Genomic DNA, 72,089 nt, shown 5'->3' with positions numbered 1-72,089 from the left:
GTTACAGGGAAACCCAGCCATTATCTATGACATCCTGCGCATGTTTGTCAGAAATTCGGAGATATGTATACATTTTTGATTTCCTTTGTTCACCAGTTGTATTTCAAAGGAATTGGAACATAAATCTCAGGACAACTTGTCTGAGTTCACCAGTCCTTCGGAAGCCAGTAGAGCAAGAGAGAGATTGACAAGCAGGAAGCTCTGTGAAGGGTTGACTGCAGTGGAGCTGAATATCAGGCACTGGATATAACGGGAGGCCGATCCGATAATGCCTGTGTTGCACCACTGCCCGAGACGAATTTCTAGCCCACGAGTTTTAACATGGGAGACATGACTGTTTATTATTTCTTATCTTCTCAGGAGGGATGGTTAAGTTCTGTATATCTGATGTTTATGTGTGCCTATCCATTAATTGTAAATAAATCTCTTTGGTAGTTTTAGCCTAAGCCATGATATGATAGAGTGTTTAGCCAACTGCTTTCCAAAGTCAGTGTGATTGCATGACGCCATGGGTTTTATCCAGCAAGCCAAATTTAGTGACATGGGTTTCTGTTTGACCCCTGGGCTCATTGCAATTACTTAGACATTGAACACTCTAGTTTGTTGGGAAGTGGGGATTCCCTTATCAGTCTTTGGCACTGATCAGTAGGAATGTGTAACTGTGATAAGGTACAAAAGTGTTCACAAGTAAATTTATAAAAGCAACCTAACATCATGAAGTGCATGGTAAGCACTCTATATGGGCCAACTAAAGAGAATCCAACTCCTTAGGCAGCGGGCATTCATTGATAGGTAGACACCGGTGGTATGAGCCTCCTCTGAAATTTGGAATACTATCATGCAAAGCTATGTACACAATACATGGGCCAATTCCTTAATCAGGTTAAAATACAGCCTGAGCTCCTGACACTTGTGGTTCACTCCTGTAGGTTGTTTGGTCAATTGACCACACCGGATTCAGTAGAGTCAGCTAATTTAAATAATTTGCTTCAGTTTTCTGTGCAGTTTTTACATTTAAGGGAAGTATTGAGTCACCTGGGGAGGGGAGGAAGGCATCTGAAGTGCAGCAACTCTTAAAGGGCTGCTACACTCAAAGGACTGCAACACTGCTTTGTAAAATGACAACTGTGGGAGCTCTAATAAGCGCTCCCTTCACTGAGGTGAGCCTGGAGGTCTGGCTAGATGAGATGAAGCTCAGGTATAGCAGGAGATGGTGAACAGAGTGAATGCAGCCTCGCCCATCCATAGGTTGTAGGAGGAGTGAACATTCAATCAAGGTCTCAGGACTGAGGAAGAGTACAACAGTAAACTTCATAAATGTCATTCACTTAAAGGAAAGGAAATCCTCTAATAGGCTTGTACCTAGCACTCAGTCTACAGAGTGCTGCAAAATCAACTATGCAAAGCACTGGCCTAAGACAGTCACATCGAACACCCTCTCACTACCATCTCATTGAAGCCGCAACTCCAATTTAGCAAAAGAGGAAAGCCAAGGCTTTCTTTCAGTCACAGAAATGTGCATGTTTCTGGGAGCAGCCGGAACTACAAAAACAGCGCTCGAGACCAGGGGCTGAGACCGGGGCGAGACCGGGCCGAGAGTGGGAACAGCCAGGACAATATAAACAGCGCCCGAGACCAGGGGCCGAGACCAGGGCCGAGAGCGGGAACAGCCGGGACAATATAAACAGCGCCCGAGACCAGGGGCCGAGACCAGGGGCTGAGACCAGGGGCCGAGAGCGGGAACAGCCGGGACAATATAAACAGCGCCCGAGACCAGGGGCCGAGACCAGGGGCCGAGATGAGGGCCCGAGAGCGGGAACAGCCGGGACAATATAAACAGCGCCAGAGACCAGGGGCCGAGACCAGGGGCCGAGACTAGGGCCCGAGAGCGGGAACAGCCGGGACAATATAAACAGCGCCCGAGACCAGGGGCCGAGACCAGGGGCCGAGAGCGGGAACAGCCGGGACAATATAAACAGCGCCCGAGACCAGGGGCCGAGACCAGAGGCCGAGACCAGGGGCCGAGACCAGGGGCCGAGACTAGGGGCCGAGAGCGAGAACAGCCGGGACAATATAAACAGCGCCCGAGACCAGGGGCCGAGACCAGGGGCCGAGAGTGGGAACAGCCAGGACAACATAAACAGCGCCCAAGACCAGGGGCCGAGACCGGGGCCGAGACCAGGGGCCGAGACTAGGGGCCGAGAGCGAGAACAGCCGGGACAATATAAACAGCTCCCGAGACCAGGGGCCGAGACCATGGACTGAAAGCGGGAACAGCTGGGACAATATAAACAGCGCCCGAGACCAGGGGCTGAGACCGGGGCCGAGACCAGGCCGAGACCAGGGGCCGAGACTAGGGGCCGAGAGCGAGAACAGCCGGAACAATATAAACAGCGCCCGAGACCAGGGGCCGAAACCATGGACTGAAAGCGGGAACAGCCGGGACAATATAAACAGTGCCCGAGACTAGGGGCCGAGACCGGGAACACCTGGGACAATATAAACAACGCCCGACACCAGGGGCCAAGACCAGGGGCCGAGAGCTGGAACATCCGGGACAATATAAACAGTGCCTGACACCAGGGTCCGAGACCAGGGGCCGAGAGCGGGAACAGCCGGGACAATATAAATAGTGCCTGACACCAGGGGCTGAGACCAGGGGCCGAGAGCGGGAACAGCCGGGACAATATAAACAGCACCCGAGACCAGGGGCCGAGAGCGGGAACAGCCGGGACAATATAAACAGCGCCCGAGACCAGGGGCCGAGACCAGAGGCCGAGGCCAGAGGCCGAGACTAGGGGCCGAGAGCGGGAACAGCCGGGACAATATAAACAGTGCCCGAGACCAGGGGCCGAGACCAGGGGCCGAGAGCGGGAACAGCCGGGACAATATAAACAGCGCCCGAGACCAGGGGCCGAGACCAGGGGCCGAGAGTGGGAACAGCCGGGACAACATAAACAGCGCCCGAGACCAGGGGCCGAGACCGGGGCCGAGACTAGGGGCCGAGACTAGGGGCCGAGAGCGAGAACAGCCGGGACAATATAAACAGCTCCCGAGACCAGGGGCCGAGACCATGGACTGAAAGCGGGAACAGCCGGGACAATATAAACAGCGCCCGAGACCAGGGGCTGAGACCGGGGCCGAGACCGGGCCGAGACCAGGGGCCGAGACTAGGGGCCGAGAGCGAGAACAGCCGGAACAATATAAACAGCGCCCGAGACCAGGGGCCGAGACCATGGATTGAAAGCGGGAACAGCCGGGACAATATAAACAGCGCCCGAGACCAGGGGCCGAGAGCGGGAACAGCCGGGACAATATAAACAGCGCCCGAGACCAGGGGCTGAGACCGAGCCGAGACCAGGGGCCGAGACCAGGGGCCGAGACTCGGGGCGGAGAGCGGGAACAGCCGGGACAATATAAACAGCGCACGAGACCAGGGGCCAAGACCAGGGGCCGAGAGCGGGAACACCTGGGACAATATAAACAGCGCCCGACACCAGGGGCCGAGAGCGGGAACATCCGGGACAATATAAGCAGTGCCTGACACCAGGGGCCAAGACCAGGGGCCGAGAGCGGGAACAGCCGGGACAATATAAACAGTGCCTGACACCAGGGGCCAAGACCAGGGGCTGAGAGCGGAAACATCTGGGACAATATAAACAGCGCCCGAGACCAGGGCCCGAGACTGTGAGCCACCGAGACAATATAAACAGCGCCCGAGATCAGGGCCCGAGACTGTGAGCCACCGAGACAATATAAACAGCGCCCGAGACCAGGGCCCGAGACTAGGGGCCGAGAGCGGGAACAGCCAGGACAATATAAACAGCGCCCGAGACCAGGGCCCGAGACCAGGGGCTGAGATCTGGGCCGAGACCATGGGCCGAAAGTGGGAGTAGCCAGGACTACAAAAACAACTAACTGAGAGCAGGGCGAACGGAATTGTGAGGGGGGGGGAAAAATCAAAGTGTGATGTCACAGGAAAGCAGGTAAGTGATTGGTTGGTGAGTATTACTCTCTTTTTTCTAAACTTGAGCATTGGTTTAAATTAAGAGCTGTGATTACAGATTAAAAACCATACGTAGATAATTGAAATTTCAAAACTTGAAAACCTAATTAGTTAAATAAAATACAATATAGATGGCAGGGGAGGCAATGTGTTACAGCTGCAATATGTGGGAGCTGGTGGACATCAGCATGATCCATGGTGACCACATCTGCAGTAAGTGTCAGCTGCTCGAGGAATTTGGCTCACAGTTGATGAGCTGGAGTCCGAGCTTCAGACACTGTGATACATCAGGGAGGGGGAGAGTTATCTGGACGCTGTGTTCCAGGAGGCAGTCACACCCCTTAGGTTAAATACTTCAAATTTGGTCTGTGGCCAGGGACAGGAGGGTATGACTATGAGCGAGGCAGGTATGGGGACCCAGGATGTAGTGATGGAGGAGCCTCAGCCCTTGCTCTTGTCCAAAGGTACGAGACTCTTACTCCCTGTGTGGATGAGAGTAGCGACTGCAGGGAGGATGAGCAAACTGACCACATCACCGTGGTACAGGGGGCCATTCAAGTTAGGGGAGTAAAAAGAAATGTAGTAGTGGTAGGGACAAGTATAGTTAGGATGATAGATACTGTTCTCTGCAGCCAAGAAAGTGAGTCCCGAAGGCTGTGTTGTCGCTCTCCAGTCCAGTGACCAGAGTTAAGGACATCTCCGCTGGACTGGAGAGGAACATGGAGTGAGCAGGGAAATATCCAATTGTCGTGGTCCACGTAGGTACCAACGACATAGCTGGGCCAAAAAAAGAGATTCTGTTGAGGGAGTATGAGCAGCTAGGGACTAAATTAAAAGGCAGAACTACAAAGGTAATAATCTCTGGATTATGACCTGAGCCACCTGGCATAGGGTGAATAGGATCAGAGAGATGAATGCGTGGCTCAAAGATTGATGTGGGAGAAATGGGTTTTGATTCATGGGGCACTGGCACCAATAGTCATAAAGATAAACTAATACATACATGCAGGAATTAAATACATCACACTGCTACCGACTGTTTTTGATTTGTGGAATTGTCTTTTTAAACAGTAAATGTGAGGTTGCACCGAGTTTAACATGTTTTTAACATTGTGAAGGTGTGTGCTTTACAGCAGTGGGAGAGCGGCAGGAGAGTGGCGGGAGAAGGCGGGAGGAAACTATTCCATTGGGACGGGCTTCACTTGAACCATGCTGGGACCAGTGTCCTGGCGAATCGAATAACTAGATCTGTAGATAGGGCTTTAAACTAAATAGTGGGCAGGAGGGTTCAGATGAGGGGAAATTTAAAAAGTCAAAGAGAAAGAAGAAGGCAATAGTGTGGGGTTAGCGATAGGGGTAATGATAACCAGAGAGTGACAGGAAGGGGCAGAGCGTATAAATATAAGAGTGCATCAGAAAGTAGAGTCAGAGTAGAGAAAAATGGTAAAATTACAAAATTAAAAGCTATTTATCTGAATGCATGCAGCAGTTGTAACAAAATAGATGAGTTGATGGCACAAATAGAAATAAATGGGTATGACAGAGATGTGGGTGTAAGGTGACCAAGGCTGGGAACTGAATATTCAGAGGTATTTGACATTTCGGAAGGACAGGCAAAAAGGAAAAAGAGGTGGGGTAGCTCTGTTAATAAAGTGTAGTAATGAGAAATTATATTGGCTCAAAAGATTAAGATGTAGAATCAGTTTGGGTGGAGATAAGAAATAATAAGGGAAAGATGTCACTGGTGGGAGTAGTCTATAGGCCCCCTAACAGAAGCTGTATTGCAGCTAAGAGTATAAATCAAGAAATAATAGAGGCTTGTAAGAAAGATACTGCAATAATCATGGCCGATTTTAATCTTCATATAGATTGGACAAAACAAATTGGTACCTTTGAGGACGTTCATAAAGTGTATTCGGGATGGTTTCTTAGAACAATACATTGTGGAACCAGCCAGGGAATAGGCTATTTTAGATCTGGTAATGTGTAATGAGATAGGATTAATTAATGATTTCATCGTAAAAGATCCTCTAGGGATCATAGATAGCATGGTAGAATTTCAAATTCAGTTTGTGGGTGAGAAAGTTGGGTCTCAAACTAGGGTCCTGAACTTAAATAAAGGTGATTGCAAAGGCATGAATGCAGAGTTGGCTAAAGTGGACTAGGAAAATAGATTAAAGGGTTAGATGGTAGGTAAACAATGGCATACATTTAAGGAGATAGTTCATAACTATCAGCAAAGATATATTCCAGTGAGAAAGAAAGACTCTTACAGAAGGATGAACCATCCGTGGCTAACTAAAGAAGTTAAGGATAGTATCAAATTGAAAACAAAGGCATACAATGTTGCAAAGATTAGTGGTAGGCCAGAGGATTGGGAAATTTGTAGAAACCAGCAAAGGACAACTAAAAAAATAATAAAGAGAGAGAAGATAGATATGAGAGTAAACTAGCAAGAAATGTAAAAACAGTCAGAGCTTCTACAGACGTATAAAAAGGTAGCTAAAGTAAATGTTGGTCCCTTAGATGATGAGACTGGGGAATTAATAATGGGAAACAAGGAAATGGCAGAGATTTGAACAAATATTTTGTATCGATCTTCACAGTAGAAGACACTAAAAGCATCCCAATAATAATAGATAATCAAGCGGCTATTGGGAGGGGGAACATAAAACAATCACTATCACCAGAGAAAAAATACTAGGCAAACTAATGGGACTAAAGGTGGACAAGTCCCCTGGACCTGATGGCCTGCATCCTAGGATCTTCAAAGAAGTGGTTGCAGAGATAGCGAATGCATTGGTTGTAATTTACCAAAAGTTCCTGGATTCTGGAGAACTCCCAGCAGATTGGAAAACTGAAAATGTAACGCCCCTATTCAAGAAAGCAAGGAGACAGAAAATAGGAAACTTTAGACAAGTTAGCATAATATCTGTTATTGGGAAAATGTTGGAGTCCATTATTAAGGAAGTAGTAGCAGAACATTTAGAAAATCATAATACAGTCAAGCTGAGTCAGTATGGTTTTATGAAATGGAAATCATGTTTGTCAAATTTGCTGGAGTTCTTTGAGGATGTAACAAGCAGGGTGGATGAAGGGAACCAGTAGATGCCGTGTATTTGGATTTCCAGAAGGTATTGGATAAGGTGCCACATAAAAGATTACTGCACAAGATAAGAGCTCAGAGTTGGAGGTAATGTATAAGCGTGGCTAGAGGATTGGCTAACTCACAGAAAACAGAGACTCGGGATAAATGGGTCATTTTCAGGTTGACAAACTGTAACTAGTGGTGTGCCACAGGGATCAGTGCTGGGCCTCAACTATTTACAATTTATATTAATGACTTGGATGAAGGGACCAAATGTAATGTAGCCAAATTTGCTGATGATACAAAGGCAGGTGGGAAAGAAGTTGTGAAGAGGATGAAAAGAATCTGCAAAGGGATATAGACAGGCTAAGTGAGTGGACAAAAATTTAGCAGATGGAGTATAATGTGGGAAAATGTGAGGTTATCCACTTTGGTAGGAAAAATAAAATAGCAAATTGTTATTTAAATGTGGAGAGATTACAAAATGCTGAGGTATAGAGGGATCTGGGGGGTCCTTGTACATGAAACACAAAAAGTTAGTATGCAGGTACAGCAAGTAATTAGGAAGACAAATGGAATGTTGGCCTTTATTGCAAGGGGTTGGAGTGTAAAGTAGGGAAGTCTTGCTACAACTGTACAGGGCATTGGTGAGACCACACCTGGAGTACTGTGTACAGTTTTGGTCTCTTTATATAGGAAGGGATATACTTGCATTGGAGGCAGTTCAGAGAAGGTTCACGAGGTTAATTCCTGAGATGATGAGGTTGTCTTATGAAGAAAGTTTTAGCAGGTTGGGCCTATACTCACTGGAGTTCAGAAAAATGAGAGGTGATCTTATTGAAATGTAGAAGATTCTGAGGGGGCTTGACAGGGTAGATGCAGAGAGAATGTTTCCCCTCGTGGGGGAATCTAGAACTAGGGGGCACCGTTTCAGAATAAGGGGTTGTTCATTTAAAACGGAGATGAGGAGGAATATCTTCTCTCAGAGGGTCGTGAATATTTGGAATTCTCTACCCCAGTGAGCTGTGGAGGCTGGGTCATTGAATATATTTAAGGTGAAGATAGACAGACATTTGAACGATAATGAAGTCAAGGGTTATGGGGAGCGGGCAGGGATGTGGAGTTGAGACCAAGATCAGATCAGCCATGATCTTATTGAATGGTGGAGCAGGCTTGAGGGGCCAAATGGCCTACTCCTGCTCCTTTTCATATCTTTGTTCACCCACTCACTATGGCTCCTAAACCTATGTGCATGGTCACCATTCCTTTCACAGCAGGAGGGATGAGGATAGGGCAATAGGTCTGCAACTAGTCTTCATTGCTAATGAAAAATCTCCTGTCCTGTTTTGAAGGTCACACACAATCTTCGGCAGAGGACATCTACTGAAGGCGGACCACTTAACTTGAGTCACCGCAAGGGACTTTGAGGAGCGGGCCTTCCAAGTAATTTGCACAGTAAGTGCAGGAGAGCTTAGTGGCTGCATGCCAGCCAACCAAAGTTCAACTTCCTCTGTGCCAACGTGTTCCCTTTTTTTTGTGCAGGGCTCTCCCAAGATAAGGCCACTGTGCTGTCATTGGGGAGGAGCAGGAAGCAGTCCCATCACATAAGCACCCATCAAGCACTCCAGAGTCTGCAAGTGCAGAAACATGCACCTTGGGCGAATCAGATAGAAGAGAATCAGCAGGAAGCATCTGGTGAGGATTCAAGCAACAACGGGGCGGAACTAGTGGAGTTGGCAGCATAACAGCAGCAACAGGATGAAGCGAGGGGTAGGGCCAGATGGGCTACATCCTGAGCTACATCATGAATCGGGGAATCTCGTTGTACAGATCTTTGAGAATCTTCAGAGCTCCCTGTACAGAATGGCCCAGAACATGCAACATGCTCAGTCATCTGTGTAGGCTTACCCGAGGGTTTGTGAAGCTGCATTATACCCTAGAGCGAGTAGTAACTCCAGGGCAGAAGGCCCAAGCACCGATGTAGTTTGCTTCTCAGCACTGTCTCTGCCACGATTGCTAACTTAGGGTCCAATGTACAGGAGGTTTTTACTAGTGGTCTATGAAGTCTGGACGATTTGCAAGAGAGATCCTTGTTAGCAGGCTTCGCACTTTTTAGTAATGGCCAAAGCACCCTGATCATTTGTATCCAGCAGCTGTGGTATGGCAAGCGAAGAGACAGATGAGTACTTGACCTTTCAGATGGTCCCTCAGAGGGCTGAAAGAAGGTGGAGGATAGCACCTGTCATCCAAAGGAGGCAGGTGGAGAACAGCGGCCAGAATGGCACTGAGGTGCTGGCAGTAGTGACAGGACCATCTCAATACCCGTCTGAAACCCAGCATTTGTCACAGGATCCCACTGAGGAGCTGCATCGTGTCACCACACTTGTTCCACCCACTGAGGTGACACTGAGAGGGAACAGGAGATTAGATCCCCTGTGAAGATTGACACACTCCTGTGTATCACTTGTCTTAGCTTCTGAAAGATAATGTCGATGACACAAAGTAAAACAGTAATATCATTGCAGGGATTGGTTTTAGTGTACAGCAGTGGAAATAATGTGCTGGTAAGTCAACAATACAGAAATCTAATAACGGACAGACCAGACTTTGTTGGCCGACTAAAACTTTACCTGATGTTGGAGCCTTTAAATAGCGCTCCTCCAGCTGAAATCCGACTGAAACCCAACAGTTATAGGTGTCGCTGTCAGCGCCAGGCAATAAACCAAGGGGCGAGGGCTAATTTTTGTTCTGGGGCAGTAATGTGGCACTGCGCACGGTGATGATGTCAGCATCACCGGGCTCAGCCGAGCGGGGCTCTACGTGTTACCGCCGCCGCAAAACCCCCGGCAAGTTTAGCAGGAGGCGCTGTTCTCACCACGCCTGGGCGAAAACATATTTGCGTTACCCGGGGTCGCTAACGGGAGGCACAAAGTAACCCAATTTCTCCCCCTTGGATTTTCAAAAGGTCTTTGATAAGTTATTGCATAGCAGACTCATGACGAAGGTCAGAGCACGTGGAGTCAGGGGGCAAGTAGCAGAATGGATAGCAAGCTGGCTATAAAACAGAAAACAGAGAGCAGGAGTTAAAGATATGGCAAGTGGTGTTCCATAGGGATTGGAGCTGGAACCACTGTAGTTCACCTTTTGCAGTAACAATTTGGACTCTGGAATTGGAGGTATAATTTCAAATTTTGCAGATGACACCAAATTGGGGGATGTATTTAATACTGAGCAAGACTGTGACAAAATATAAAAATAAATGTTTTAATAACCTTGCAGAGTAGGTGTGTAAATGACAAATTAATTTTAATGTAGATAAGTATGAGGTGGTGCATTTTGGTAAGAAAAATGAAGAGGCCACATACTGCTTGGATAATAATGGAGCAAAATTGGATTATGCCCCATTTTGGGGTGGTAACCGAGGGGAGGCGGGATCTCCTGCACCCGACACAGAAGACCTGCCCCGGCCGCGAAATTGCGGTTACCGCCCCTCACAAGAAGTGGAGCGCAATGTCACATGCTCCAATTCCGTCGGGGGCGGGTTCGGGGGCACTACACAACTTCTCTGCGTAGCACTGACACTTCCCTTCTGTTAAATGCGGGGACACTGCGAACTCTGCATGGCCATCTCAAGGCCTCCACTGGGTCACCAGGGCTGCTGTGGCCACAGCCTGATACCGAGACGGAGCGATGAGCTGCACGATGATGGCCTGGACCGTGCGACAGCAAAGCACAATCGCCCGACCGGTGAGTCAGCTGAAGGAAAAAAAGGCGGTGTGCGGTGCAGTGCACCTCCCCTTTAACTTCCGCCCACCGAGTGGAGGTCGGCCCGGTGAGCGACTCGTGAAGCTGGCGCTGACATCGCCCACGACAGCCTCGCGAGGCGCTGGTCAATTTCTGCCGCGGGGTGGAAAGAGATTGGCACGAGCCAAAAAAGGGTCGTGGTGCTACCGTGTTCACGCCTCTGCTAACTCCCGTGCAATTTTGTGGAAACCTGTCGTGCCCAACTCCTCCCAGGCGAAAACAGTTTTGCGCCCCGTTAGCGCCCCCCAGAGTCTAAATGACGTACAGGAGCAGAAGGATCGAGAGGTACAGCAGCAGCGCAAGTTAATAAGGCCATAAAAATAGCAAACCAAGCACTGGGGTTCATTTTTAGGGGGATAGAATTGGAAAGCAGCGATCTTATGTTAAACTTGTATAGAACTTTGGTTAGACCACATCTCCATATTACAAAAAGGATATAGAGGCACTGAAGGAGATCTAAAAAAGATGTACAGGATGATACAGAACTGAAAAGTTATATCAGGAAAGGCTGAACAGGCTGGGAGCCATGCTCTTATTGAACGGCTCGATGGGCCGTATAGCCTACTCCTGCCCTTATTTCTTATGTTCTTATTTTCTTTACTCTTGAAAAGAGAAGACTGAGGGCTGACCTAATGGAGATATTTAAGATTATGAAAGGGTTTGATTGGGTAAATGTTGAGAGGTTATTTCCACTAGTGGGGAAGTGTAAAAACTAGGGGACATAAATATGATAGTCACGAATAAATCCAAGAAGGGATTCAGGAGAAACCTCTATACCCAGAGAGTGGTTAGAGTATAAGGGCTAAAAATTTGGGTGTGAGACTTTTCACCAGGCACAGAAGTCTGACCTTCATGAGAAATTGGAGTTACCGGCCCAGAAAGTGCTAAAACAAGTGCTCCACTTCCTTTCTGGGGCAGTAGCGGCGTGGATGCCTCGGGAGCGGGGCGCACATCTCAGCTGAGCTACGCACTGGGTCGCATACCTCTGCCACGTAGGAGGGTCTCTTCCCTGAATTAAAGGGAAGGGCCCGAGCTGCACACTCTGCATTAACGAAAGTGTCCTACCTGGATCACCAGGTAGCTGCACAATCAACCTGGTACTCAAGCAGAGTGCCGGGCTGACCGACCCATCGCGGCATGGACCCCGCGGCAAAGGCGCGCACAAGAAAAGCGGACATTTTTTTCACGATCAGCCGACCACCTCCCCTTTAACTTTCTTCCCGCTAGCGGCCAGCCGGCCATTACACGTCCCTTCAAGCTGTCGCTGTCATCGCCCGGTGCAGCTTCAGGGAACGATACCCAATTTAGAGTCCGGGGCACTAACAGGGCGCTGTGCACGGTGATGACATCAGCATCGGCAGGCATGGCAGAGCAGAGCACTATGTGTTACTGCTGCCGCCAAATTTAACGGGAGTTGTTAACTGTGCCATGCCCAGTCCCAAAGTCGTTCACGCTCCATTACAAATGATCCAAATTTCTCCCCCATAGAATCATAGAATGGTTACAGAAGGCAGTCATTCAGCCCATCGATCCGTGCCGGCTCTGTGCAAGAGCACTGCACCTAATCCCACTTCCCCACCCTTTTCCTTAGCCCTGCAATTTTTTTTCCTTCAGGTACTTATCCAATTCCCTTTTGAAAGCCACAATTGATCTTGCCTCCACCACCCTTTCAGACAGTGCATTCCAGATCATAACCACTCATTGCGCAAAATGATTTTTCCTCATGACACCTTTGGTTCTTCTGCCAATCACCTTAAATCTGTGTCCTCTGGTTCTCGACCCTTCCGCCAATGGGAACAGTTTCTCACTATCAACTCTGTGTTGACCTCTCATGATTTTGAACATCTCTATCAAACCTCCCCTCAGCCTTCTCTGCTCTAAGGAGAACAATCCCAGCTTTTCCAGTCTATCCATGTAACTGAAGTCCCTCATCCCTGGAACCATTCTTGAAAATCTTTTCTACACCTTCTCTAAAGCCTTCACATCCTTCCTAAAGTGCGGTGCCCAGAAATGGACATAATAATCCAGTTAAGGATGAACCAGTGTTTTGTACAGGTTCATCATAGAATGTGGAACTTGCTACCACATGGTGTAATTGAGGCAAATGGCATTTAAGACAAAGCTAGATAAGTACATGAGGGAGAAAAAATTAGAAGTATATGGTGATAAGATGAGATGAAGTAGGGTGGAAGGAGGCTAGTTTGAAGCATAAACTTGAAGAATGGTTGTGTAAATGTTGAAGTATAGATCAGTTAGACCGAATGGCCTGTTTTTGCATTGTAATTTCTATGTAATTCTATGTAAATATTAATCAAGTATTTATTAAATTAGTTCATCTGTTGTTTGACAGAACTGCTATGCATCTTTCTGTATGACCCTCGATGACATTGAAAATGAATTTTGCACTTTTTTATTTCGAAGTAAATGTTTTCATAGTTGTGGAGCTTCTGATATGTATGGTTTTTTTGGAAAAATATCCTCTGAATTACAGGAATCATACTTCCCCTGGCTTTCTAAGGTTTCTGCATCAGAGTTTCCATTTTCCTGTTGCCAACTCCCAAAGCTCCTGATCATTGTTTTCATTGTTCATCTGCTGCTCAGAGGCTTGGTGGGAGGGGTCACCATTTCATTTGTTTGACCTGGCTCCCCTGACTATGATATATTATAGTTGGCTCCTTAGGTCTGTTAAAATGCCTTTAAGACTCATAAAACTAGAAATTACTTTCAGCATTTTTTTAAAAATCAGAATGTGGGCATCACTGGCAAGGCCATCTCTAGTTGCCCTTGAGAAGGTGGGAGTGAGTTGTTTTTTTGAACTGATGTAGCTCGTTTGGTGAAAGTGCTCCCACAATAATTTTCCAGGCGTTCCATGATTTTGACCCTGCAACAATGAAGGAATGTTGATATTTACGCAAGTCAGGATAGTGTGTGACTTGGAGAGGAACTTGAAGGTGATGGTGTTCCCATGCATCTGCTGCCCTTGTCCTTCTAGATGGTGGAGGTCGCAGGTTTAAGAGATGCTACCGAAGAAGCCTTTACGAGTTGCTGCAAGTCTGGACGCCCGGATAATTACATAGGATATACGGCACAGAAACAGGCCATTCAGGCACAACCAGTCCGGCATGTAGTAAGACCTGGACAACATTGAAGCTTGGGCTGATAAATGGCAAGTAACATTCAGGCCACAGAGATTCCAAGCAATGACCATTCCAGCAACCATCTACCCTTGACATTCAACGGCATTGCACTCATGTGCTGGGCTCCACTATCATTAAGGATGGGGATTTTCATGGAGCCTTCTCTTCTTGTTTATTGATTAATTGTCCACCACCATTAATGACTGCAGAACTTTGATCTGATCCATTGGTTGTGGGATCGCTTGGCTCTGTCTCTAGCATGCTGCTTCCTCTGTTTAGCATACATGTAGTCCTGTGTTGTAGTTTCACCAGGTTGGCACTTCATTTTCAGGATCATCTGGTGCTGCTCCTGGCAAGCTCTTCTACACTCCTCATTGAACCAAGGTTGGTCCTTTGGCTTGATGGTAATGGCAGAGTAAGGGATATACTGAGCCATTAGGTTACATATTGTGGTGGAGTACAATTCTGCAGCTGATGATGGCCCACAGCGCCTCATGTATGCCCAGTTTTAAGCTGCTAGATCTGTTCTAAGTCTATCCCATTTAGCACATTGATAGTGCCACACAACACAATAGTGGGTGTTCTCAGTGCGAAAATGAGACTTCATCTCCATAAGGACCCTAACCCTAACCCTACCAATACTGTCATTGCCAGATGCATCTGCGACAGGTAGATTGGTGAGGACGATGTCAAGTAGATTTTTCCCTCGTGTTGGTTCTCTCAACACCTGCTGCAGGCCCAGTCTGGCAGATATGTTCTTCAGGACTCAGCCAGCTCTGTCAGTAGTGGTGCTACCGAGCCACTCTTGGTGAAGGACATTGAAGTCCCCACCCAGAGTACCTTCTGTGCCCTTGCTACTCTCAGTGCTTCTTCCAAGTGGTGTTCAACATGGAGGAGTACTGATTCATCAGCTGAGGGAGGGTGGTAGTTGGTAATCAGCAGGAGGTTTCCTTGGCCATGCTTGATTTGAAGCCATGTGACTTCATGGGGTCCGGAGTCAATGTTGAGGACTCCCAGGGTCACTCCCTCCCGACTGTATACCATTGTGCCGTCACCCCTGGTCGGTCTGTCCTGCCGGTGGCACAGGAGATACCCAGGGATGGTGATGGAGTTCTTTCTTTCAATTCTGGTGCCAATGTCTGCTGACAGGAATTTATAGGGTATTTATAGAAATTAATATAATCAGCATTAAAGATTCAGGAATTTATATGAATGCTTCTATTCTAAATATCTGTGTGATTATAAAGACTAGTCATCTAGCAATTTTACATGATATTATTAAAAAATGTTTTTATTCAAATTGTTTGGCTTTTTGCATGTTTCTGCACTTTCTTTATACTGTTCGAATTTGTTCCTGTATTTTACTGTAAATAATATTGGGATAGTGCTGAGTCATAGTTGTTGCTTTCTGGCTTATAAAGTTAGAGCCACCCTCCAATTACAACTGAGGGAAGCATAGTGTTAAGACAGGCAGGACGTTACACCCTAACTGAAAGAAAGCAACACTCTTGTGTGCCTTGTGGAGACTTATTGTCGCTGAGTACACTTCGACAGTACCCTGTGCCTTAAGTTGACTCGACAGTACCCTGTGCCTTAAGAAAAGCTCAGAGGAGAGCGGGATAATCAAAGAGGCTGCCATACTTGTTTGGTGCTTCTTGATTCTTTTGAGACTCTTTATGAAGACTTTGCTTACACTTGGACTGCTTGGTTGATTGTTTCTCTGATCCAGCAATGGCCAAACAAGGATCTGGCAGCAGAACCCTAGAAATTGAACTTTACATTAAGGTAAAAAGCGAATGGATTTTTTGATAGAGAATTACACAAAACCCTTCTCTGCGGTTTGAATGTAGAGTGGCTGTTAGTTTTACTTCATCCACCTAGATTATCTTTTAAATGTCGACAGTTTCATTATCCAAATAAGGAAACATTTAACATATCGTTTTCTTAAATTATTTTGAATTGTGGTTCAATTTAGAATGACACTATACTGTATATCAATGAATATTAAAATTAATTATAAAGTATTGCACTAATAATAGATAATAAATGATAATATATTCAATATTTTTATTTTCGGTGTGTTTAGTACCAAGCTTGAGATGTACTTCACATTCTGTAGGGATAAGGAAGCTAACAACAGCAAGTGGAGAGTAAAATTGCTGGCGGTAAAATGAAAGACTTGACAGGATGAAGTGGATTGCAATCTGTTTGCCTATCCCCAGTGTTTCTTGTTAACGCACCAGTGTTAAAGGAAGCACAGGAACAGACACTGTTAAACCTGAAACTGATCTTGGGCCAGAGCAGGGGGTTGGACTGACCCCTTGAACCCAAACATGAGCCAAACCAATAATGAAAGAGCTAAAAATCTCACTGTGCCTCATTACCTCTACTGTGTATAAATTATCTGAGGTAATACTTCCCACAGAATAATAACCCTTTCCTTTCTTTATTTAGCCTCAATGGCCATTGGCTGTGTCCTGTCCTTTTCGAACTTAACATTCCTTGTCAGCTTCCTGAATAAATCTTTTTGTCCGAGAAGCAACTTGAATTGATCAGATTTTTGAGACAAGTATTGATCTTCTCCGCCTGGAAATAACAGACTTTAAAAAAACATCACAGCTAAGGCTGTGGCTTCAAATTAAATATATAACGTATGCGATTGCATGGTGTTCAACAAAGCCTGGAAGTGGCCTCTCTCGCATACTGCGTACAAAATAATATGTAGCAAAGAATATACAAATCATTCTGTAGAGGGTTTCATAGGATGGTCTTACTGTGGGAACACTATCGAATCTGAGCCCTGAGACAGAATTATTGCCTCATTATTCTGGTATTATGGGCAAAATTCCTCTGTACTAGTGCATGTGCTAAGCAATAATAGTGATAACTACTCAATTGTTCATTTTTATCCCTTCTCTTGAAATTATTCTTGCGTTGTTCCCTAACTTGGAGCATTTAAACTACAAGTTTAGAGCGAAGTGACTCTTATATGTTTGTCTAACCTGATTGAATTTTTTGAGGAGGTAACCAAGAGGGTCTTGAGGGTAGTGCATACGATGTAGTATATATGGACTTTAGCAAGGCTTTTGATAAGGTCTCGCATGGTAGACTGGTCATGAAGGTTAAAGCCCATGGGATCCAGGGCAAAGTGGCAAGTTGGCTTCAAAATTGGCTTGGAGGTGGGAAGCAAAGGGTAATGATTGATGGATGTTTTTGTGACTGGAAGGAAGTTTCCAGTGGGGTTCTGCAGGGCTCAGTATTGGGTCCCTTGCTTTTTGTGGTATATATCAACGATTTAGATTTGAATATAGGAAGTATAATTAAGAAGTTTGCAGACAACACTAAAATTGGCTGTGTGGTTGATAATGAAGAGGAAAGTCATGGGCTGCAGGAGGATATCAATCTACTGGTCAGGTGGGCAGAGCAGTGGCAAATGGAATTTAATTCAGAGAAGTGTGAGGTGATGCACTTTGGGAGGGCTAATAAGGAAAGGCTATACACATTAAGTAGTAGGCCATTTAATAGTGTAAATGAACAAAGGGACCTTGAAGTACTTGTCCACAGATCCCTGAAAGTAGCACGTCAGGTAGATAAGGTGGTTAAGAAGGCATATGGAATACTTGCCTTTATTGGCCAAGGCATAGAATATAAGAACAGGGAGGTTTTGCTTAAATTATATAATACTTTGGTTAGACAACATCTGGAGTACTGCGTGCAGTTCTGGTCACTATTATAGAAAGGACGTGATTGCACTAGAGAGGGTGCAGAGGAGATTTACTAGGATGCTGCCAGGAATGGACAATCTTAGTTATGAGGACAGATTGGATAGGCTGGGTTTGTTCTCATTGGAACAGAGAAGGTTGAGAGGAGACCTCATTGAGGTGTACAAGATATTGAGGGGCCTGGACATAGTGGACAGTAAGGATCTATTTCCATTGGTGGAGGGGGCTATTACGAGGGGCCGTAGTTTTAAGGTGGTTGGTGGAAGGGGATTTGAGGGGGGGCTTCTTTACACAGAGGGATGTGGGGATCTGGAACTCGCTGCCTAGAAGAGTGGTGAATGCAGAAACCCTCATCACTTTTAAGAGATGTTTGGATGGGCACTTAAAGTGCCGTAACCTGCAGGGTTACGGACCTAGAGCTGGTAATTGGGATTAGACTAGATGATGTTTTGTTGGTCGGCGTATATATAATAGTAAGTACTGCAAGGAATAGAATACGGCCAGGGTGATCTCCTGGACTAGTTTTGATTGCCTGGATGAGTCGGAGAGGAATTTTCCCAGATTTTTTCTCCCTAAATTGGCCTGGGTTTTTATCTGATTTTTGCCTTTCCCAGGAGACCACATGACTCCAATTTGGGTGGAGTGTAGATGTTTTTAGTATAAGGGGTGTTGCAGTGGTGTGGGGCGGACTGGTTGGGCTCTGTGCTCTTTGCCTTTCTGTTATTGTTCATGGGTTTGTATGTAACCTTTAGGGCTGTTGACGAAGGGCCGTGCGGCTCTTTGCCGGCCAGCGCAGACACGATGGGCCGAAATGGCCTCCTTCTGCGCTGTAAATTTCTATGTTTCTATATTTCTACTATGCCTTGATGCTAACTTGGCAGCGTAAATCAGGAGTCAGGGCCTGAGCTGACTCCCAAGTGACTCATGGGGAGAGAAATTGGGATCGTTTACGCCTCTCGTTCGCGGCCCCTGCGGTGCTAACGGGGTGCAAATGACTTTTTGCCTGAGCGCGCACAGCTAACAGCTCCCGCTAAATTCAGCACAATTGTCATCACCTTGTGCAACGACCCATTTTTGCCCCAGAACAAAAGTTCAGTATCGCCCCTTGAAGCTGCTCCAGGCGATGCCAGCGACAGCTTCAGGGAGCACGTGCATGGCGGCTGGCCGCTCGCGGGGCGTTAGTTAAAGGGGAGGTGGTGTACGTGTGAAAAAAAATCGTCTGACTTAACTCTCACGGCCCGTTGCCTCCTTGAATGCGGGGTCTGTGCAGCGATCTGGCAGCCCCGCAATCCGCCTTAGTCTGCAGCTTGGCCCTCCCCTTTGGTGAAGGAGAGGGCCGCTCCTAAGCGGCAGCATTACGTGGCCCACTGCGTTGCACTGTGTCCCGCTCCCTCTGCTTCCGCCCCCCCTTTGCGCTCCAGAGAGGAAGTGGAGCGCATTATTTTCCGATTCACTTCCTCTCGGAGACGGTAACACCAATTTCACGAGTGGGGAAAACTTCCGTGCCTGGCGCAAGAAATCCCTCCTTGTGGATGTCACCTCCCGCAAACGGGCGCTACTCAATTTCCCGACCAAGGAGTGTAAATCCAGTTAAACTTGGTTTGCAAAACGCTCAGAGGGTCTCCTGGACACTTTGTAGCCTGCCCAACCTTAACTTAAATGGTGAGAGTGCTGGGATTCTCTCCTCCTCACTCTCCAAGTATTTACATTTCACATTTTTGAGAGGCAACTATTTGTGTGCATCTAGGCATGTGCAGCACTCTCTCCTGAACAGGAGCCAAGCAATAGAAATGCTCTATTAGAATCTAACCAACAGCTGCAATATAAATACACCCTCAGAGTGCTGACAGGGTAAGAAGCTTATTCCTGAACCCTGCTGGGTGCGTGACCTTCTCACACTTTGTAGATTTGAGAAGTCATCAGTGAACTTTATCAGTTGTTCCCTGATGGTGAAGTTTGGCAGCTAACCCTATGATGGATGTCTTATCTAAAAAAAACAGGGTTTCAGAAAATGACGTTCCAAGCACTTTGGAAATTAAATGCAATTTTAGATATATATTAACGCAAGTTAACACAAAAAAAAAATTAGAAACCCGTACTGGTGTGTTCAAATTCAATTATATAGAAAATGATTTTCATCATATGTAAAAAAGCTATTAACCCATTTAAAATAAATGGTTAGTGCCTCTGTTAAAGTAATAAAGAGAGGGATTTGAGAGAACACATTTGTGCAATAACATCACCATCAATAATTTCTGCTCTTCTGTGACTGAGATGATCAGTAAATTATTTTTATTTTAGCAATTTAGAAATTCACGTTAGATACTGTTGAATTTCTCAAACAGTATTAACATTCCAAAGTGCTAAACATTACATTTTTTATGAGTTTTGCACATTGCTGAGTTTCAAACACTGTTACAGTACTAGTTACTGGCATTGTACAGTGAACTGAGACATTTCTTAACCATTTTTACATCTCATATTCCGAGCAATTTCACCTTTAAAAGAATTTATGGTCGTATCTAAGAAGCAGAGGGGGTGAAATTGCTCCTTTTTATACCTCTGTTAGCACCTCCGGGGAGGGGGCATTAATGGGCGGAGCAGACTTTTCACCCAGGGGAGAGGGGCGTAACCGCCTCCTTTGAAATTGCCCCGGAGTTTACGGAGGCACTGCTATAGCAGCGCCTCGCCCTACAGTGAACGCCCCTGGCCGCCGCACAACTGGCGATGACATCATCCCCGTACGCGACGACCCCTCAACGCCCCGTGATGACCCCCGAACACCCCATGGGGGAAATTGCCCCATGGGCCATGAGGCTGGCGCGAGTGGATGTCAACGCCAGCTTTGTGGGTCGCAAAGCTGTCCGACATCCGCTCTTGGGGTGCTCCTTAAAGAGGAGGGCACCAATACCCCTGGCCGCAACCTTTTTTTGCCTGACAACTCTCAGGTCGGCTCTACAATGGCGGTCTTAGCATGGTCCGGGATGGCACTGTGCAGCCCAGCACTCCGTCTTGGGTGTCAGTCTGCTGGCTCAGTCGTACGCTGCCCTGGTAGTCCAATGGAGGCCATCAGCCGCCTTGCAGAGTGCGCAGTGGCCCTCCCCTTTAATCGAAGGGGAGGAGCATTGAAGTGGGTCAGTGCTACGTGGAGCATCCATGTAGCACTTCCCTCAGCACCCCAGTAGCGGCCTGGTAATCGCCCCCAAAGGAAGTGGAGTGTGGGAGATTGCGCTCCGCTTTCTTTGAAGGGCGGTAAGGGCAATTCCGCGCCAGGGCGGAACGTCTGCACCGGGCACAGAAAGTCCCGGCCCCAGATGATTATCGCCCCTAATTGGGCCGCAGGGCAATTTTGCCCCGAGAATGTCAGAAAATGACGTTCTAAACATTTGCAAATTTAATGTTATTTAAGGTATATTATACCAATCCCAGTCACTAAGGTCCAATTTGTAATTCATTGGCTGTGAAGCACTTTGGGACATCCTGCGGTCATGAAAAGCATTATATAAATGCAAGTTCTTTCTTTCTTTATTGGACTGTGGGTAGCTACAAAGGAAGCTTCTAACTGGGCTCTTCCAGTGATCCCTTACAGCTGGTGTTATAAAATCATCATCCGTTTTCATTCAGTGTATGGAATAATAACCATAATATTCAGCCCCTTACATTAGTTCTATTAAAGCAGAATACTGTGGACTACTTTAATAAGAACCTAAGCTTCCTGTTCTTTTTTTCCTTTTCTCTAGGCTGGTTTTGATGGAGAGAACATTGGGAACTGCCCATTTTGCCAACGTCTCTTCATGGTTCTGTGGCTGAAAGGCGTTGTCTTTAATGTAACAACAGTGGACATGAAAAAGTAAGATCATCAGAGCTGGCGGGTTGGTTTAATACTTGGTATATTTTCAATGACTGTTAGAGCCTGAGCTATCACATTTTAAGTCAATCTATCATGTAAGTTTATCTAGAAACTATGGGCCCAACTTTGGTCATGACTTGCATCAATATTTTTGGAGTAAGTTGTTTTTTCTGGCGTAAGTTTAAAAAATGCCATTTTCCCCCAAAAATTTGCTCCAGAGTAGGTCAGTTAGGTACGTTTTCTTTTTAGGTCAGTTTTTTTTTTCAAAAGGGGGCGTTTCCAGACAATTACGCCAGTTTTGGCCATTAATACCACTTTGGCCAGCAAAAACTTACTCCAAATCCACTTAGGTCAGCATATGTGGCCAGCTTGGAAAACCTTGCCGGCAGTGAAGAAAAAGCAGTGCACATTCGGCAGACATTAGGGGAGGGAAGGGAACTGGAGAGGACCTCAACAACCAAGCACCAAACATTGCAAGGCAAAGCTCAAACAATTAAAATATGAATAAAAATGAAGTAAATCCTATCACGATGTCACCGGGGGGGTGGGGCCACTACATAAAGCGACGGGAGAAATGCGAGTTGCTGGCCGCAATGTCAGTGGGGGGGAGGGGGGGCGGTGCGGTGGTAGCCAGAGAGAGAGAGAGAGAGAGAAATGCTGGTATACAAAACACTCTTTCTCCTCCCCCCCAAAAAAACTCTCCTCCTCTCCCCTCCAATACACTCTTTCTCTACCCCCCCACCCCAAAACTCTCCTCCTTCCCCCCCAATCAAAACTCTCAAGCACAACCAATGAATAAAAAAATAAAACCAAAGTCCTACCTCGCCTGGGAAGTTAGCGGGCCGGCCGGCCGGTGCGGGAGGCCACACGGCTGGGGATAGGGTGCAGCGAGGTCGGGGCGTCCCTTCAGCTGAGAAAAGGGGCTGCGAGCATCGGGTCCTGCTCACAGCCTGCAGGACACGCTGGGAGGGCAGGAGCATGCGCGCAGACTTCACTGCGCATGCGCGCAGGTGCCGGCACTGTTTTCGGTGCTGGCCTATTGCTCCGACTCCCACTTCAGAATGCATACCATGCCGGGACTCCCGGGACTCGGAAGAGCGGCCAGGATGGGGCCCCTTTTTTCCGGCATCGTTTCCAGCGTGCAAAGTAAGTGCGCCGAAAAAAGGGGTTGGGCAAAGTTGGACTCTCTATAAGGAAACTGTTGAGAGCACTCTGTAGTTTGTGAGCAAGGGAGATTGTTTTGTATTGTTCCTCTCTCAAATTGATTCACAAATCCATAGATTTTTCTGTAAAGTTTCCTTTCTAATTGTGTGCTGATAAAAGTGGTGAATGACAATGATTAGAACTCAAACGTTAGGGGCGGGGTGGGGGGGGGGATTTTAGCTCCTGGCGAATGAGAGATAAAATAAAAGTGATCCACTTACCAATCTGTTCCCGCTCCCCAGACTGTTTTCCTGGGCAGTATAGGTGTCCACTAGACTTAAGTTGCCAGCTCATAAATATTTGCAACTAGGTGTTCTATCACTAGATGTGACCTTAGAGCTATTTTAATGGCCTACTGAATGGAGCATCGGCTGAGGACATTGCTCAGCAGAAGCAGTTGGAACAGATGCAGAAGCCCCAAAAGGTAAGTACAAAACTTATCTCTGGGTTTTTCCACAGAATGGATTTGGAAAAATAGAATTACTTTTAAATGTGTTTTAAAGCATAGGGTCATTTGCGCCTCCCTGGGGGGGCACTAATGGGCCAGAAATTACTTTTTGCCTGAGTGCGGTGCTGCTAACAACTCCCGCTAAATTCGTGGGAGTTTAATGGTGGTGGTAACCCGTAGTGCCTCGATGCACTGCTCCAGCGATGATGACGTCATCGCCGTGCACAGTGCCCCGTTATCGCCCCGGACCCTAAATTGGGTATCACCCTCTGAAGCTGCACCGAGTGATGTCAGTGACAGCTTAAGGGGACGTGAACCTGGTGGCAGGCCGCTCACGGGGTGATACTTAAAAGGGGAGGTGGCGAGTGCCGGGCTGTTGGCACGGCAACCTGCTCCCTGGTGGTCCAGGGAGGCCCGTTTCTACACTGCAGAGTTTGCAGCTTGAGCCCTTCCCTTTAATGAAAGGAAGAGTCCCTCCTATGTGGTAGCGCTATGTGGCCCATTGCATAGCAATGCGCCCCGCTCCCTAAGCGACTGCCTCACTACTGCCCCAGAAAGGAAGTGGAGCCCGTTATTTTGCGCTCCGCTTCCTTTCAGGGGCGGTAACCCAATTTTTAGAGCAGGGCGGGATTTCTGTGCCTGCCGCAAAATGTCCCGCCTCCCGGATGTTACCGCCCCCAAATGGGGCGCACTCTGAGATGACACGTGACGTAGCAATTATGAAGATAGTGAAGTCACAGGTAGAGTAGTGATTGAGCTAGTAATACCATGGCTTAGACTAATAATTCAGAGTGCAAATCCCACCAGGGCAGTTTGAGAATTTGAATTCAGTTTCAAAAATCAGTAAAAGTGGCTGTGAAGCTGTCGGATTGTTGTCAAAGCCTAACTGGTTCACTAGTGTCCGTTAGGGAAGGAAACCTGCCGTTCTCATCTGGTCTGGCCTATTTGTGACTCCAGTCCTACATCAACATGACTGGCTCTTAACTGCCCTCTGATGTGGACTATCAAGCCACTCAGTTATATCGAACCACTGCAGTGGTTGAAGCAGAAGGCTCACCAAGATGGATAATAAATGCTTGCCAGCTATGCAACAAAAGTTAATAAAATAGGTAGTTATGATTCTAGGTTCGATGTTGTTTTCTCATAAACTGTAAATAATTTGCTATTTGTTAACTTGTCTTGGTAATCAATAAACACGTGGTCCTAGGTACACAATGGGGATCTGATAAGTCTTCCTTTACTGGTTGTGAACAGTGAGAGACAAAACACTCAAACCAACAGTAAGTCAGGGATTTCTTTAAACAGAATGCTGTGAGCCAGTCAGGCGGCGAGAAGGTTGGAATGCAGGTGAGAATATTCTCCCAGTACTGCCTTGAAGTGTCACCTTAGATTATGCGCCCCTGCCTCTGGAGTGGGCCTTCAACCTGCAACCTTCAGTTATAACTAGGGGGCATAGTCTAAAAGCATAGCCAGACCTTTAAAAGTGAAATTAGGAAACACTTCTATACACACAGGATGGTAGAAGTTTGGAACTCTCTTGAACAAATGGCAATTGATTCACGATCAATTGTTAATTGTAAATCTGAGATTGATAGCTTTTTGTTAACCAAAGATATTAAGGAATATGGGCAAAGGTGGGTATATGGAGTTAGATCGCAGTTGATCCATGATTTCATTGAATGGCGGAACAGGTTCATGGGGCTCAATGGCCTACTCCTGTTCCTATGTTCCTATAACACTGAGTCAAGGCTAACACGTAATGTTCATTTTCTTGGTAACCCTTGAGTTTATTTAGGGTATTTGTAGTATGATTTGTAAACTGTTGATATAGTCATATTTGAAAAGCAGCATGGGCGATCAGGACTGTTAAGAACATGTCTATAACTGTCCTGATAGTTGCACATCACTGCAACACAATTCTACCTTGTGGTGAGAAAGTTAGTTTAAGGGAATTGTAGAGTGTTTGCAGCTGGGCACCTCATTGGGTCCTTGGGAGAAACCCTAGCACAGGACTGGTGGTTTCTGGTGTTAGTTCTGCTTCGCATGGGCCCTGATAGCTGGTGCCTCATGGATCCCTATTTTGCAGGAAAATAAAGCTCAGTATTTTTTAATTTGGCATCTCCGAATATTGCTAGTCATCAACAGTCAGCATTGAGTGGAGACTTTCATTCTGTACATGAGACACATTATGTTGGAGTCATGTATTACCATTATTTTACTGACAGCAGTTCTAATTCACACAGGAGACCAAAAGAATTGAAAGATTTGGCTCCGGGCACTAATCCTCCATTCCTTATCTTCAATGGGGAGCTGAAAACTGATTTCATCAAGATTGAAGAGTTTCTTGAGGAGACACTTGCTCCACCCAGGTATAAAATGTAGACCATAATAGGAATGTAGCTGTTATAACAATGTATTTACTTGAACTCATTTAAGCTATACTGGTAAATTGTCAGTGCCGTTCTTCATAGATGCTTTGGAGCACTGGTTGGTTGATGGAGCACAGGAATACAAGTGTGGCAAAGTGCAGCAATGGAGTATGGGGGTCAAAGAGCAGAGCAGTTGAGTGAAATTAGAACTGGAACAAGGGTGGTATGGGTAGTGCGGCCTGAGTGGAAGCAGGAATGAGTGGAGTCAGTTTCCCGTTACCTAGCAACTGGGAGTGACAAAGTGTGGAGTCTGGGGAAGGAAGTACAGGTGGTCCTAGGGCTGAGAACAAGCGTGGACATGTTCCTGGGGTTTAGCTAGGAGAAGGAACCTGAGGTTAAGATTAAGATGACTATTATAATGATGTAAATTTTTATTTTTGAGTTTTACAACACATTTTAAAAGGTTGAGAGAATTAACAAAAATCAGATTGCTTTTATTTACTAAAGATAGCCAGTTGATCAAGCATGCTGACGATTCTTCATTATATATTCAGTTATACGTTTATATAGTGACTTTTGTGCCAAAATGTCTCAAAGGACGGAACACAATGAAGTGTAGCAATGGTTACAATGTAGGCCACAGGTTTTCCCTGGACTCCTTCTTGCAGAGGTGGATCCTAGAGGGTTTGCAACGTCATCAAATTTCTGCCCTTCTATCCATTAGTGGATTTCTGTATTTGTTGACTTACCAGCACAATATTTCCATTGTTGTATACAAAAACGGTCTCTGCAATGATATCAGTTTTACTTCGGATCGTTGACATTGTCTTTCAGAAGCTAGGACAGGTGATATGCAGGAATGTATCAATCTTCACAGAGGATCTAAGTTCCTGTTCCTTCTCAGTGTCACCTCAGTGGGCGGAGCAAGTGTGATGACTGTAATATATTATTTACAACAACACACACTACAAGATATCTCCAACAGGAACTTGTCAGGTGAACTTGTTACATGATGCTTTTATTATATATATCAGCATTTGCATTACCACAGTAGTCCACTAGATGGAGCAGTAGTTCACTAGATGGAGCTATATTACACGTCTCCCTCCTTAATGAAGAAGTAATCACAACAAAATAATCATCACACATAACTTGCATGGTTATACATAACAACAGATATGGACTTATTTTGCCATACTTACAAATTAAACTTAACCACTGGTTTTCTGTTTCGAAGAGGATACCTTCGTCTCGAACAGAACCTTCCAAACATGGTATCAAATTTAGACTCATTCTAGGCAGAGCCTGAGGAGAGTTTTCCTCTAAGGGTAACTCTTGATTTACATTTGGACTCTCTACAACTTCAGATTGACTCAGACACAGACTTAAATTCTGATTTTCTCTTGGACTTGTTTCTAATACATCTGATGTAGGGTTTGCTACTGGTACTCTACTTTAGAAGGCTATTTAACTCATCAGAAATAATCGAATCATTCCAACTTTCAACTCCTTCCACATCTGTAGGTAAAATATGATCAATGTGAACAAACATAACCTTTCTATGATCAAACATCTTGACCAAATATGTACGAGGGCCACATATATTCACTACACTTCCTGGTAACCACTTTAACCATTTATGGTGATGGTTCTTCACTTTCACTTTCTGATTCAATTTCACACTTCTCTCTCTTACTCTACCTCTGTCATGATTCTCTTTGTGTCTTAATTGTTTCTCTTCTACTGACTGTGCCAAGTTTGGGTTTAGCAATGAGAACCTAGTTCATGGCTGTCATTTGAGAAACATCTCTGTTGGTGTTCTACCAGTAGTATGAGGAGTATTATGATAAGTGATTAGAAAATTTGCTTGTTTGTGATCCAATGACAACTGTCGTTTCTTTGGAATTGGATCCAATATTTGCTTGATGAGGGCACATTTTACAATTTATACAGTGCACTCTGCTGCACCACTTGAAGCAGGATGATATGGTGGAACTTTGGTAGGTTTCACACCGTTTCTGCTTATGAACTGTGCAAATTCTTCTGAACAAAATTGTGGCGCATTATCAGACACAATTTCTTCTGGGAGGCCATATGAAGAAAACAATCTTCGCAAATTATTTAGTGTTTAATTGTTGTTATTTTCCACATTGGAAACACCTCTACACATTTTGAATGGCTATCAATCACAATGAACAATTGTTGTCCTTCTAGCTCAGTAAAATCTATGTGTAACCTTTGCCACACCCTGGAAGGCCATTTCCATGGCTGCGATGGTACTGATGGTGGTTTCTTGCTTGCCGATTGACATGTTGTACACTGACTAACGATGTACTCTATATCTTTATCTAAGCCTGCCCACCATAAGTAACTCCATGCAAAACTCTTGGTCAAGCACATTCCCACGTGCTGGTCATGAAGATCTTCTAACAATTTGGGCCTGAACTTATTTGGAATAACTAATTTTGCACGCCACATGATACAATCTTTATCCACTGACAATTCATTCCTACGAATGAAATATGGATGAATATCTTTCTCTGATACCTGGTTTGGCCAACCATTTGCTATGTAATCATACACCTTTGACATAACTGGGTCAGGTTTGGTTGTTCGACCAATCTGTTCAGCTGTGACTTGCATCCAGTTTCCCCTTGGTTGGATGTAAACCATCAATGTATGAAAAATAGAACACTTCTTCCGTATTGGGTGTAACTTGTGCTGGGGATGGGAACCTGAACATAGCATCAGCATTACTGTGATCAGCTGATCATCTGTACTCAATGTCATATGTATATGCTGACAAAATCAAAACCAATCTCTGCATTTGGGCTGCAGCTAAGATTGGAACTGGGGACTTTGGATGGAGGATTCCTGTCAAGGACTTATGGTCAGTAACAATGATGAATTGATGACCATACAAGTACTTGTGGAACTTCTTCACCCCTTTTAATCTGCGCATAATTACGCTCACTGGCACATGAAGCAAAAGTAATTGGTCTCTCCTCCCCACTATGTAATACAGGAGAGGTCACTGTCCCAATTCCATTTGCAGGGGCATCACATGTCAGCTTGATCTCCTTAGATACGTAAAAGTGAGCTAACATCGAGCTCAACTGAGGCTAACAAGGGAAATTAAGGATAGTGTTAAAGCCAAGGAAGAGGCATATAAATTGGCCAGAAAATGCAGCAAACCTGAGGACTGGTAGAAATTTAGAATTCAGCAGAGGAGGACAAAGGGTTTAATTAGAAGGGGAAAAATAGAGTATGAGAGAAGCTTGCTGGGAACATAAAAACTGACTGCTCAAGCTTCGAAAGATATGTGAAGAGAAAAAGATTAGTGCAGACAAACGTAGGTCCCTTGCAGTCAGAATCAGGTGAATTTATAATGGGGAACAAAGAAGTGGCAGACCAATTGAACAAATACTTTGGTTCTGTCTTCACGAAGGAAGACACAAATAACTTTCCGGAAATACTAGGGGACCGAGGATCTTGTGAGAAGGAGGAACTGAAGGAAATCCTTATTAGTCAGGAAATTGTGTTAGGGAAATTGATGGGATTGAAGGCCGATAATTCCCCAGGGCCTGATAGTCTGCATCCCAGAGTACTTAAGGAAGTGGCCCTAGAAATAGTGCATGCATTGGTGATCATTTTCCAACAGTCTATCGACTCTGGATCAGTTCCTATGGACTGGAGGGTAGCTAATGTAAAACCACTTTTTAAAAAAGGAGAGAGAGAGTATTGTGTTCTGAACACAGATGAGACTGCACACAGGGAGGTTAAAGTAACAGTGACCTCAGTCTTTATTAAGACACTCCAGAGTGAGGGATAGGCCTTAGGGACCGGCTTATATACAGTGCTCCCAAGGGATGCTGGGATCCCTTGGGATTTCAGGGGATCCTCTCCCTGGTGGCGGAACATGGGAGTGCAAGCTTTACAGATACACAACATCACTACCCCCCCCCCAAAGTCAAAGTGAAAACTATTTACAAGGTGAGACGGCCGGGAGCCTTTCTTTCCCTGGTGGACCGCCTCGGTACAAATGTCTGTTCTGGTGTGTTGGCTGTGCCCTCGCTGGGCTGGCGTGCTGTTGGCCCTGCAGGGCTGCTGGGTGAGCCTGGCCTTGCTGGGCTGTTGGGCGTGATGGGTTCAATTTCGTGGTCCGGGGTGGTGTCGTTGATCCTTTGGGTGTGTGTTGTGGGCTCGAAAAAGGTGGTGTCTGCTGTTCAGGGCAGTCTGTGAACCGCAGCCTCGTTTGGTCCAGGTGCGTTCTGCAAATCTTTCCATTGTCTAGTTTGACGACAAACACCCTACTCCCTTCTTTAGCTATCACTGTGCTTGCAATCCACTTGGGACCATGTCCATAGTTTAGCACATACACAGGGTCATTCAGATCAATTTCCCGTGACAGTGGCGTGACCATCGTTTACATTTTGTTGCTGCCTCCTGCTCTATACCTGATGATGCAGGTTGGGGTGAACCAGCGAGAGCCTGGTTTTAAGTGTCCTTTTCATGAGTAGCTCAGCCGGGGACACGTCTGTGAGTGAGTGGGGTCTTGTGCAGTAGCTGAGCAGTACTCGGGACAGGCAGGTTTGGAGTGAGACTTCTGTGACTCGTTTAAGACTCTGTTTGATTTTACTGCCGGTTCTGCCTGCCCATTGGAGGCTGGTTTGAACGGGGCCGAGGTGACATGTTTGATCCCATTGCGGGTCATGAATTCTTTAAATTCGGCACTGGTGAAACATGGCCCGTTGTCACTGACCAGTATGTCAGTCAGGCCGTGAGTGGCAAACATGGCCCTCAGGCTTTCAATAGTGGCGGTGGCAGTGCTTCCCGACATTATTTCACTTCAATCCATTTTGAAAAAGCATCCACCACCACCAAGAACATTTTACCGAGAAACGGGCCCGCATAGTCGACATGGATCATTGACCATGGTCTGGAGGGCCAGGACCACAAACTTAGTGGTGCCTCTCTGGGCACGCTGCTCAACTAAGCACATATTCTGCGTTGCCGTACACAGGACTCTAAGTCAGAGTCGATACCGGGCCACCACACGTGGGATCTGGCTATCACTTTCATCATTACTATACCCGAGTGTGTGCTGTGGAGAGCCGAGATGAATGTCCCCCTGCCCTTTTTTGGTAGCACTACACGGTTACCCCACAACAGGCACTCTGCCTGAATGGACAGCTCGTCTTTTCGCCGCTGGAACGGCTTGATTAGCTCTTGCATTTCAACGGGGATGCTGGCCTAGCTCCCATTCAGTACAGTTTTTTACTAGGGACAGCAGAGGATCTTAGCTGGTCCAAGTCCTAATCTGGCGGGCCGTGACAGGTGATTTATCATTTTCAAACGCTTCCATGACCATCAACAAGTCTGCGGGCTGCGCCACCATCAACAAGTTTGCAATCTGCGCCATTTCCACCCCTGTGGTGGGCATTGGTAGCCGATTGAGAGCATTGCACTATTCTTGGTGCCTGGCCTGTGGCGGATGGTGTAATTATACGCTGATAGCGCGAGTGCCCACCTTTGTATGCGGGCTGAGGTATTAGTATTTATCCCCTTGTTTTCAGCGAACAGGGATATGAGGGGCTTGTGATCGGTTTCCAGCTCAAATTTGAGGCCAAACATGTACCGATGCATTTTCTTTACTCTGAACACACACGCTAATGCCTCTTTCTCAATCATGCTGTAGGCCCTCTCAGCCTGAGACAAGCTCCTGGAAGCATAGATGACAGGTTGTAACTTCCCCGCAATGTTAGCTTGTTGTAATACATGTCCGACTCCGTACGACGACGCATCACATGCTAGCATAAGTCTTTTACAGGGGTTATATAATACAAGCAGCTTGTTGGAGCATAAAATGTTTCTGGCTTTCTCCAAAGCAATTACTTGGTTTTTTCCCCATACCCAGTTCTCACCTTTATGCAATAACACATGTAGGTGCTCTAAGAGGGTGCTTAACCCCGGTAGGAAGTTACCAAAATAGTTGAGGAGTCCCCGGAACGACCTCAGCTCCGTGACGTTCTGTGACCTGGGCGCGTTCCTGATAGCCTCTGCCTTGGCGTCTGTGGGCCGAATGCATCCGCCGCGATCTTTCTCCCCAAAAACTCCACTTCTGTTGCCATGAAGATGCATTTCGACCTCTTCAGCCGCAGCCCTACGCGATCCAGTCGCTGGAGGAGCTCCTCCAGGTTTTATAAGTGTTCGACGGTGTCGCGACCCGTGACCAATATGTCGTCCTGAAAAACCCCTGTGCGTGGTACCGACTTGAGTAGGCTCTCCATGTTTCTCTGGAAGATCGCTGCAGCCGACCGAATTTCAAACGGGCATCTGTTGTAGATGAACAGTCCCTTGTGCGTGTTGATGCAGGTGAGGCCCTTCGAAGACTCCTCCAGCTCCTGCGTCATGTAGGCCGAAGTCAGGTCAAGCTTGGTGAATGTCTTGCCTCCTGCCAGCGTCGCAAATAAGTCGCCTGCCTTAGGTAGCAGATATTGGTCCTGTAGCGAGAAACGATTAATAGTTACTTTATAATCGCCGCAAATCCTGACTGTGCCATCATATTTGAGTACTGGAACAACTGGGCTGGCCAACTCACTGAATTCCACTGGGGAGATGATGCCCTTGTGTTGCAGCCTGTCCAGCTCGATTTCCACTCTCTCCCTCATCATGTGAGGTAGCGCTCGCACCTTGTGGTGAATGGGTCGTGCCTCTGGGACCAAGTGGATCCGTACCTTCGCCCCAAAAAAGTTTCCAATGCCTGGCTCAAAAATGGAAGGAAATTTGTTAAGAACCTGCATACATGAGGCCTCATCGACATGTCATCCCAGTTCCAGCGGATTTTGCCGAGCCAGATCCTTCCAAGTAGTGTGGGGCCATCGCCCAGGACAATCCAGAGTGGCAGTTCATGCACCGTGCCCTCGTAGGTGACCTTGATCATGACGCTGCCCAGGACAGTGATAAGCTCTTTGATGTACATTCTCAGTTTCGTGTGGATGGGGCTCAGGGCTGGTCTGAGTGCCTTGTTGCACCACAGTCTCTCAAACATCTTTTTACTCATGATGGATTGACTAGCGCCAGTGTCCAGTTCCATGCCTTCGGGTAAGCCATTCAATTTTACATTTAGCATTATAGGTGGACATTTCATCGAAAGTGTGTGCACCCTGTGTACTTCAGCATCTGCCTCCTCTCTCTGAGGCTCAAAATTGCTTTGATCCACCATGGACCAATCTTCATCTGCCACGTGGTGGTTAGCAGGTTTTGCAGAGCTTGCAGTTCATCTGCATGCTCGTTGGAGGTGCCCCATTGTTCCACAGCTCTTGTAAACATACCCTTTGAAGCGGCATGAATAGGCTGAATGAAAACCTCCACAACGCCAACAAGGTGTGAATTGCCTTGCATTCATCCTTTGTTGCGGACTCTGAGTCATCTGGGTCACCTGAGGCCTGCTGGCAGTTGCAGACTCGTGGTTTCTGCCCTGTACATTTCTGCTCGCAAACACAGTTCCAGTTAATTTATGAACATTGCTAGCACTTGTGTGCTGAGAGATTTGTTTGGTGTTATCACTGGTGGACATAAACGCCTGTGCTATCGCAATGGCCTTATTGAGGGTCAGTGTCTCTGCAGTCAAAAGTTTTCGTAGGTTGGTCTCATGGCCAATGCCCAGTACAAAAAAGTCTCTGAGCATTTGCTCCAGGTAGCCATCAAACTCACATTGTCCTGCAAGTCGCCTTAGCTCGGCGACATAACTCGCCACTTCCTGACCTTCAGATCGCTGGCACGTGTAGAACCAATACCTCGCCATCAGCACGCTCTCCATCGGGTTAACATGCTCCCGAACCAGTGTACACAGCTCCTCATATGACTTATCTGTGAGTTTCACCGGAGTCAGAAGATTCTTCATGAGGCTGCAGGTCGGTGCCCCGCAGACCGTGAGGAGGACCACTCTCCTTTTTGCAGCACTTCCTTCTCTATACAGCTCGTTGGCTACAAACTACTGGTCTAGCTATTCGATATAGGCTTCCCAGTCCTCACCGTCGGAGAACTTCTCCAGGATGCCCACAGTTTGCTGCATCTTTGCGTTGGCTTAGTATACTCGTCGCCAGTTATTGTGTTCTTAACACAGATGAAACTTCACACAGGGAGGTTAAAGTAACAGTGACCTCAGTCTTTATTAAGACACTCCAGAGTGAGGAACAGGTCTTCGGGGTCGGCTTACATATAGTGCTCCCAAGGGATGCTGGGATCCCTTGGGGCTTCAGCGGATGCTCTCGCTGGTGGCAGAATATGGGAGTGCATGCTTTACAGATACACAACAGTGAGAAAACAGGGAATTATAGTTTGGTTAGCCTGACATCAGTAGTGGGGAAAATGTTGGAATCAATTATTAAAGATGAAATAGCAGCGCATTTGGAAAGCAATGACAGGATCGGTCCAAGTCAGCATGGATTTATGAAAGGGAAATCATGCTTGACAAATCTTTATAATTTTTTGAGGATGGAACTAGTAGAGTGGACAAGGGAGAGCCAGTGGATGTGGACTTTCAAAAGGCTTTTGACAAGGTCCCATACAAAAGATTGGAGTGCAAAATTAAAATCACATGGTATTGGGGGTAATATATTGACCTGGGTAGAGGACTGGTTGGCAGACAGGAAGCAGAGAGTTGGGATAAACGGGTCCTTTTCAGAATGGCAGGCAGTGACTAATGGGGTGCCGCAGGGCTCAGTGCTGGGACCCCAGCTCTTTACAATATACATCAATGATTTAGATGAAGGAATTGAGTGTAATATCTCCAAGTTTGCAGATGATACTAAGCTGGGTGGTGGTGTGAGCTGTGAGGAGGATGCCAAGAGGCTGCAGGGTGATTTGGACAGGTTAGGTGAGTGGGCAAATGCATGGCAGATGCAGTATAATGTGGATAAATGTGAGGTTCTCCACTTTGGTGGCAAAAACACAAAGACAGAATATTATCTGAATGGCGACAGATTAGGAAAAGGGAAGGTGCAACGAGACCAGGGTGTCATGGTACATCAGTCATTGAAAGTTGGCATGCAGGTACAGCAGGTGGTGAAGAAGGCAAATGGCATGTTGGCCTTCATAGCTAGGGGATTTGAGTATCGGAGCAGGGAGGTCTTACTGCAGTTGTACAGGGCCTTGGTGAGGCCTCACCTGGAATATTGTGTTCAGTTTTGGTCTCCTAATCTGAGGAAGGACGTTCTTGCTATTGAGGGAATGCAGTAAAGGTTCACCAGACTGATTCCCGGGATGGCAGGACTGACATATGAGGAGAGACTGGATCGACTGGACCTGTATTCACTGGAGTTTCGAAGGATCAGAGGGGATCTCATAGAAACATATAAAATTCTGATGGGACTGGATAGGTTAGATGCAGGAAGAATGTTCCCGGTGCTGGGGAAGTCCAGAACCAGGGGATACAATCTAAGAATAAGGGGTAAGCCATTTAGGACCGAGATGAGGAGAAACTTCTTCACTCAGAGAGTTGTTAACCTGTGGAGTTCTCTACTGCAGAGAGTTGTTGATGCCAGTTCGTTGGATATATTCAAGAGGGAGTTAGATATGTCCCTTATGGCTAAAGGGATCAAGGGGTATGGAGAGAAAGCAGGAAATGGGTACTGAGGTGAATGATCAGCCACGATCTTATGGAACGGTGGTGCAGGCTCGAAGGGCCGAATGGCCTACTCCTGCACTTATTGTCTATGTTTCAATGTTTCCATGTAATCTTATCCAACTGGCTTTTGCACTCTTTGAATGCTGTGTCGCATTCTTCTGACCGCATCCAATAGACCTGTTTTTTCATTAAGTGGATGTAACACTGTAGCCAAATTTGGTAGGAGCTCCCATAATAGTTCAAAAGACTCAAAAATTATTGAAGTTCAGTGATATTCTTGGGAGTGGGTGCATTTCTGATTGCATCCAGCTTTCCCTTGTTTGGATATAAACCATCTTTGTCTACTCTGTGCCCTAAGTACTCCACTGAGTTTTGAAATAACTCAGACTTATGAACAGTCACTTGTACTTTGTGCTTCTCTAGCTGTTTGAGCACTTCATTCAATACATGATTATGGATTTACCTATTTGGTGCTGAAATGAGTATGTTATCTCAATAACACATTACCCATTCATGGCCTTGCAAAATCTGGTTCATCACCCCTTGGAATATGACAGGGATGGATGATACTCCAAATGGTAATCTATTAAATTGATATAGGCCTAGATGAGTATTTATAGTCAAGCATAACTTGGATTCCTCATCTAGTTCAAGTTGTAAGTAGGCATTTGTCAGATCTAACTTTGAGAAGATCTAGCCATCTGTCAGCACTGTGAACAAATCTTCTACATTTGGTAATGTATTTGGTAGATTACCCTCTAGAATCTGGTTTACGGTTGTCTTATAATCACCTCACAACCTTACCTTACCATCTGACTTAGGTACAACAACAATGGGTGTAGCCCAATTAATCAGATCTACCTTCGAGATAATGCTCTAGTCTTTTGAGTTCTTGATCAACTTTCTCCTTGAGTGCATATGGTACGGGACGTGGTTTGCAGTAAACTGGTCTAGCATCCTTCTGCACTCTGACACTCGCCTTGAAACCTTGGATCGGACTGCCTGTTTCGCGGAATACCTTTGGACACAGTTTGATGACATCATCCTTCGATGCAAATCTCGTTTCAACATGAAAAATCACATTTTAATCTAGCTTCAGTGATCCCAACCATTTTCTATTTATTAAGGCAGGCTTGTCTCCTGCCACTACTGAGAGAGGCAAGCTCTGAAACTGATCCCTGTATTTCACCGGTATGGTGATACGTCCTACCACGGGGATTTGCTCTCCTGAGTTGCCTCGCAGCTCTATCTTCGATTTCTCCATTGGAAAATCACTCAACTTATCGAGATACAGCGATTCCGGTACTACACTCGCGGTTGCACCAGTGTCAATTTCCATGGGTATCCTGGTTCCTGTAATGTCTGCTTGGATGACAATACTTCGCAAATTGATGTTAGATACCCTCGTGTTCCTGATGATGTGTATCTCCAGAACCTCCTCATCCTGTTGCTCCTCCTCAATGCTATGTAGTCTCTGCGATTTATACTTCTAGCCTTGAAAGTCAGTTTACACTTCAGTCACAAGATGCCCTGTTTTCTTGCAGAAGAAACCTTCTGCCTTCACATATGGACAACTTTGAGCAATATGTTGTCCCAGACAATGATAGCACGACTTCAATGCACTATTACCTTGGGCAGTTGCTGAAGCCTTGGGGCCCAACTGCCTTTTACTTTTAACCTGCAGGTGACTCACCTCAGCTGTCTGATGACTGGAAATGGTGCGAAATTCTCCGAAGTATTGATTGGCCATATCCATCGACACAGCTGTCTGACAAGCTAAATCAAAAGTCAAGTTAGGGGTTGTCAGCAACTTTCTTCTGATTGCTTCATTTTTCATCCCACAAACAAAGCAGTCATGCAATGCTCAGTCCTGAAAGTTTACGAAATGTCAGTGAATGGACAGCTTCTTTAAAGCTACAATGTACTCACTGATACTCTCATCAATTATTTGATCTCGCATTTCAAAAAAATAACTTTCAGCAATTTCCAGTGGTTCAGGACTGTAGTGTTGTTCTAACTTGGTTAGAATGTCTATCAGTAGCGTATTCTTTGGCTTGACAGGAACAAGCAAATTTTTCAGGGTTTCATACACCTCAGAGCCTGCTTCAGTCAGGAAAATAGCCTGTTTTCTTTCTAACACCACCCGGTTACAGTTTTCATCATCGAGGACTTTGATGATACTATTCGCGGTGAAAAACATTTCTAGCTGTTCCGCATACGCTCCGAAACTTACCCAAGCGCCCTACTATTCCCATAGGTGCGGCCATCTGAACTTTTCAGTTCATCCCAGAGTGCTTGAAATTTACCTTCGATTTTTAGCTGTGCTGCAAAACAAAGAACCTCTCAAAGTCTCTCTATTAATTGGTTGGAACATCCACCAACAAAAATTTTAGCTAGGGAATCCAGAAATCCAATCCTACGTTACCAATGTAATATATTTTTTACCACATCACAAACAACACACACTGTAAGATGTCTCAACAGAAACTTGTCAGGTGACCTTGTCAATTATGCTTTTATTGTATACAATAGTTGCATTACCACAGTAGTCCACTGGGTGGAGCAGTAGTCCACTAAGTGGAGCTCTATATTACAGTGACACGATGCAGCTCCTCAGTGGGATCCTGGGGACTCATCTGTGCCATATGCTGGGTTTCAGCCGGGTATTGAGATGGTCCTGTCGCTACTGCCAGCACCTCAGTGCCATTCTGGCTGCTGTTCTCCACCTGCCTCCTTTGGCTGACAGCTGCTTTCAGTCCACTGAGAGACCAGCTGGGAGGGGTAGATGGCACCTCACCCTGTATTCTGTAATAGTTGCAGTATTGGACTAGTATCCCGGAGTTCAAATCCCACTACGATAAATTGAATTCAATAAAGCTGGTCATTATTGGGCTGGCACCCAGAAATTAACCATGAAAGCGATCAGATTATTGTAAAAACCCAACATGTTCATTAATCTACTGCAAGGAAGGGAACCTGACACTTTTAGCTGGTCTGGCTTAGTGGCTCCAATCTCCCAGTATGTGGTTTGACCCATAATTCCATCCGAAGTGGCCTAGTGATTGACTCAAGTCACTTTAAGTAGAAGGTCCACCATCATCTTTGTAGGGCAGCTAGGGATAGTCAATAAACGTGCCCTTGCCAGCATCACTATCACCTACATCCTGAGGACAAATAACCCCAAAATCTGGAAAGTTTTAGTTTACTGGTTGCACCTTTGATTGAGGAGTGAGAAGGAGTCAAAATAAGTCCAGGCCCTTCAACGAGGATCTGAAACTTTATTGGAGGGATTTGCAACACAGAAGAAGTAACTCTAGGGGCAAGTTTAATGATTTTGTTGTGAATTATCTCATTCTTACATATTTGCTACATCATGAATTTTATTTTCAGGGATATATGCTAATGTTATTGAACAATCAAGGTGGCCACTGAGAGCAGCTTGAAAGGAATATTTTGATTGATATGATTGGTTGGTTTTGTGGTGCTTGCTTTGTTTATTTGTAGCTTTTTGCGACTTGTTGGTTGCTCACGGGTAATTTTCCGATCTGTTTATGACTGGCAGTAACACTGGCCATTCACAGGGCATTCCATGTTATGAATTCAATAGGGTCCCTATGGAACTATAACATTTCATGCAAAGTAACAGAGGACAGTCTCGTAAAAATCTATGGTCTCAATATTTTACATAAAATAGATGCAAATATACCGTTTTGGATACTGTTGGGGGAGATGACTTACCAGGGGAAGGCACCAGCAGCCAGGTTCATAGCACTGTGGGTGGTTCTGCTGCACAGAAGGGTGGGAAAAAGAGTGGGAGAGCTATAGTGATAGGGGACTGTATTGTAAGGGGAATAGATAGGAGTTTCTGCGGCCGCAACCGAGACTCCAGGATGCTATGTTGCCTCCCTGGTGCAAGGGTCAAGGATGTCTCGAAGCGGCTGCAGAGCATTCTGGAGAGGGAGGGTGAACAGCCAGTTGTCGTGGTACATGTAGGTACCAACGATATAGGTAAGAGGTCCTACAAGCTGAATTTAGGGAGCTAGGAGTTAAATTAAAAAGTAGGACCTCAAAAGTAGTAATCTCTGGATTGCTACCAGTGCCATGTGCTAATCAGAGTAGAGGGAGCAGGATAGTTAGAATAAATATGTGGCTTGAGCAGTGGTGCAAGAGGGAGGGATTCAAATTCCTGGGATATTGGAACCAGTTCTGGGGGAAGTGGGACCTGTACAAAAGGGATGGACTGCACTTGGGCAGGACTGGAACTGATGTCCTAAGGGTAACATTTGCTAATGCAGTTCGGGAGTGTTTAAACTAATATGGCAGGGGGATGGGAACCTATGCAGCGAGATAGGGCGAAGTAATATGGAGTCAGAAACAGATGGTAGAAAGGTAAAAAGCAATAGTGGAAGGCCAAGTAAACAAAGGCAAGAAACAAAAAGGGCCACACTACATCCTAATTCTAAAAGGACAAAGGGTGTTAAAAAAACAAGCCTGAAGGCTTTGTGTCTTAATGCAAGGAGTATCCGTAATAAAGTGGATGAATTAACTGTGCAAATACATGTTAACAGATATGATGTGATTGGGATTACAGAGACGTGGCTCCAGGATGATCAGGGCTGGAAACTCAACATCCATGGGTATTCAACATTCAGGAATGATAGAATAAAAGGAAAAGGAAGCTAGTTAAAGAGGAGATTAATGCAATAGTTAGGAAGGACATTAGCTTGGATGATGTGGAATCTATATGGGTAGAGCTGCAGAACACCAAAGGGCAAAAAACGTTAGCGGAAGTTGTGTACAGACCTCCAAACAGTAGTAGTGATGTTGGGGAGGGCATCAAACAGGAAATTAGGGGTGCATGCAATAAAGGTGCAGCAGTTATCATGGGTGACTTTAATATGCATATAGATTGGGCTAACCAAACATAGAAAACATAGAACATAGAAAACATAGAAAATAGGTGCAGGAGTAGGCCATTCGGCCCTTCTAGCCTGCACCGCCATTCAATGAGTTCATGGCTGAACATGCAACTTCAGTACCCCATTCCTGCTTTCTCACCATACCCCTTGATTCCCCTAGTAGTAAGGACTTCATCTAACTCCTTTTTGAATATATTTAGTGAATTGGCCTCAACAACTTTCTATGGTAGAGAATTCCACAGGATCACCACTCACTGGGTGAAGAAATTCCTCCTCATCTCGATCCTAAATGGCTTCCCCCTTATCCTTAGACTGTGTCCCCTGGTTCTGGACTTCCCCAACATTGGGAACATTCTTCCTGCATCTAACCTGTCTAAACTGGAAGCAATACAGTGGAGGAGGATTTCCTGGAGTGCATAAGTGATGCTTTTCTAGCCCAATATGTCGAGGAACCAACTAGGGGGGAGGCCATCTTAGACTGGGTGTTGTGTAATGAGAGAGGATTAATTAGCAATCTCATTGGGCGAGGCCTCTTGGAGAAGAGTGACCATAATATGGTGGAATTCTACAAAAGGATGGAGAATGAAACAGTTAATTCAGAGACCATGGTCCAGAACTTAAAGAAGGGTAACTTTGAAGGTATGAGGAGTGAATTGGCTAGGATAGATTGGCGAATGATACTTAAGGGGTTGACAGTGGATGGGCAATGGCAGACATTTAGAGACCGCATGGATGAACTACAACAATTGTACATCCCTGTCTGGCGTAAAAATAAAATAGGGAAGGTGGCTCAACCGTGGCTATCAAGGGAAATCAGGGATAGTATTAAAAAGCCAAGGAAGTGGCATACAAATTGGCCAGAAATAGCAGTGAACCCGGGGACTGGGAGAAATTTAGAACTCAGCAGAGGAGGACAAAGGATTTGATTAGGGCAGGGAAAATAGAGTACGAGAGGAAGCTTGCAGGGAACATTAAGACGGACTGCAAAAGCTTCTATAGATATGTAAAGAGAAAAAGGTTAGTAAAGACAAACGTAGGTCCCCTGCAGTCAGAATCAGGGGAAGTCATAACGAGGAACAAAGAAATGGCAGACCAATTGAACAAGTACTTTGGTTCGGTATTCACTAAGGAGGACACAAACAACCTTCCGGATATAAAAGGGGTCAGAGGGTCGAGTAAGAAGGAGGAACTGAGGGAAATCCTTATTAGTCGGGAAATTGTGTTGTGGAAATTGATGGGATTGAAGGCCGATAAATCCCCAGGGCCTGATGGACTGCATCCCAGAGTACTTAAGGAGGTGGCCTTGGAAATAGTGAATGCATTGACAGTCATTTTCCAACATTCCATAGACTCTGGATCAGTTCCTATGGAGTGGAGGGTAGCCAATGTAACCCCACTTTTTAAAAAAGGAGGGAGAGAGAAAACGGAATTATAGACCGGTCAGCCTGACATCAGTAGTGGGTAAAATGATGGAATCAATTATTAAGGATGTCATAGCAGCGCATTTGGAAAGAGGTGACATGATAGGTCCAAGTCAGCATGGATTTGTGAAAGGGAAATCATACTTGACAAATCTTCTGGAATTTTTTGAGGATGTTTCCAGTAGAGTGGACAAGGGAGAACCAGTTGATGTGGTATATTTGGACTTTCAGAAGGCTTTCGACAAGGTCCCACACAAGAGATTAATGTGCAAAGTTAAAGCACATAGGATTGGGGGTAGTGTGCTGATGTGGATTGAGAACTGGTTGTCAGACAGGAAGCAAAGAGTAGGAGTAAATGGGTACTTTTCAGAATGGCAGGCAGTGACAATGGGGTACCGCAAGGTTCTATGCTGGGACCCCAGCTGTTTACATTCTACATTAATGATTTAGATGAGGTGATTAAATGTCGTATCTCCAAATTTGCGGATGACACTAAGTTGGGTGGCAGCGTGAGCTGCGAGGAGGATGCTATGAGGCTGCAGAGTGACTTGGATAGGTTAGGTGAGTGGGCAAATGCATGGCAGATGAAGTATAATGTGGATAAATGTGAGGTTATCCACTTTGGTGGTAAAAACAGAGAGACAGACTATTATCTGAATAGTGACAGATTAGGAAAAGGGGAGGTGCAACGAGATCTGGGTGTCATGGTACATCAGTCATTGAAGGTTGGCATGCAGGTACAGCAGGCGGTTAAGAAAGCAAATGGCATGTTGGCCTTCATAGCGAGGGGATTTGAGTACATGGACAGGGAGGTGTTGCTACAGTTGTACAGAGCCTTGGTGAGGCCACACCTGGATTATTGTGTACTCCTAACTTGAGGAAGGACATTCTTGCTATTGAGGGAGTGCAGCGAAGGTTCACCAGACTGATTCCCGGGATGGCGGGACTGACATATCAAGAAAGACTGGATCAACTGGGCTTGTATTCACTGGAGTTCAGAAGAATGAGAGGGGATCTCATAGAAACGTTTAAAATTCTGATGGGTTTAGACAGAAAGAATGATCCCAATGTTGGGGAAGTCCAGAACCAGGGGTCACAGTCTAAGGATAAGGGGTAAGCCATTTAGGACCGAGATGAGGAGAAACTTCTTCACCCAGAGAGTGGTGAACCTGTGGAATTCTCTACCACAGAAAGTTGTTGAGGCCAATTCACTAAATATATTCAAAAAGGAATTAGATGTAGTCCTTACTACTAGGGGGATGAAGGGGTATGGCGAGAAAGCAGGAATGGGGTACTGAAGTTGTATGTTTAGCCATGAACTCATTGAATGGCGGTGCAGGCTCAAAGGGCCGAATGGCCTACTCCTGCACCTATTTTCTATGTTTCTATGTTTCTAAATAAAGTTCATATTATTCTCTTTCCATCAGGTACCCGCATCTCACTGCACGACAGTCGGAATCTTATGCTGCTGGCAGTGATATCTTTGCCAAATTTTCAGCTTATATCAAGAACACAAGTAAAGATGCCAATGAAAGTAAGATCTGCTTCTGCAATTAATTAATTGTACACGCTCTGGGCCGTGTCACCAGCAATATTTACAGACTGGCCGAAACGTGATCCTTGTGGGATTGACTTAATACAAAAAAAAAATGACGTGTTGGGAGACTGTGTGCTTTGTTACCCCAGCAGCAATAGAGTGTTGCTAATTTGCATAGATGTAATTGAAAACCTATTCAAATTAAAAATTCCAAAGATTAGCAACATCATGAAATAAAGAAAAAACATTCTCGGCTAGACTTTCCCTAAAGCCCCTCAACGCCCGATTGCTGCCCAGGAAAAACACTAACGATCTGCAACCAACGCAGGTGAAAATTTCCATAATTAAGGTAAAAAAATATCGCCCAGTGAGAAAATGGATCTTGCACCAGTATTCTCGGCGGTTTCTCGGTGTTTAAAGGCAAAACTAGGTGAAACAGGCAGTTCCTAAAATTTTTTTTAAAATTTACTCAAGGCTGCGGCTGGACCTAGGAGGGGGGAAAACTTAAAAAAAACATTTCACTAAAAAAAAGTTAAAAAACATTCCCAAGATAGTTTTACACCTAATTGCCATTTTACAATAAAAAAAAAATAAAGAACCTTTAACTTTTCTTTGCAGAGTACTCACAACAGGGCGGTTCCCTCGACGCTCTGGTCGGGCTTCCTTTGAGGCCAAAGTTACCCCCTGCCGATTTTCTCGGCAGTGCACATCTGCGGTTTGGTCCTGGCAGTCGTGTCGAGATGTGGGCGGTTCCATTAAAAAAGTAAAGGGGAAACTTTCGCCGGGCAGTTTCTCTCCCAAAAATAGCTGAACCGGCGAGAAACCGCCAAGAATATTGGTGCAGATCCATTTTCTTGCCGGAAAAACCGCCAAAAATGAAAGCGAAAGTCTCCCCCTCTGATTTTTGAAAACCAAACATAAGACATAAAAGCCCTTACTTCTAAAAAAACTGTTTCTGAGAAGTCAGAAGTAGTTATAGCAGAGTTCAGTCTCCAGTCGTCATATTACTAATGGTAATAGAGGAATATAGGAACAGGAGTAGGCCATTCAGTTCCTCGAGCATGTTCTGTATTTCAATTAGATCATGGCTGATCTGTATCTTAACTCCATTTACCTGCCTTGGCTCGAAATCCTTTAATACCCTTGGCTAGTAAGAATCTAATGATCTCAGATTTAAAATTATGAATTGAGCTACCATCTACTGCTTTTTGTGGGAGTTATATAGTTTTGGGTTTGATGTTGCCCATTTATCAAAGATAACTAGGATTAAAACTTCCTTTGGTCCTTGCTTTCCATTCATTAGTAATCTTTGGGATTGTTCCATTTTATCTTTCATCTTTCCAAATGCTTATAATGAAGCCAAGTGATACAATTCCAAATCATAAATGTTGTCTGAGTGAAGATTTTTCAGAAATTTTATCTTTCCATTATTGAAGTAAAGCAAAATCTATGCTGAGATTCCAGTGAAATTGTAACATTTAGCAAAAGTATTCCTTCCTCATTAATATATAAGACAAAACGAGCACAAAAAAACCATAAAATGATTGTTAAAGGAATATCAGTTCATACTATGGACCTCTCCTCACAGTTGACTTGTTTTTCTGGAGAATTTTGAGGACAGTTTGAATTCCTGAGATAGCCTGCATAAAGAGACCAATGTAATGGTGATTCAAGAGCAGTTTGAACTAAAGTACATGTTATATATGCTGCTGCTTTTATTGTGTTCCTAACACAGATGAGACTGCACACAGGGAGGTTAAAGTAACAGTGACCTCAGTCTTTATTAAGAGACTCCAGAGTCAGGAACAGGCCTTATATACAGTGCTCCCAAGGGATGCTGGGATCCCTTGAGACTTCAGGGGATGCAATCCCTGGTGGCGGAACATGGGAGTGCATGCTTAACAGATACACAACATCACTACCCCCCCAAATTCAAAGTGAAAACTATTTACAAGGTGAGGCGGTCGGGAGCCTTTCTTTCCCTGGTGGACTGCCTCAGTACAAATGTCTGTTCTGGTGTGTTGGCTGTGCCCTTGCTGGGCTGGCGTGTTGTTGGCCCTGCAGGGCTGCGAGGTGAGCCTGGCCTTGCTGGGCTGTTGGGCGTGATGGGTTCAATTTCGTGGTCCGGAGTGGTGTCGTTGATCCTTTGGGTGTGTGTTGTGGGCTCGAAAAAGGTGGTATCTGCTGTGGGTTGTTCAGGGTAGTCTGTGAACCGCAACCTCGTTTGGTCCAGGTGCTTTCTGCAAATTTGTCCATTGTCTAGTTTGACTACAAACACCCTACTCCCTTCTTTAGCTATCACCGTGCCCGCAATTCACTTGGGACCGTGTCCATAGTTTAGCACATACATAGGGTCATTCAGATCAATTTCCCGTGACACTGTGGCGCGACCATCATTTACATTTTGTTGCTGCTGCCTGTTCTCTACCTGATCATGCAGGTTGGGGTGAACCAGCAAGAGTCTGGTTTTAAGTATCCTTTTCATGAGTAGCTCAGCCGGGGGCACCTCTGTGAGAGAGTGGGGTCTTGTGCAGTAACTAAGCAGTACGCGGGACAGGCGGGTTTGGAGTGAGCCTTCTGTGACTTGTTTAAGGCTCTGTTTGATTGCTTGCACTGCCCGCTCTGCCTGCCCATGGAGGCTGGTTTAAACGGGGCCGAGGTGACATGTTTGATCCCATTGTGGGTCATGAATTATTTTATTCGCCACTGGTGAAACATGGCCCGTTGTCACTGACCAGTATGTCAGGCAGGCCGTGGGTGGCAAACATGGCCCTCAGGCTTTCAATGGTGGCGGTGGCGGTGCTTCCCGACATTATTTCACATTCAATCCATTTTGAAAAAAGCATCACCACCACCAGGAACATTTTACCGAGAAACGGGCCCACATAGTTGACATGGATCCTCGACCATGGTCTGGAGGGCCAGGACCACAAACTTAGTGGTGCCTCTCTGGGTGCTCAACTGAGCACACACGCTGCATTGCCATACACAGGACTCGAAGTCAGAGTCGATACCGGGCCACCACACATGAGATCTGACTATCGCTTTCATCATTACTATACCTGGGTGTGTGCTGTGGAGATCCGAGATGAACGTCTCCCTGCCCTTTTTGGATAGCACTACAGGCAGTCTGCCTGAATGGACAGCACGTCCTTTTGCCACTGCAATGGCTTGATTAGCTCTTGCATTTCAACGGGGATGCTGGTCCAGCTCCCATGCAGTACACAGTTTTTTACTAGGGACAGCAGAGGATCTTGGCTGGTCCAAGTCCTAATCTGGCGTGCCGTGACAGGTGATTTATCATCTTCAAACGCTTCCATGACCATCAACAAGTCTGTGGGCTGCGCCATTTCCATCCCCCGTGGTAGGCAATGGTAGCCGACTGAGTGCATCTGCACAGTTCTCGGTGCCTGGCCTGTGGCGGATGGTGTAATTGTACGCTGATAGCGCGAGTGCCCACCTTTGTATGTGGGCTGAGGCATTAGTATTTATCCCCTTGTTTTCAGCGAACAGGAATATGAGGGGCTTGTGATCGATTTCTAGCTCAAATTTGAGGCCAAACAGGTACTGATGCATTTTCTTTACCTCGAACACACACACTAATTCCTCTTTCTCAATCATGCTGTAGGCCCTCTTTGCCTTAGACAAGCTCCTGGAGACATAGGCGACAGGTTGCAACTTCCCCGCAACGTTAGCTTGTTGTAATATACACCCGACTCCATACGACGACGCATCACGCGCTAGCACAAGTCTTTTACACGGGTTATGCAATGCAAGCAGCTTGTTGGAGCATAAAATGTTTCTGGCTTTCTCAAAGGCAATTACTTGTTTTTTTCCCCATACCCAGTTCTCACCTTTACGCAATAACACATGTAGGGGCTCTAAGAGGGTGTTTAACCCCGTTAGGAAGTTACCAAAATAGTTGAGGAGTTCCCGGAACGACCACAGCTCCGTGACGTTCTGTGACCTGAGCGCGTTCCTGATGGCCTCTGTCTTGGCGTCTGTGGGCTGAATGCATCCGCCGCAATCTTTCTCCCCAAAAACTCCACTTCTGTTGCCATGAAGATGCATTTCGACCTCTTCAGCCGCAGCCCTACGCGATCCAGTCGCTGGAGGAGCTCCTCCAGGTTTTATAGGTGTTCGACGGTGTCGCGACCCGTGACCAATATGTCGTCCTGAAAACCCCTGTGCGTGGTACCGACTTGAGTAGGCTCTCCATGTTTCTCTGGAAGATCGCTGCAGCCGACCGAATTTCAAACGGGCATCTGTTGTAGATGAACAGTCCCTTGTGCGTGTTGATGCAGGTGAGGCCCTTCGAAGACTCCTCCAGATCCTGCGTCATGTAGGCCGAAGTCACGTCGAGCTTGGTGAACGTCTTGCCTCCTGCCAGCGTTGCAAATAGGTCGTCTGCCTTAGGTAGCGGGTATTGGTCCTGTAGCGAGAAACGATTAATAGTTACTTTATAATCGCCGCAAATCCTGACCGTGCCATCACTTTTGAGTACTGGAACAATGGGCTGGCCCACTCGCTGAATTCCACTGGAAAGATGATGCCTTCGCATTGCAGCCTGTCCAGCTCGATTTCCACTCTCTCCCTTATCATGTGAGGTACCGCTTGCATCTTGTGGTGAATGGGTCGTGCCTCTGGGACCAAGTGGATCCGCACCTTCGCCCTGGAAATGTTTCCAATACCTGGTTCAAAAAGGGAAGGAAATTTGTTAAGAACCTGGGTACATGAGGCCTCATCGACATGTGATAGCACTCAGATGTCATCCCAGTTCCAGCGGATTTTGCCCAGCCAGCTCCTTCCAAGCAGTGGTTGGCCATCGCCCGGGACAATCCAGAGTGGCAGTTCGTGCACTGTGCCCTCATAGGTGACCTTGACCATGGCACTGCCCAGGACAGTGATGAGCTCTTTGGTGTTTCGTGTGGATGGGGCTCAGGGCTGGTCTGAGTGCCTTGTTGCATCACAGTCTCTCAAACATCTTTTTACTCATGATGGATTGGCTAGCGCCAGTGTTCAGTTCCATTGCTTTGGGTAAGCCATTCAATTTTACACTTAGCATTATAGGTGGACATTTCATCTTCCTCTGCCTCCTCTCTCTGAGGCTCGAAATTGCTTTGATCCACCATGGACCGATCTTCCTCTGCCACGTGGTGGTTAGCAAGTTTTGCAGAGCTTGCAGCTCATCTGCAAGCTCGTTGGAGGTGCCCCATTGTTCCACAGCTCTTGCAAACATACCCTTTGAATAGGCTGAATGGAAGCCTCCACAACGCCAACAAGGTGTGAATTGCCTTGCATTCATCCTTTGTTGCGGACTCTGAGTCATCTGGGTTACCTGACGCCTGCTGGCAGTTGCAGACTCATGGTTTCTGCCTTGTACATTTCTGCTCGCAAACACAGTTCCAGTTAATTTATGAACATTGCTAGCACTTGTGTGCTGAGAGATTTGTTTGGTGTTATCACTGGTGGATATAAAAGCCTGTGCAATGGCCTTACTGAGGGTCGGTGTCTCTATAGTCAAAAGTTTTCGTAGGATGGTCTCATGGCCAATGCCCAGTACAAAAAAGTCTCTGAGCATCTGCTCCAGGTAGTCATCAAACTCACATTGTCCTGCAAGTCGCCTTAGCTCGGCGATGTAGCTCGCCACTTCCTGACCTTCAGATCGCTGGCACGTGTAGAACTGATACCTTGCCATCAGCACGCTCTCCCTCGGGTTAAGATGCTCCCAAACCAGTGTACACAGCTCCTCATACAACTTAGCTGTGCGTTTCACCAGAGCCAGAAGATTCTTCATGAGGCTGTAGGTCGGTGCCCCGCAGACCGTGAGGAGGACCGCTCTCCTTTTTGCAGCGCTTCCTTCTCTGTCCAGCTCGTTGGCTACAAAGTACTGGTCTGGCCATTCGACATAGGCTTCACAGTCCTCACCCTCCGAGAACTTTTCCAGGATGCCCACAGTTTGCTGCATCTTTGCATTGGATTCGTATACTCGTCGCCAGTTATTGTATTCCTAACACAGATGAGACTGCACACAGGGAGGTTAAAGTAACAGTGACCTCAGTCTTTATTAATATACTCCAGAGTGAGGAACAGGCCTTAGGGGCCGGCTTATATACAGTGCTCCCAAGGGTGCTGGGATCCCTTGGGACTTCAGGGGATGCACTCCCTGGTGGCGGAACATGGGGGTGCATGCTTTGCAGATACACAACACCTTAATATTTATTTAATAAAAGTGTCTTTGTACACCATGACTGTCACCATAGGTATTTGCATTTACGCACAGGGCAAAATATCTTGCAAAAAAGTTCCCAGATAGCAAAAGTCAGAAGATTTCCATTGCACATTATTCTGAGCATTCAACTCAGATCTTTAGTTGTCAAATATCATCATCAGCGTAGGCAGTCCCTCGGAATCGAAGAGGACTTGCTTCCACTCAAAGTGAGTCCTTAGGTGACTGAACAGTCCATTAAAACAACCACAGTCCCTGGACAGATAGTCGTTGTCAGAAAGAGTGGGTGGGGCAGGTTTGCCGCATGCTCTTTCCGCTGCCTGCGCTTGATTTCTGCGAGCTTTCGCCGATGAGACTGGAGGTGCTTGGCATCCTACCGGATGCACTTCCTCCACTTAGGGCGGTCTTTGGCCAAGGACTCCCAGGTGTCAGTGGGATGTTGCACTTTATCAGGGAGGCTTTGAGGGTGCCCCTGTAACATTTCCTCTGCCCACCTTTGGCTCGTTTGCCGTGAAGGAGTTCCGATTAGAGCGCTTGCTTTGGGAGTCTTGTGTCTGGCATGCAAACGATGTTGCCTGCCCAGCGGAGCTGATCAAGTGTGGCCAGTGCTTCAATGCTGGGGATGTCAGCCTGGTCAAGGACGCTAATGTTGTAATGTTATAAGATGAGTCATGAGATATTCCAGTTGCTATTTTCTGGCAGGTTTGAAAAGTTAGTTGACTTCCAGAGGTTCAGTACCTGCAGAACTGACATTTGGTTAATGTGAATTATGCATTATGTTTATCACATGGTAAATGTGTCAACCCATGTTTAATATTAATATGTTTTGACCTTGATGACAGCAGCAAGTTGCATAACACAGATACTTGCCTGGCTAAATGTACTCTCCTTGGCTCACTCTAGAATTTGAGAAGGCCCTGCTGAAGGAGCTGCATAGATTGGACAACTATCTGAAAGAACCCCTCTCTGATGAGATTGATGCTAACAGTTCAGAGATGGTTCTTGTCTCCAAGAGGAAATACCTGGACGGAAATGAGCTGACACTGGCGGACTGCAATCTGCTACCTAAGCTTCACATCATCAAGGTATCATTTATAAAAACTTATAAGAAACTGAAGTTGCAGTTAGTAAGAGAGGAGGAGGAGGGCCCCACATTCTAAGGAGTCACAGGAACAGCTCGGCCCAATCCCTTACAATGAGAGTCAACCTGGTGTTCTGGGAACTCCCTGCATTCTGCAGTTTTAATTTTACAACTCACAACTCCATCTGGATAACAAAAACAAGCAGGATATGATGGCTTTATCATGGGTGGTTTATTTTCATCTAATCCTGTATCACCATCCAGAGTGTTGTCTAGTTCAAATACAACCCACTCTATATTGAAATAAATATATAGAATATATACGCAGGCTGTAGGATATCTTGTTAATCAAGTTTGAATAGTTTCTTTATAAAGTTGCAGTAAAGGATTTCATAACCTTTTGGCTGTCCCACATTTGAACCCTTGTATATTATGATTTAGTTGCTCGGAGCTGAGGAATTAAATTGGCTTATGTTTCCTGGACTGGGAGCAGCAGCTAGTCAAACAAACAAGATCCCCACTTCTGATCACTATGCAGTGACCCCTGCAGGGAACGTGTGTGGGTGTGGACATCAGATAAGGCCAAGGAAAGTCCATCATCATCATAGGCAGTCCCTCCGAATCGACGAGGACTTGCTTCCACTCCCAAAGTGAGTTCTTTGATGGCTGAACAGTCCAACACGAGAGCCACAGACCCTGTTACAGGTGGGACAGACATTCGTCGAGGGAAGGGGTCGGTGGGGCTGGTTTGCCGCGCGCTCCTTCTGCTGCCTGCGCTTGGCCTCTCCATGCTCTTTGCGCCGAGACTCGAAGAGCTCAATGCCCTCCTCCTGGATGGACTTTCTCCACCTCGGGCCGTCTGCGGCCAGGGTCTCCCAGGTGTCAGTGGCGATGTCGCACTTTACCAGCGAGGCTTTGAGAGTGTCCCTATAATGTTTCTGCTGTCCTCCTTTGGCTCGTTTACCATGAAGGAGCTCCGCATAAAGCATTTGCTTAGGGAGTCTCGTATCTGGCATGCGTACTAAGGCAAGTCCAAGCGATGATGTCTCCCACAATTAAATAAGTCAAACGACACTCACTGTCTAAATGAACATATGAAGACTTGTTACTTGAGCAAGGTAGCAGTGAGCTATCAGTACCCATGGAACTGTATGATGACCATGATGAATTGTTGCCGTCAAGAGAAAAGGGGAAAAAGACTTCAACTACTGTAACTGAATTAATCAATGTATACAATTGTGTCTGTTGTATATCCTGCCAATATTGAGCTATTGATAGAATAATGTCTAACTGGAACCATAGAATAGGGTGTTTTAATTTAATGTGTAACAAAAATATCCTGTTATGTGGAAGTTTAAGAAATATTTTTTCCATTTTTATTGTCTAAATAAAAGACAATTATTTTCAAGGAGTATTTGATGGAATGTTATCAGTTAAATAATTTAAAAACCTAAACATGTATCTCCGATCATTCTATCTATCGATATGCAAAGGTCTTGGCCCTCAAAATGCACAGGCCCTATTCCCATAAAACAGGCCCTATTCCAATACAACATACTGTTAGATATGTTGTATTGTTCATGCTCCTATTAAAATGGAAGCTACTGTGCTGCAGGAAGAAACATTTGTTGACTTCTGAATGAGTGGGGAGCCAGCTCTACTCTTCACGCCTGGCCCTCCCCCACCACTGTCCATACGACCCTTCCAGTAGGCGCCTAACATGGGCCTGTAGTGATTGGGTTGGGTGCCTGCCTGGATTATCAAAATGAGGTGACCTCCCCTTGACCATGGTTACTTTGGCAGAGTCAGGAGCAGGGGCCACTGGTGGCCACCAATTGCACATTTTCTTGGCATTTGTGTTTAACATATCTGAACCACACTTGAAAGTGTTACACTATCTGTACCACACTTGTGTCTTGTTAAGCCTAATTAATATATTTATAAAACAGCAACAAATCACATCTGACTATATAATCTATCAATGAAGACACAGCAACTTTAAAAACAGTACAGGTTGAACAGCCCTTATCCAGAACTCCCTTATCCGAAACCACCCCTCGTTCAGAACCATTCCCAGCCACCGGGTGGCACATGCGCAGAACTCCGACATGAACAAATTGAACAAATTGAAGTCCTTCCTCATTGCCGACTCCCGCAATTGCTGGCTTGACCCTACGATCCACCACCCCCCCCCCCAGGACCTCTCTGCCGCACTTCCAGCCCCAAGCCAGCCAGCCCCGATATCCCATTGCTCAGTACCTGTACCATCCAATTTAACGTGACCACCCCTCATCCGGAAAAATCCCTTATCTAGAACAGGCCAGGTCCCGAGGGTTCCAGATAAGGGAGGTACAACCTGGAGAAGGTAAAAAGCCAGTCATTTTCTCCTGATTTCTTCTGACCTGCAGTTGGAGAAATATAGTCAGCTGCCAAGCTACAAACTTCCTTCAACAACAGCAATTATCCTCGAATTGACTTCAGGTGTTCAGTCAGATTTTGTGGATCGTGATAGTTAATCATAACTCTACCTTAGCAACAGAAAGATGCATTATATTGTTACATGGTGCAATCATTCTGTTATTTTAAAACAGAACATCATCTGACTTACCATGAGCAATGCCACGAGAGTACTTCATGAATTCTCAGTCATATTCAAACCAATTGATAAGCCATGGAGTTTTAATTTAGTGTTTCTTCTGTTTGTTGACACCTGATGGCTCTATAAACCCGATCTTAACCCAACCTGCCCAGTGACACCGGTCAATGGAGTGTAAAATCGGACGGGGAGTAAATTCACTGTCTAACACAAACTTGTCGGTGAAAATCGGGCCTGTTGTTTCTTTGTATACATATGTTAAAGACATTTTGTAAATTAGTACTGATGATCGATTAACATTACTTAGAAACTGTGAGCTTCCAAACTCCACCAAAGTTGACAATATAGTCCACCAATAGCTACCTCACTATGTTACTTTAGCATTGAGGAAAATAAATTAATATTGGATCTGTCTGTTTGGCCTCTCTGCAGGTGGCTGCAAAGAAATACCGGAATTTTGAGATTCCTGTACAAATGTTTGCTCTCTTGCGTTATCTGAACAATGCATATAAACGGAATGAGTTCAGCCACACTTGCCCAGCCAATGAAGAGATTGAACGGGCCTACGCTGATATCGCCAAAAGTCTGCAATGAAGATAAACCGACACACGTTGCGCTGGAGAGTTCCAATGTATGTAATTGCCCACACACCCAGATATTATTTCTTGATTAGAGACGTGACAGGGAAATCTGGTTCTCTTCCATTTGTTCACAATGTACTCCGAGCAAGAATCCTGTTGAGTGCAGCTTGGTTATTGCTAGCCATTCTTCATGGTTGTTCAATAGTAATAGGCTATCTAACTATAAAAGTCTTGCATCTAGCATCACACTTCAGAGTCACACACTGGACACACTTTGTTACAGATGCAAAACAATCTTAAAAGCAAAACATAGAACGAAAGATAGTCACCAACCAGGAGCCTGAAAATCATTAACACTTTCCAGCCTGCAAAAGTTCCCTCACCAAGCAACACTTAAGCCGGAATTTTCCAGGGTGGTAGCGGGCGCGAACGGTGGTAGGTCGGGTGGGAAAGATGTTATTTTTGACGGTGCATCGGGAACCCGCTGTCATCCCACCACCACGCGCCTTCCCCCCCCTCCCCCCCCCCCGGGCACGTCTGTCATCGGGGAGCTGACCCGACCGGCAGCGGCGGGCGACCCAATTGAAATCATTATCAGGTAGTAAGAGCCTTTTTTTCACTCACTTTAATTTCCCTGCATGGCCATAGGATTTACGCAGCTTGGGAACCACGTCTGGCAACCTGAGGCGGGAGTTCCGTGGCCATTGTCCCAGCTGATTACTTGATAGCATCAAATGTACAGTAAAAGCTGACAGATGATCACTTTCCTCAGGCAGAACCTGTTGCTCAGTCCATTTCCAGCACAGGTTTTGCAGGCAGCACAGTCTCCATCCAGTGTCACCTCATTGGAAGAACTATCTCACCATGCTTCTGTCATCTGTACTTCACCTGCTAACTATTCCATTCCTCAGGATCGGACCACGATGAGCCTCAACACCAGCAACACCAGACACACCAGCAGCACCAACAGCACCATCAACCTTCTCCGCAATCACCTGATGCCGCACAGGACAAAGGGTATCAGCACCTGAGCACATTGCTGCCTGGGAGGCCAGGAATGCCCTCATCATGGCTAGGTTTAGTTAAGTTTATGCTGTACACCCTGGCTGCCACATGATACGCCAGGTTGGCACCACCTCACACCAATACCATAAAGCATCTCAACAATGCCCAAGCCATTCCTTTCACACTCTCATCAGCTAGAGGTAATGTCTCACCATTCACTGCTACTCACTAAGTCACTTACAAAGGTGCACACAAATCTGTCCAAGACCAAAAAGTGATGAAAATAAAGATTTTAATGGCTGACAATACATTAACGGAATCTTGCCATTAACATTGACTAAAACACCAAAATTGCTACCCTTGTATGTTGTTAGTTGGTATGATTGCACTAGGATGAGGGTGAGTGTGAAGGGTGGCTAATGAGATGGAGATGTGATAGTATAGATAGAGAAGGATGGGTGGAGGTGCAAGGTAAGTTGGTGTGAGTAAGGATGTGCAGGAGTAGGGTAGGGATGGCAGAGTGATGGGGATGTGATGAGAGGCACAGCAGGATGAGGTAGAGTGTGGCTTTGTACTAACATTCCTGATCTACTGAGATCATTGAAACATTTGCGGCACTGCACCCAGGTCCTCCTGACCACATCCCTGCTTGTGTCCTCCTCTGCAATCTCCAACCAGGTTGTTTTGGTCTCCTGGGAAGGTCGCTTCCGCCCATCGGAGGGAGTCATTGGAGAACCTGGGTGCAGTCCTCTGCCTCTCTGCAGTCATTGGGCTAGAACCTCCACTTTTTTTGCATGCTTAATGCCCACTTAACACCTATTTTACGGCGGAAATGACCTATAATGCCCATATATCACCATTCTGGCACAAAATGGAAGCTGACGGGTTTTTTTGGCAGACCTATCGACGAGCGTTACTTGGGCTTAACAGCGAGAAAAAATATCACCACCCGCCCACTTTTTTGGGGCGGAATCAGCAGAATGGACGAATTCAACGGCCATAATATCGTCCGCCGTTACTTTCTGCACGGAATTAATGCCGAGATTCAATATTAATGCCCGGCGACTGCTTTTTTGTCGTAAAGAGCATAATTACCCAAACTAGCGGCCATGGAGATCGGCTATCTTCAATTTCATCACCTCGCACACATATCGGCCATAATATCGCTCACTCAAAAAACCGCCCACAAAAAGTGGAACTAACCGGAACAAATGCCAGTGGTGTGGCTGGCATTTGTTAAATCCCACTCTTACGTGAGGAGCTGATATCGGAAAGATTTGACTGAAAGAGCGCTGATGTGAGTGACAACGCTGACACACTGCTGTGTGTGTGCAGCTCAGACATCAATGGTGCCCATCACCTTGGTGCCAGTTAAAGTTTACAATGATTGATGTTAAATTGTATTTAACCCTTTCATGGTAAGGGATCACCAGTGTGTAATGGTCCAGCTATCTGAGACAATGCGCAACAAGGTTATGTTCAATAACAAAAGTTTAATACCAACATTGGTCTGAAATCATAAGTATCACAGCCAAAAACACCCAACCCCCGCCCACTCCCCACTTTTTCCACCATTGGCATCAATCACATGTTCAACATGTCCAGCAACACAGAATACAAAGGCAAAGCAGGAGCGTAGTCCCCAGCCCACATACATTGCAACAAATTGCATATACCCAGATGGAGATATAACACAGCCATCACCTGCGGCCATGCACCTCACTTCCTTCCCCACTCTCCTTCTTCTCCCCACCTCTACCCCTTTCCCTCCTCACTCCACGGCGCCTGGCCGATGAGCTCCTCAGGCCAGTGCCTCATTGGGGTGGGATGAAGGCAGTTGCGTTGGTTGGACTGGTACGGGAGCGTGGGGTGCTGAGGGGGAAACATTCTCCGATGCAGAAACAGGATCTTGGTCCTTGCCCTCATCTGTCGTTCGCAGTGGTGGTGTGGAACCTAGAGGTGGAGTGCCATGCTCTGGGACCACGTGGAGGGCTGTGGCAGCAGTGTTCCTGTCTATCGCATCCAGGGACTCTGCCATGCGCGGAATGTACTTGGTCATGGTGGCCAGGTGTCGGGATATGCCCCCAAAGCTTCGATGAGCTGGTCACTAATATCTACAATCCTCCTGGACAACTATATCATCTCTCCGATGTCATGTCGCGCTCGTGGAACAGACCTGCTGCGTCCACGAGACCTCCGCGGGGTCGGCGCCGTCCTGGGGACAAATGGGGTGCCCTGTGGAGAGGTGCTTGGGGCCGGCACCTCCAGAGTGGAGGCAGGAATGACTGGAGGACCAATAGATGGCCTTGGGGTGGAATGGCTTCTGGAGCGTGGCGATGCAGGTTCTTTGAAGTCCGCGCTCTCATCCATCAAGAACAGACCCAGCGGATTGATGGGCGACAATCGGAGCTCCTCAGCACCAGATGTAGTAGGATCATCTGCCGACTCCTGCCCCGCGCCCCCCACCTTCTGGCCTCTGTGGCTTTGCCTGGGGCCGCGATGCTGGCTGAGCTACAAGACACAAATGAGTTTATTAGGGGGTGCTAGGGTGACAAGGTGAGCCCAGTGCTACACACAGCATATGCACGACAAAAGCACCGCCACTCTCAAAATCATCACAGACATCACATTTCATGACCATCAACACATTTGCATTGCAATGATTTTCATTAGGCCAGCATTATTTCTATGACACTTTTATAAATCATCTATCATATATGATTGGTCGGATATGAGTTGGTGTGGCATCTATTGACTTTACATCACGCAATGGTGTAAGCTTTACTCACGTGGCATCACTTCAGGCTCTGCAGATGCATCCGTGGCTGTCCGGGTGTGCTTCCCCATGAGAGCTAGCACTTGCTCCTCCATCTCTGTGTTGTCGCTGGGGACTGGTGGCCCCCCACCCGTTCGCCTCTGCACGGGACTCATCGTCGATAGCTTCTTCTGTAAAAGGTGACAGGATGACATGGCTTGAGATCATTGCATGAGATCATTGCTAGGTACTGTCACAGAGACTGATACAACACATAACCAACAATGTAATCATGATTATTATGATTATTATCATTCTTTACCTAAAGACGTACACCGTGACTGCAGGCTTTGAGTAAAACATTCCCGGTAAAAGTGCAAGACCTCACATCTGCTGATAGTCACTCATGACTGTTACAAATCAAATTATATAAATACATAAGTACATGTAAATCAATGTAATATTTACTCTTGCGGATCCCACAAGGTCGTTCCATCGGTTGGGGCATTTGTTGCCCTCACGCACGTCATTGGTCGTCGACGAGACCACCTCTGCTATCTTGGTCCATATCCTCTGGTAGGTCTTTGGGATGGGCTTCCCACGCCCTCCCTGTGTCAAATCACCCAGTGTGACTCGACCTCCTGCAGGAGGGAGGCATTTGCCTCATCTGAGAACCTCCTGGCTCTTTTGCGGCCTCCAATGTGCTCCTCTCCCAGCTCACTGCTCTCTCCAGCGTCAGTCTCCACAGCGTGCTCTAATGCCTCCTCCTCTCTCTCCATTATAGGGCAAATTCAGTCAAACATGTGGCTGATAACAGTCCTTTTTGTTTGCCTACTTGCTGTGAAGCTCTAAAGTCTCCCTCCTTCCTCCCAAAGCAATCACACCACACGCAGTCACGACTTCAGTCCCTCTGAGCTCCCTCTCTCTCTGTCTCCTCTTCTGCGCAAGTCATGGTGACCCTTGACTTCCAGAATCGCGGGAATCGAGTGTTGCCATGCCGTTGCTAAGGACGGCCACACTTTACGGCAGAAGGTCAAAAAAAATTTAACGCTACCGCCCATTTGATATCGCTCACGGTAACGTCCATTTTCAAAAATGTAAATTAGATGTTTTAAGAATGGGCGAGAAGCCGGCGATCTGAAAATCCTTTTTAACCACCCACGCCAGAAATAACGCCCATTTTTGGGCGATCTGCTCAATAGTGGAGATTCTAGCCCATCGTCTGTGTTTGTAGCACTCCAATGCTGTAGGGCACTGACAGCACTATGTTAGATTTAACCTCAGATCTAATGTGGTCCCTTTAGAGATCCTGGCGTCACTAGACCCACTCCATATAATTGGGCCGGGTAATGAGCTGGGTGGGCTTAATAGGCCCCATTAAGGTAAGTTTATTTTCAGCAGTGGGATCGAGCCGGCAGAGGTGTCGCGACCTGCCACGGACACCCACCCAGGTAGGCAAAATTCCAGCCTTAAGCTCTACTTGTCCTCAAGCTTTGTTTACTTAACAGCAATTAGACTTTGTGGCATTAAGGACACAGAGCTCCACTTTAGCAGCAATATAATACATTTGCACCGCACAATATTGTCCTCCTGTATTTAGCAAACAACATATCATCTACTGTACCATGAACAATCCATAATCAGTTACCAGTTTTGACAACGTATTTCAAAAAGGGTCCCGTTCTCAACTATTTTGCGGGAGAGCTGTACCCCATTAACTCACTGCAATCCTTTATTGTATTTTGGGGAAGCAGAACCCCATTAACTCACTGGGATCCCTTATTGTATTTTTGCTTTTTGCTGGCAGCTTATGAATAAAATTTGAGCAACAGTCATGAATTGAATATAGATACACCCACACACAATGAGACCCTGCTATAATGAACCTAGTTATAAGAAACTCTGCTTTCCGTAAATAGTCCCAAATAGTTAAAATCACACTGACCGTTTCCTAAATGTTGAAATTGCTCCTATAATGGTCATGGTAGTTCGTTGTACTCAAAGATAATGTCCCTCGTTGGAATGAGAATCAGTCATGATAAACTGGGCTGGTGACTGTTTAAATAAAAGTCTCCTCTAATATGGAAAACAACCTGCGGCAATAGATTTAATTGGAAGTGGTTTGCATTGAACCATCTCCACTTTCTCACTCCTTTTTTCCATTCCAAAGGCTGACTAAGGCACGATCGTCAATGAACTTCGAACTTCAGAGCATCAATGGAGAATCCTGGTGCACTCGCCCCCTTGTGACACAGCACCAGATTGCGCAGGAGCTCAACTTCGCAGCTTTGCTAACCCTGTATCTCGAAATCAGGGCTCTGCACTTGCGACTGTCAGATTGTACTTGGCCAGTAATCAGAACATAAGAACAAAAGAACATAAGAACATAAGAATTAGGAACAGGAGTAGGCCATCTAGCCCCTCGAGCCTGCTCCGCCATTCAACAAGATCATGGCTGATCTGGCCATGAACTCAGCTCCACTTACCCGCCCGCTCCCCGTAACCCTTAATTCCCTTATTGGTTAAAAATTTCCTTATTGGTTAAAAAATTCCCTTATTGGTCAAAAAATTCCCCTATTGGTCAGACAGCCTCTGCCTTCCCCACATCCCTTCCGCACCCCCACTCCACTCAAATCTTATGATCTCAAATTGCTCCCTCACTCTAGGCTCATTATACACAAACAGACAAAACCAACAGAGCAAAAAATATAATGGCAAATGTAGACTTCCAATTTGTAAGACTGAAAATTTGTATTTTCAATTTGCGCTATTGTAATTTCAGAAGGCATTTTGTTTGACCTTGAATGTATGTTTGCGTTGACAGAGGAATACAACTCTGAATTCCTGTGAAAATAAATCTGCTTTAGATTGACATGTTGTCAGATAATCCTGGCATTCCACCCAGGAATGAGATGAATGTCTGCAGTGCAACAATTGTTCCTTTATTAATAGTATTATCTGAATAAATGTTAGGAAATCATAACCATACATAATATTTTGATATTATTGTGCAAATATGGAAACCCCATTGTGCTGTAACATGTCCTTTAATATATGCCTGGAACTATTTTGGTTAACTGCAGTAAAGAATTGTATTATTGTTTTCTTTTGAAGTCGGCTGATATATTTATATGCTTTAGATGTGCCTTGTTGATGCGTTAATTCATCTCATGCTCACTTACAGCCTCAGTTTATTTTTAAAAATTCATTCCGGGATGTGGGCGTTGCTGGCAGGGCCATTTATTGCCCATCCCTAATTGCCCTTGAGAAGGTGGTGGTGAGCCGTCTTCTTGAACCGCTGCAGTTCACTTGTTGAAGGTACTCCCACAGTACTGTTAGGGAGGGTGTTCCAGGATTTTGACCAAGCAACAATGAAGGAACGGCGATATATTTCCAAGTCAGGATGGTGTGTAACTTGAAGGGGAACTTGCAGGTGATGGTGTTCCCATACACGTGCTGCCCTTGTCCTGGGTTTGGGAGGTGTTGCCAAAGAAGCCTTGGTGAGTTGCTGCAGTGTATCTTGTAGATGGTACACACTGCAGCTGCGGTGCGCCAGTGGTGGAGGGTGTGAATGTTGAAGGCGGATGGGGTGCCAATCAAGCGGGCTGCTTTGTCCTGGATGGTGTCGAGCTTCTTGAGTGTTGGAGCTGCACTCATCCAGGTAAGTGGAGAGTATTCCGTCACTCTCCTGACTTGTGCATTGTAGATGGTGGAAAGTCTTTGGGGAGTCAGGAGGTGAGACACTTGCCGTAGTATACCCAACCTCTGACCTGCTCTTGTAGCCACAGTATTTATGTGATTGGTCCAGTTAAGTTTCTGGTCAATGGTGACTCCCAGGATGTTGATGGTGGGGGATTCGGCGATGGTAATGCCGTTGAATGTCAAAGGGCAGAGGTTAGATGCTTGCTTGTTGGAGATAGTCATTGCCTGGCACTTGTGTGGCGCTAATGTTATTTGTGTGGTGCGAATGTTTCTTATTTCCATTTTTCAATGCTCCCCTCAATGTAAATATTTAATCTAATGGTTTTTAGTAAATATTCAAACATCAAATAGGTAATTCGAAAGCTTAAACGCGGAGAAGTGTGACGTGATAGATTTTGGTAGGAAGAAGGAGGAGAGACATTGCACATTAAATGGTACAATTTTAAAGGGAGTGCAAGAAGAGAGAGAGACCTGGGGTGTTTGTGCATAAACCTTTGAAGGTGGCAGGACAGGTTAACAACACAGTTAATGAAGCATAAGGGATCCTGGGCTTTATAAATAGAGATATAGAGTACAAAAGTCAGGAATTGAATAAATACTTGAAAAAGAAAAAATTGAAGGGATATGGGGAAAGAGCGGGCGAGTGGGACTAACATGATTGCTCTTCGAAAGAGCCGGCGCAGACTCAATGGGCCGAATGGCCTCCTGCTGTACTGTGCTATTTCTATGATTCTATCTGAATATAGCTATAGCACAAACTCCACTGTCAAACTGATTTTTATCCAGTTATTAATTAGCCTGTTCCACTAAGGCTGTGAGGATTGAGTGCATCCTTGTGTGAGTATGTGTGTGTGTCTGTATAAGCTTTTTTGCTACTCAAAATAAGGAGCAATAGTGCATTTTTTTCACAACAGCAAAAACTCCATGGTAGATAGCACATAGATTAGGTGCTATTTAGTAGGGGATTGCCATGGGTTGAGAACAAAGTCTAATGGAAATGTTTTCCTTTCCTTGTAATAGTTTTGGGAATCCTTGTGCTGATTAAAGTGAAGGATGTTAGTGACAGTAATGGAACACTTTGCTATATTAGGCACCCAAAGGCTAGCATTCCCAGCTCCTTTACTCCATGGCAACAATGCTCCAAACCTCATCACCTACCGCATCTGTGCAACATTTCCATTACCCACATGTGCTATCCCTGAGGGCTTTCTGAGTGAGATGGCCATTTTAGTGCAAATTAATGGCAAGCAAATTCTGAGCTGCGGACCTACACCCGCAGCTAACTGCACTACTTCATTTCTCATAAAATGCAGCCAGAAGAAAGATGAAACTTTCATCTCCTTAGCCTGGACTGTATTCAAACCCATATCCCAGTGAGCGCAAATTGTGGTAACCCATTGTAGCACCCAGCCACTCTCAAATTATCCATGTAATACGAGTCAAACAATTTCCAGAAACTAAATGCTAGTCCTTTATTGCCACTTATATTTTATTTTATGACCATTTCATTTATTCTGGAAGGTGATAAGCTGCTCTCTAGTTGAGATTGGCAAACGAGTGGCACCTATGGAATCTTGGGTAACGTGTACTGTCCCATTCACAAGGAGCAATAGAACTGATCTCAGTACAAAAGTATCATTTATTGACATTTGTGTTATAGATGTTTAATTACAAAAGTATTTACACATCCTCTGGGCTGCAGCTTCTCATTGGATAAGGCAGGTTCTGCTAGAATAGGAATTTTACTGAGAGATTGGCTCTGGCATTGTAGAGCTGACTACCCAGCAGTTGGATGTTTAGGTGTTGTCTGTCAGTCAGTCGGTGACACAGTACTTCCAGAAACAGGCTGAAGGAGATAAAAAGACACCACAGTCACCCATTGCTCAATACCATACTTCATTAATAGATTTAAATAACTCCCACTTGAAAACTCCAATCTTAATAACAGTTAATACTTTTCAGACTTAAAATGATTTATTTCCCTTTTCTTTTGGTGTTAGTGCAATTTGTGCAGTGCCGGTGTGTATTTCATTCACTCCACAAAGCATTATTTTCCATTTTCATCATAGCGTTTGCCCGCCTCTACGTCTGATTTTGATGGTTTCGTGCTTAGCGGCTGTGCTTTCAGCTGCCTGGACCACAAGTTTGGAATTCCCTCCCTAAACCTCTCTGCTTCTCTACCTCTCTTCCTTTAAGATGCTTCTTAAAACTTACCTTTTTGACCAAGCTTTTGGTCATCTGTCCTACTTACTCCTTATGTGACTCAATGTTCAATTTTGTTTGATAACATCTCTGTGAAGCGCCTTGGGAAGTTTTACTATGTTAAAGGTGCTATATAAATGCAAGTTGCATTTGGAATACCAGCAACATCACTCACCACAGGATACATTTGACTTGGTTTCTCAGCTTTTATTTAGTTTCATTTGAAATGTAGAGTTTGAGGGCTCCAACCTCTCTGTAGTCAGAAGTCTGTTCTTTCAACTATTTTAAAGTGTTCACCAAATCGGAAGAGATTTGAGTAAAGTATGAGCCAATGATTTTCAGTGCCAGTGTGAGGACTATTTCATTGACAGTCACCAAGGCAACATTCTGCTCTGAATGTGTCTTGGCCCTGTTAGCAGTAGGGATGCCTTTGTCTTGGTATTTTGGCTCAATGCCACCACTCGTCAAGTATGGATCATTAAAAGACTTCAAATTAAATAGTGTTCCTTCTTTTGGTCTTTCCTGTGGTCAGGTCATCTGCCCCAGATTCTAATACAAATGATTTATACAAGGTGGTCTTGTCTATCCAGCTTAGCAGCTGCCCTTTCATTTCCATTTATCAAAAGTGACTCCAGTGCCCCTTCTACAGCTCTCCTGATCGACTTTCCATCTTCCAATCTCCATAAACTTCAGCTCATCCAAAACTCTGCTGCCCATATCCCAACTCGTACTATGTCCCGTTCACCCAACACCCCTGACCTACATTGGCTCCCAGTCCAGCAACGCCACAAATTTAAAATTCTCATCCTGGTTTTCAAATCCCTCCATGGCCTCATCCTTCCCTAAATTTGTAACTTCCTCCAGCCCTACTTCCCTCCAAAAACTGTGTTCTTCCAATTCTGGCCTCTCCCACTTCCTCCATCCCACCATTGGCAACCGTGCCTTCCTCTATTTAGGTACTAGACTCTGGACTTCCCTCCCTAAACCTCTGTGCCACTCCACTTCTCTCCTCTTGTAAGACCCTCCCTAAAACCTACTTCTTTGGCCAAGCTTTTGGTCATCTGTCCTAAATCTTTGGCTGTGTCAATTTTTGATTGCACTCCCGTGAAGTGCCTTGGGACATTCTACGAAGTTAAAGGTGCTATATAAATGCATGATGTTGTTGTTTGAAGAACCTGATTTTATGTATTCTAATGCATGGACTTGAAAACTGCTTGACATTATTTGTAGTCAATGCTGTCCTCAATTGGAGCTTTCAGCTAGCGTGAAGCTTTTACCCTCTTTCAAATGCTTCTCATCACTGCCTTAGTCACGTGTGAGGCTCAGGGTATTTCCTAAAACCCCATCCTTGTGTTTGAACCACTCCAAGGCTTCGCTCGAGGAGTGGGACTAATTGGATAGCTCTTTCAAAGAGCACAGGTGTGATGGGCCTAATGGCCTTCTTCTGTGCTGTATCATTCTCTGATTCAATTATTCTTCTTTGCAGACTTATTGGTATACTTGGGACTCGGGAACTATTTCTGGGTTCTGGTGTTGATGGTAGTGGCCACCGTGTTGTAATCAGGTATTATGTGGGCTCACTGCCTCTTACAATTAGAACACGTGTGTTATAGTCTGTTGTACTTAAGTCTAATACTACAAAGTGCATCCGCATTTAAATTGTACCAATTTAAAAAACCCAAATTCTCCCCATTCATTTGCATGCACAAGTGTCAACAACAACAACAACTTGCATTTAATGTAGCGAAACATCCCAAGGCGCTTCACAGAAGCATAAGAGGGAGAAATGTCAATGCTGCGCCAAAAAGAGGAGATATTAGGAAGGGTGACCAGAAACCTGGTCGAGGAAGTAGGTTTTAAGGAGGGTCTTAAACAAAGAGAGGGAGGTAGACAGGCAGAGGGGTTTAGGGAGGAAATTCCAGAGCATTGGACTTAGAAAGCTGGAAACACGGCCATCAATGGCGGGACGAAGTGTAGGGGAGATGCAAATGATGTTAGAATGAGAGGAACGGAGATTTCAGAGCAGGCATAATGCTGGAGGAGCTTACAGAAATAGGGAGGGGCAAGGCCTTGGAGGGATTTAAACACGGGATGCGAATTTTAAATTTACGGGATTGTGGGGGGCGAGAAGTCACCGAAGGTTAGTGAGAATGGGGTGATGGGTGAGCAGGATAGGATATGGGCAGGTAAGCTTTTAGAATAGCTGGAGTTTATGGCGGGTGAAGGATAGGAAGCTGGCTAGAAGAGCATTGGAGTCCGACAACTAAATAATAATAACGGTAATGTTTATTTATTTGTGCTGTGTAAAATTACTCAGAAAGGCAAGTGGATATTTAACCACATTAATGTCAGCATACATTACCTATTATTTATTAAACACAGCAGCGTGTTGGAAACCTAGTTGCATACATATTAACAGATAGAATTTAGCAGATTCTATTTTGTAATAGTAAACAGTTTTGAATTATCATCATTCAGAGTCAATTACACAGAATGACATCGAAATTACAGCACAGAAACAGGCCAAGAGGCCCAACTGGTCCATACTGGTGTTTCTGCTCCACATGAGCCTCCTCCCACCCTACCTCATCTAACCCTATCAGTACAACCTTCTATTCCTTTCTCCTTCTTATACTTATCTAGCTCTGTCTTCAGTGCATCTATTCTAGTTGTCTCAATTACTCCATGTGGTATCAAGTTCCACATTCTTTGGGTAAAGAAGTTTCTCCTGAATTCCTTATTGGATTTATTGGTGACGATCTTATACTTATGGCTCCTAGCTTTGGATGCTCCCACAAGCAGAAATACTTTCGCTACATCTACCCTATCAAACCCTATCATAGTTCTACAGACCTCTATCAGGCCACCCCTCATCCTTCTCTTTCCAAGAGAAGAAAGCCCCAGCCTGTTCAGTTCCCTGACAGTTATAACTTCTCCATTCTGGTATCATCCTTGTACATCTTTTCTGCACCTTCTCCAGTGCCTCTATATCCTTTTTATAATATGTTGCATAATAAATGATTAAAAGTACAGATTATACTGGATATATTTGAATACTGAGGCCTTTAAAAATCCCTGGTCAACAACAACAAATTGCATTTATATAACACCTTTAATGTAGTAAAACGTCCCCAGTTAGTTCACAAGGGTGTTATCAAAACAAATTTGACATCGAGCCACATAAGGAGATATTAGGACAGCTGACCAAAATCTTGGTCAAAGAGAGTTTTAAGGAGCATCTTAAAGGAGGAGAGAGAGGCGGAGAGGTTTAGGGAGGGAATTCCAGAATTTAGGGCCTCGGCAGCTAAAAGCATGGCCACTAATGGTGGAGCACTTAAAAGCTGAGATGTGCAAGTGGCTAGAATTGGTGTAGTGCAGAGATCGCGGAGGCTTCTAGGGCTGGAGGAGGTTACAGAGAGAGAGAGGGATGAGGCCATGGGGTCGGTGTTCAAAGCTTAAAATATATTAGCAAATAAAATGAAAGCGTTTCTCATGCATTCAGTGAATTGTGAAGATTTTCCGGGGTAGGGACCGGGAGAACCTGGTACTGTTTCTGATTGCTCTCTTACTGGACCTCACCTCTCTTACTGGACCTCAGAGCAGACGGATCAGACTTTGCGAACCTGCGGTGTTGGAGATGTTGAGCAGCAGCAAGCTTCCACAGTAGCACCTTCATATCATCAACCTGTACCCACCAGAAGCAACCAAAACAACATTGTTATTGAGATAAAGAAACAAAATACAACTCTGTGACAGACTTATACAGTGTATGGAGAGTTTAGACACGACTACCAAAGTGACAAAATGTTCCACCAGTACACTTGACACCAGTCCCTCTCCAGGTTATTTTTATGTGTTTATCGAGTTTTAGATAATGCCATCAGAGTGTGTTAGCGCTGATGAGTGACAATGCAGAGTTCAGAAAGAAGGAACTCGTATTGTGCCTTATCACATCCTCAGGACATCCAATGCATTCCTCATCCATTAAATTACTTTTGAAGTGTAGTCACTGTTGATATTTAGTGAAGTGCAACAGGCAATTTGTGGGCAGCATCTCATTAAAAATGCAGCCACTTTCAGCTCTGCCCCAAATACTGCACTGAAGTGTCAGCCCACATTAAAGGCTGAATTTTAATGGGGCAGATGGTTTGGAGGTGGGGTTGCTCCGAGGCAGTCGGGAAACTCGGGAGAACGAGTTTCCAACAGGCCTGTCGAATTGAATGGATTGCGAGACTGACTGGCTCCAGGCGGGTAGGCCTGTGGCACTAGGGAAAGGCGGGATTGGGTGGGGGCGGGGGTGTTATAGGAGGCACACGGAGGGAGGGGGTAAATTAAAGATCGTGAGCCGGGAGGAGCATAAGGTGTGGGGGGGGTGGAGGGGGGATCAACAAGATTGCAATCACGGCCTGGCCAGAGGAGCGGATGGGGTCTGAAGGGATCGGAGACCTCCAAGGGGGTCTCTAATCGCGGGGTGTGTGTTAGGCAGGGACCCTGGATCCAGAAGGTAAATGTAAAGGCACTTAGCTCCATGCTTTAGCTGGCAGGTTTCTTGAGGCGTGCAAAACCCGACCAGCTAAAGTTAAATACAAAATGGCGGTTAAAGCAGAGACTTCCAGGCTTATTATAATATTTAAATAGGCAGCCCGCCTCCTGGCAGTGCCCGCTCCCCCATCCCGACTCCGTTAAAAGCGGGAGTGGGTGGGTTGCAGGTGGAGTCAGGTCGCGATTCTGATTTTTAACACTTTAATTATCCCCACGCCACCTGTCATCTTTTAGGTTAAAATTCCACCTTAAGTGTTCAGGTCCAAGAGTGGAGCTTGAACTCATCATCTAACTGCGAGGCATGAGTACTACCAACTCAACTAAACAGGCACAATTTAGCTAGGTTGAGAATCATGGTAGGTAGCTGAAGGGTCCCCATTAGCTTTTGATCAAGTAATATTAAATGAACATCCAGCGACATGCCCCAAACTGGCACAAGGCAAGGCAACTGAATGATAAAAATATTAAAGAAGAAAAAGGAAGAAAGACGTGCATTTGTATAGCACCTTTCACAGGATATCTAAATGCACTTTATAGCCAATGAAGTACTTTTTGAAGTGTAGTCGCTATTGCAATGTAGGAAATACGGCAGCCAATTTGCACACAGAAATGTTCCATAAACAGCAATAAGATAACGACCAGATAATCTGTTTTAGTGATGTTGGTTCAGCGATAAATATTAGACAGATCACTGGGAAGATCTCTGGTGCTCTTCTTTGAAATAGTCCCAGGGGATCTTTCATATCCACCTGAGACAGCAGACAGGGCCTCAATTTAATATCTCATCCAAAAGACGGCACCTCCGACAGTATAGCACTCCCTCGGTACTGCACTGAAATGCCAGCCTACTTTACGTGCTCTGGAGTGTGAACCAACACACAGCTAATTCAGAGGCAAGAGTGCTACCATTGAGCCATGGCTGTCAGGCAAGTTGTGCTATTGTGTTCAATCACTTGGTCGGGTCACATTGTTTTAATTACATGCTGATCTGCTGTTGGAACACTTTCCCACGCAGAATCAACTTCTGATCTTTCTGGCAATTTAAATCAAGGCTCTCCCGAGATAGTAAATTACTGATTAAGCACATTCCCAAGTTGAGGTCGTGGAGTCAGTGAGGGAAGTTATGCCACAGCACCACTTACTGGCCATTCTAGAAGGAGCATGATGGCAAGCAACACTGGAGGATCCATAACTGAAGGAGGAGATATTAAAGGAGTTGATTTCAAACACCTGCTTTTTCAAATGATAAGTTTCCTATGATGCCTCACAAGAGTGTTATCAGACAAAATTTGACACCAAGCCACATAAGGAGATAAGGAGCCATCTAAAGGAGGAGAGAGAGATCGAGAGGTGAAGAGGTTTAGGGAGGGAATTCCAGAGCTTAGGGCCTCAATGGTGGAGCAATTAAAATCGGGGATGCACAAGTGGCCAGAATTGGAGGAGTGCAGTGTACAGCGGGATTAGCGGCATAAGGGAGAGCTGAGAGAAAGCCAGGACACAAGCGGACCGGAACGGGACCGGGGACATAAAGGAAAGCTGAGAGAAGGCCAGGACACAGGCGGACCGGAATGGGACCGGTGACATAAAGGAAAGCTGAGAGAAGGCCAGGACACAGGCGGACCGGAACGGGACCGGTGACATAAAGGAAAGCTGAGAAAAGGCCAGGACACAGGCGGACCGGAACGGGACCGGGGACATAAAGGAAAGCTGAGAGAAGGCCAGGACACAGGCGGACCGGAATGGGACCGGGGACATAAAGGAAAGCTGAGAGAAGGCCAGGACACAGGCGGACCGGAATGGGACCGGTGACATAAAGGAAAGCTGAGAGAAGGCCAGGACACAGGCGGACCGGAACGGGACCGGTGACATAAAGGAAAGTTGAGAGAAGGCCAGGACACAGCGGACTGGAGAGGGACTGGCAGCATAAAGAAGCACTGAACAGCGAGTCAAAAAAACAGAAAACAAGGAGTGACTTCACAGGACAGCAGGTAGGTGATTGGTTGGTGAGTATTGCAGCTCCTTTGCTCTTTAGGTTAAGTAAGTGGATTAAATGCAGAACTGGGAAAGTATAATATTAGTGAATTTATAACTTAAACTAAATTAACTAATTAAAACAATAAATTAAAAGTAAAAATCATTTGAATAAATACTGTAACTAATTATATAAATAAAATAAGGTTGATAGAGATGGCAGGGCAGGTGGTGTGCCGTAACTGCAGCATGTGGGAGCTGGTGGAGATCAATGAGATCCCAAGCAACCACATCTCCAAGTACTTGCAGCTTGAGGAATTTTGGCTCAGAGTTATTGAGCTGGAGTCCGAACTGCAGACATTGTGATGCATCGGGGAGGGGGAGAGTTAACTGTACACGTTGTTCCAGGAGGTAGTCACACCCCTTAGATTAAACAGTACTTTAGAGTTCGTCAATTGTCAGGGATAGGAGGGTGTGACTGCGAGTCATGAAGATATGGGGACCCACGATATAGTGATGGAGGAGCATCAGTCCTTGTCCAACAGGTACGAGGTACTTGCTACCTGTATGGATGAGAACAAAGACTGCAGGGAGGATGGGTAAACTGACCACGGCACCGTGGTACAGGAGGTCATTCAAGAGGGGGGAATAAAAAGGAATGTGGTAGTGGTAGGCGACAGTATAGTCAGGGGATAGATACTGTTCTCTGCAGCCGTGACAGGGAGTTCCGGAGGTTGTGTTGCCTGCCTAGTGCCAGGGTTAAGGATATATACTCATGGCTGAAGAAGAATTTGGAGTGGGAGGGGGAGGATCCAGTTGTCATAGTCCACGTAGGAACCAATGACATAGGTAGAACTAGGAATGAGGTTCTGCTGAGGGAGTTTGAGGATCTAGGATCCAAATTAAAAAGCAGAACCTCAAAAGGTAATAATCTCTAGATTGTTACCTGAATCACATACAAATTGGCATTGGGAAAATGAGATTAGGGGCTCAATTTTCCCCAGTTATCTGCGCCGTTTTTTTGGCACGCGCCACTTTTTTTGGTGTAAGCTAAAATCTCCAAGTTTCCCCAAAATTTCTGCGCTAGTGTAACTCAGTTAGTTACGATTATTTTAGGTTAGTATTGTTAGCGTCACAGGGTCTGCACCAGTTTTTCAGATTTAAACAAGTTTGGACAAGTTACATTTCTCCGAGGACGGCGTATGTGACCACTCCCAAAAAACTTTCTGGGCACTTAAGAAAAACCAGCGCACATTAAAAAAATCGGTACAGAAAGAAGCCATTGTTTTTCGGCAAAGTTTTGGAGGGAGTCAAGAAGACAAAGAACATGTATCTTGAAGCTTAATTTTTCCAAAGTCAAAAGGGAGAAAATGGAAGTCTAATGTAATTCTTTAACTTTAGATTTTTTTCAAAGTACCACGCCACCACCGAATGTCTCCTCACCGAGTTCAAGGGTCGGAGCGTCGGCCGGCAGAATTGCGCCCTCGCCCAGACACAGGGGCTCAAGGCTCGGCTTCAAAAGAAGTCCGGGGGAGACGGTGGTGGGGGGGGGGGGTAGAATCTGAATTGAAGAGACGAGAACCCTTATACATATAGCAGCTTCAAAAGAAGCCCGGGGAGGTGTGGGGGAGAGGGGCGGGGTGTACGCTGAGCCCCTGTGACTGGGCGAGGGAGCGATTCTGCCAGCTGACCCTTGAGCCTGGTGAGGAGACGTTCGGTCAGTGGTGGGTGGTTTTTTGAAAAATATCAAGAATTAAAGAATTGCATTAGACTTTGTTGCCCCAAATGTCTTCGTTGAATACCTAGCATCCCGTTTTAAGCAAGCCTATTGCCCATGCGCAGACCAAGGTGTGGTCCATTCTAGAGCGTCACCTTGGGAAGGGAGAGACAGGAAAGAAGGTTTAAGTCCTTTGTCCTGCTGTTTTGAGCTTCTTGCAATGGTACAATTTAATTATGGGGACAATATTGACAATGCCATACCTCGAGCAAGCCTTCTGCATGATGGTGCTGGGAAGGAGCGATTGATTATACATCATCGCATGAGGAACCTCAGAGAACGTAGGATGATGGACAGGAGGCCTTACCCACATTGGGTATATTGAGACAGGTGTTCATACCTGCACCTGAGTGATGCAAACTGTGTCAGAAGGCTGCATTTCCACAAAGAAGTTGTAACCGAGATCTGTGAGTTAGTACAAGCAGACCTGCACCTTAGAAGCATCAGGAGGCCTGCTTTGTCAGTTGAAGTAAAGGTTACAGCTGCACTTTCATTTTATGTGTCTGGATCATT

At 45.7% G+C, this 72,089-nt stretch overlaps 1 protein-coding gene across 3 annotated transcripts; it reads left to right on the top strand.

Moving 5' to 3' along the window:
• Window positions 1-15,489: 15,489 nt before the first annotated feature.
• On the top strand, window positions 15,490-60,487 carry LOC139265744 (chloride intracellular channel protein 2-like). Of its 3 annotated transcripts, none has more exons than XM_070883087.1 (7): window positions 15,490-15,820; window positions 21,498-21,607; window positions 25,502-25,627; window positions 43,026-43,132; window positions 50,268-50,449; window positions 53,474-53,672; window positions 59,553-60,487. In XM_070883087.1, the coding sequence occupies exons 1-6, from the start codon at window positions 15,767-15,769 to the stop codon at window positions 53,633-53,635; spliced, it is 741 nt and encodes a 246-aa protein (XP_070739188.1). In that variant the 5' UTR covers window positions 15,490-15,766; the 3' UTR covers window positions 53,636-53,672; window positions 59,553-60,487. The 3 variants fall into 3 exon arrangements, with proteins under 3 accessions (XP_070739188.1, XP_070739187.1, XP_070739186.1); XM_070883086.1 differs by having other exon boundaries at window positions 54,534-60,487; XM_070883085.1 differs by having other exon boundaries at window positions 53,474-60,487.
• The last annotated feature ends 11,602 nt before the right edge of the window (window positions 60,488-72,089 follow it).

The sequence above is a fragment of the Pristiophorus japonicus genome, chromosome 6 (assembly GCF_044704955.1).
Source record: "Pristiophorus japonicus isolate sPriJap1 chromosome 6, sPriJap1.hap1, whole genome shotgun sequence".
Taxonomy (NCBI): Eukaryota; Metazoa; Chordata; class Chondrichthyes; family Pristiophoridae; genus Pristiophorus; species Pristiophorus japonicus.
The sequence above is the reverse complement of the archived record's forward strand: the minus strand, read 5'-3'. Positions and strand labels throughout refer to the sequence as shown.

Coding starts and splice junctions, on each gene's coding strand:
- LOC139265744 (XM_070883087.1), top strand. CDS start 15,767: ATGGCCAAACAAGGATCTGGCAGCAGAACCCTAGAAATTGAACTTTAC. Junction 15,821..21,497: donor AAATTGAACTTTACATTAAG/GTAAAAAGCGAA, acceptor CCTTTTCTCTAG/GCTGGTTTTGATGGAGAGAA. Junction 43,133..50,267: donor AAGTAAAGATGCCAATGAAA/GTAAGATCTGCT, acceptor GGCTCACTCTAG/AATTTGAGAAGGCCCTGCTG.